The sequence below is a fragment of the Microcaecilia unicolor genome, chromosome 2, assembly GCF_901765095.1.
Source record: "Microcaecilia unicolor chromosome 2, aMicUni1.1, whole genome shotgun sequence".
Lineage (NCBI taxonomy): Eukaryota > Metazoa > Chordata > Amphibia > Gymnophiona > Siphonopidae > Microcaecilia > Microcaecilia unicolor.
In genome coordinates this window covers 310019197-310091285 of record NC_044032.1, presented here as the reverse complement: position 1 = coordinate 310091285, position 72089 = coordinate 310019197, and positions in this window count along the sequence as shown.

Here is a 72089-nt window from a genome sequence, read left to right as displayed (position 1 = left end):
AGGTCTTCAGAGGTGCTTTCTTCTGAGATTACTTGTTGCTGTTCTAGCTGTGCTAGTTCTTGTTCTGTGTGTCTTTAAGCTTTAGTTCCTAACTGTTTGTATCTGCCTTGCTTGTCTTTAAGCTTTAGTTCCTACTGTCTGTTTCTGCCCTGCCTGTCCTTAGCTTTAGTTCCCATCTGTTTGTATCTGCATTGTCTGTCTTTAGCTTTAGTTCCTTTCTGTTTGGATCTGCCTGGCTTGTTTGTAGTTTTACTTCCTTACGGTTGGTTGTACACTGTGTGTGCCCAGCTCCTGTTCCTTTGTGTGTCTCTGCCCTGTCTTCATATTTAGTTTCCCTCCTGCGTGCTTCACCCTGTTTCTAGCTGCTGCTCCTCCCTGCTTGGGCCTGCCTTGCTTGCCAGTCCCACCAAGTCAAGTCTGTTCCAGTCCAGCCAAGCCTGCTCCAGCTTTTGGTTCCAGTCTAGTCAAGCCAAATTCGCTCCAGCATTGGTTCCAGTCCAGTCAAGCCAAGTCAGCTCCAGCTCTTGGTTCCAGTCCAGTCAAGCCAGCTCCAGCTCCTGGTTCCAGTCCAGTCAAGCCAAGCCCGCGCCAGCTTTTGGTTCCACTCCAGCCCAGCCAAGTCCGCTCCAGCTTCTGGTTCCAGTCCAGTCAAGCCCGTTCCAGCTTTTGGTTCCAGTCCAACCTATTGGTGTTTGCCCGCGCTTCCCTGTTGGGTGGTCTTCCTGCTGTTGCCGGACTCTGGCAGCAGCCCAAGGGCTCACTACTCGGGATTGCTTGTAGCGACGTGACAGTCAATGATACTCTCCCAGCTATAATATTCAGACCAAGCAAGCACTGCACAATCATGAAGGTTTCTTCTCTAAGGGAGACATAACTATCATAGTGTTTCTTTCATCATCCAGTGAAAGGAAGGTATGCGTATTTACTTTCAGATGAATGGTAATATTCTGACCTTTGTCCAGTGTTCCTATACTGATGGGCCGATGATTAGAAGCAAACACAGGTGTTAGAGGCTATTAGCGCCATACTAACACATATGTTTGCTACCACCCCATGATCAGAGCCTCCGAGTGTGTGAAACAACGCGCTTGTGGGCTCTCATCACAACTAGCATGCAAACACATGCTAAACAGGGCTCTTAGCGCAAGTAGCTTGCAAATGCATCCTAAACATATTCCTCCCCAATGATCAGCGGGGACTGTCATTTCACATATCTTTAGAATTTGCTCATTAAAGAACAGCATTGCAAGGGCTTATGCCTGCTGAAACCAGGTGTAATTCCTGGTGCCCAAGTTGGGTGCACAGCCCCAGTATTCTGTAACACTACACACAAATTTTAGGACTCACCCATGCACTTCCTGTGGCCACACACCCTTTTGGGTTGCACCCTATGGGAGTTGGGCACACATTGTTATAGCGTATAGCAAGATGTGCAAGCAAATTCAAATTAGTGCCTATTAGTGCCAATTAGTTCCAAATTATTGGCACTAATTTGCTTATTAGCCAATTTTGTTGGGTGCACCTAATTTTAGGCACCATGTACTGTGTTTTGGTCATACTGTATCAGGAGTTCTCAACCCAGTCCTCAGGATACACCTAGCCAATCAGGTTTTCAGAATACTCACAATGAATATGCATGAGATAGATTTGCATACAATTAAGGTAGTTTGTGCAAATTTATCTTCTGCATATTCATTGTTTGTATCCTGAAAACCTGACTAGCTAGGTGTAAAGGGTCATGGATTTGATATACTGCATTTCTGTAGAACAAATAAAGCGGTTTACATTTATTATATGCAGGTACTTTCTCTTTTCTAGTGAGCTCACAATCGAAGTTTCTATACCTGTGCCAATGGATAGAGGGTTAAGGGCTAGATTCTATATATGGTGCCTGAAAACTTCACGCAGAAAAAAAATACGCCTAGGCACATTCTCTAAAGTACGCTTAAATTTCATTGACTAGGCTTAAATTTCTGCACAGTATACAGAATATGCTGAGCGCCTGTCCATTCAACCAAATTTGGTTGCATCCATTTACATCATGTTTTATTTGGCATAAATTCAAAATGCCTAAATTAGGCAGAGAGAGAGAGTGTATTGTATAATAATGTGTATAGGTTTTAGGAATGCCCACACCTCGTCCATGACCATGGCCCCTTTTCAACTATGCAACTTAGAATTTATCCGCACCATGTTACAGAATACACATCTGTGAGCTATGCATGTCAATCTTAATGCCAATTTATGCTGATAATTGTTTGTTAACATCCAATTGACAGCACTGATTAGATAGTTAACCAATTAAGTTGTGCACATTGTTGTAAAATATGCTTTAATTTCCATGCAAAAATCTTAGTGTTATATATAGAATCCCAGGGTAAGTGTGTTCAGAGGACTAAGTTGAGAACCCCTGCAATATATGGGTGAATGTGGACTAAAATTGTATTAAAAAATCCTACTGTTTCTTTGCATGGGGCAATAATTAAAGCAACTGACATTACATTAAAATGTTTACTTTACTTCTACTTCAAGAAATGTATGCTTTAAGAAAACCTATGCAATCTCTACCTGGGTATCCCTGTATCCCAGATGTTTGGTAACAATTTATATAAACTGGAAAGTAGGATGTCATTTACAGGTATTTACTAAATAGCTTCTATTTAAACTATTTAGTGTTTGAGAAAACCAGTTATTTCTATTTGAGAGCACCAGCTGCAACACTGATATAGACTCCTGCTAAGTCACCTACAAGTTCCCATGGCACAGAAATTAGATTGATGTATTAACTTTGTATTCCTTGTTATGGAATAAATTACCACTAAAATTGAGCAACAGCTCTTTTATTCTTACAAACTTTCAAACAATTTTCTCTCTCTTTGTTTAACCACCTTTATGAAGAGATTAACCCAAGACAGTGTATAGCAGGTACAATTTATCATAAAACTTACAATTTTGTTACCAGCATAACATTGTACCATAGTAACTGACGGTACATAAAGACCTGAATGGTCCATCCAGTCTGTCCAACAGTCACACTCATTATTAATTCAAGATTAAATCATACATGAATGTGATATTATATACTTGATCGTGGTCTTTCTTTGGTGTTTCTGGGACATAGACAATAGAAGTCTGCCCAGCTTTCTCCTTATGTTCCAACTACTGGAGTTACTGTGAAAGCCCACTCCAGCCTATCTGAATTTGTCTTGTCATTTGAGGGACACAGACCATGAAAGACTGCCGGGACACAGGGAGGGAAGGCCCGAAGGGAGGCGATCTGCAGACTGCCGCTGCTGCGCTTCTTTCACATGGAGCAAGGTCGAGGTGAGGCGCTATGATTTGAATTCAGGGGGCCCAGCACGATGGTGGATGGAGGAGGGCGGCGGGGGCATGGCCCCTGGGGCTGCCTTGCCCCGGGCCCGGCCCAGTCTCTTGGCAGCCCTGGGAACAAGAGAGGTCTTCTAATATGACCTCACATGCTCCAATTCAGATTCCGGGATGGGACGAAGTCCCATACTGGTTGATAGCAATAGAATGGTCCTGTTGTGCCGGTTTATGTGAACCCTGGGAGGTAGTATTGAAAGATGCTGAGCCAACAGAGCTACTGGACTGTTTGCAGAAAGTGCCAGTAGAGAGAGGAAAGGAAGTTAGTGCCGTAGGACGGCGAGGCTGGATCTTGCTGCATGCCTACAGAAAAATGCATGAAAAATTGGCTAAACAGGCTCAACAAATAACTGAGTTACAAAGTGGGTTTACATCAGCACAGACACAGCTGAAATTGATGCATGATAAATTAGAATGCACACAAAGTAGTGCAGAAAAAGTTGTTGTGAAAATTGCTCGTTATAAGCAAAAGAAAAAATGTAGCATAGATGGGCTCAATTATGAGGTATTTGTCTTTCTTTGGATGTTATTAAAACTGTTATTTTTTCTTCTCCAATCTGTCATCATTTAAATAAGCAACATTCACCTGTAAGTACTACTGGACAAATGGCTCGCAAAGTTACCTGGTCAAATTTGGCAAATTGATTTTGTGGGACCTTTACCAGTTTCTTGGGGTTGTGAATATATTTGTATTGCAGTGGATACATATTCTGGTTATCTGTTGGCACACCCTTGCAAATGTGCGAACCAGTAAAGCACTCTTAAAACACTACAATTACTCATTTTGTATTATGGTGTTCCTTTACAAATTCAAAGTGATAATGGTTCACATTTTGCTGGTAAATTGGTGCAGGCGTTTGCTGCAGATAATAATATTGAATGGATATTTCATATACCATATTATTATGGTGTTCCTTTACTATTGTCCCAATAGGGTTGGGTATTACTTTACCACCGGGACATGTTGGTCACATCACTCCTCGCTCATCTTTGGCCTTGCAAGGTTTACAAATTATGGGTGGTATTATTGATGCTGATTATCAAGGAGAAATTAAAGTTTTGTTACATAATATTACTGATGATTCATTCCAGTTCAATGCTGGTGATCATGTTCCTTAATTGCTTGTGTTTCCCATTTGGACAGGAACCCCTACAACTTTTTCTGATCCCCCCACTGTGCTTACTAGTTGTGGCACAGCTGGTTTTGGTTCTACTGGCTTAGCAGCTGGTGCTAAACTGTGGCTTCAACAGCCACTGGTCCTCCTGTCCCTGCTGCTCTTATTGCTAGTGGCACTGATAATGTAGTCCTCGTCATCCAACCAAGACATGAGAAACGGGAATATGTGCCACGAGAGCAATGTTACACCCGAGAATGAGTCACAGAATGAGTTATCATTTTCAAGAATGAGTAACCCTTTTCTTTTCCTAGCAAAAAATGATGCTGGTGTAATAATTGCAGTTATTCTACTTGGTCCCTATTCCAGTGGGACCTTGTTTGTGACGTACGCTCTACTCGACTGTTGAAGCATGGACAAAATGTTTGGGAATATCTGGCTTGTGATGTGTTTAATACCTCACAATTTTGTCTTGCTAACATGAAAGCTACATCAGACTTATTGCGGACATGCCTGATTGCAGTTCCAATGCCTACATTTCTTTTAAGAACTCTATTTGCAGTCACACATAAGGACGTTAATGTTTAATTTATCTGATCACTCAGAGAGTATTGCTAAGCATATCGATGATTTAAATGAATTAGTGCAACATGTACAGGAACATGTTAATAATTCATGGTGGAATTGGCTGTTTAGTTGGATTCCAAACTGGGGACAACTTAAATATGGTATTGGGATCTCTTTTCTAATTATTGGAGATTTAATTGGCCTCTGTTGTTGCATTAATGTGTCCCTGGATTATTGACCATGTGCAGACAAAGGTATCAAACTAAACCCAAATTTATGCAAATCTGTTGTGGTGGTAAAAACTCAGTATCAACAGGTGGAATGTAATGGAAAAGTTTGTACTTGACACTGAGTTATGCCTACGTATTGATATCATATTTAATGTTTCCTTGAAAGTACATAATGAGTTCTGCCTAAGTGTTATCACCCTATATAATAATTCTCACCTCCAATGTTCTGAGGCTGCCTGGAACCGTGGCTTCCACTGGAGGTGGTCTGCTACCTGGAGTAGATCACTGACGTCATGAATCCAATGAAGTGCCACTGATTGGCTGCGCCTCGGGTGAAGTCACCAGCCCGACGCCCAGCAACAAACCGCGACCCACACACACCTCCCCCTGCCTAGGAATCGCTGGAGACTGGCTGCCAACCTCCAGAACCACCTGGGCACAGTAACCACCCTCAAAAACCGCTGCCGCCCTCCCTCTCCTCGCCAAGTCCGGATTCGGACTGTCGGAGAGGATGAAACTCCCGAAACAACCGCGCACATAACCGCCCTCAACAAACCGCTGCCACCCTCTCTCTCCTCTCAAAGACTGGATTCGGACTGTTGGAGAGGACGAAGAGGGAGGGCGGCGAGACGGCGAGCGAGTGCCTCCGGTGACTGTCCAATGTGGAGGAGGCGGGTGAGGGCTCAGGTCGGGGGTCGGGGTCCAGTAGTGGCGAGTCGGGGGAGGGAAAGAAGAGCAGGTCCGATTCCAGCGCGGCCGTCATCCCCGTTCACTCAAAACAAAGCAAGCAAACCTATGACATGCTGCAGGACGTTCAATAGACAGGAGTGGAAGTGAACAAAGCAAGTCTATGGTAAACAAGCAAGCCCATTGGTTAATCTCTGATTCCACTCCCCTAAGCAGCCGTCATTCGTATACACAAAAAAAAAAAGGAAACCTAGGAGCTGCTGCTTCTCATTGTCGTTTTTAAAGCTGTTTCCACTGGATAGACAGTGCCTTAAAATGTGGAGGACAAAAGGAGGGGGAGACACACAGACCCTGCAACTGGGAGGGAGGGGGCACCCTGCAATTGGGGAAAAAAGGAGGAAGGGAGGGGGGACCCTGCAACTGGGAAAAAGGGAGGGGGGACCCTGCAACTGGGAGGAAGGAAGGGAGGGAGGGGGGACACCCCTGCAAATGGGAGACAGACCAGGGGGGTCGACGACCCTGGAACTGGGAGAGAGGGGGAACCCTGGCACATACTCTCATTCTCACACACACACACTCGCACCCAGTCTCACTCTCTCTCTGTCACACACACACACACTCGCACATTCACTCTCTCTCACACAGTCACTCACACACACTCTCTCAAACATACACACTCCGAGGAAAACCTTGCTAGCGCCCGTTTCCTTTAAAACAGAAACAGGCCTTTTTTACTAGTATTTAATGTTTCTTGAAAGTACATAATAAAGTAATGATATCATAGTTAATGTTCTCTTGAAAGTACATAATGAACTCCCATATGGATATTTAATGCTCTATTGAAAGTAATGGACTATCAGGACAGGAATTGATAGCATTATCATATTAAATGACGTAATTTGTACTAAATGGAATGACAACATGCTTAGGGCTAGGGATGATGTTTCATATGAATCTCTGGAAACCTGGCCAGTTCCTGGGGATGCATTAAGAAACTGTCACTTCTTAACTACATGTCAGCCTTATTCAATTGAATGAGATCATGTTTATTGGCCAATATAAAAGCTGGGAGCTAAGGGTAGTCAAGCGGAGGTTTTCAGAACGGGAGCATACGTGTTACCCAGGTCCTTTGTGCCTGCTGAGACTCTCTGCCTGGCTGCAATCCAAGCCTCCCCAGCCGCTGACGGATGTTGTCAACTCAAGCGGTGATGTATAATTTATGACTTACTTATTTGAATAAAGTTTATGTAATAATCTTTGATCGTCTCTATAGTCTGTCTGACAGACATATACTCAAAAGAACAAAAAGCAGAAGGTGAGGCCCCACTTGGAGTATTGTGTTCAGTTTTGGAGGCTGTATCTTGCTAAAGATGTAAAAAGATTGGAAGTGGTGCAAAGAAAAGCTACACAAATGCTATGAGATTTGCATTGCAAACTGTACAAGGAAAGACTTGCCAACCTCAACATGTATACCTTGAAGGAAAGAAGAAACAGGGGTGGCATGATACAGACGTTCAAATATTTGAAAGGTATTAATCCGCAAACAAACCTTTTCTGGAGACGGGAAGGCAGTAGAACTAGAGGACATGAATTGAGGTTGAAGGAGGGCAGACTCAGGAGTAATGTCAGGAAGTATTTTTTCATGGAGAGGGTGGAATGCCTTCCCACAGGAGGTGGTGGAGATGAAAACGGTAATGGAACTCAAACATGTGTGAGATAAACACAAAGGAATCCTGTTTAGAAGGAATGAATCCACAGAATCTTAGCAGAGATTGGGTGACGACGCAGGTAATTGAAAAGCAAAACTGGTGCTGGGCAGACTTCTACGGTCTACGCCCTGATCGTGACTGAATAGATATGGATGGGCTTGAGTGTAAATATTAAGGGGCTTCGACGTTAGCTTCAGAACCTTTAGTACAAGAAGAGTGCTAGGCAGACTTCTACGGTCTGTGCCTTGAGAATGGCAAGGACAAATCAAACTCAGGTATACATATGAAGTATCACATACCATGTAAAATAAGATTATCTTGTTGGGCAGACTGGATGGACCGTACAGTTATCTGCCATCATTTACTATGTTACTAAAAGGCTCATTTTCGAAAGAGACGGACGTCCATCTTTCGACATAAATCGGTACTTGGACATCCATCTCTTAGAGATGTCCAAATCGGTATAATCGAAACCCGATTTTGGACGCCTCTAGTGAAAGTACATCGCAAGGACATCCAAATGTCATGGGAGCGTATTGGAGGCATGGTGAAAGCGGGACTTGGGCGTTCCTAAGACTTGGATGTCTTTGAGCCATAATGGAAAAAAGCAGAGACGTCCAAGACTAAATCTTGGACGTTTTCACCCAGACCTGTTTTTATTACGAATAAGGCACAAAAAGGTGCCCAAAATGACAGATGACCACTGGAGGAAACGGTGATGACCTCCTGTTACGCCCACAGTGGTCACTAACCCCCTCTCACCCTCAAAAAACATGATTAAACATATTACGTGCCAGCCACTATGACAGCCTCAGATGTCATACTCAGGTCCATGACAGTGAATGCAGGTCCCTGGAGCAGTTTTAGTGGGTGCAGTGCACTTCAGACAGGTGGACCCAGGCCCATATCTCCCCTACCTGTTACATTTGTGGAGGAATCAGCGAGCCCTCCAAAACCCAATAGAAACCCTCTGTACTCACATATAGGTGCCCCCTTTACTCGTAAGGGCTATGGTAGTGGTGTACAGTTGGGGGTAGGGGGTTTTGGGGGCCTTAGCAGAAGTAAGGGAGCTATGTACCTGAAGCATTTTATGAAGTTCAATGCAGTGCCTCCTAGGATGCCGAATTGCTGTGCTGGCATGTCAGAGGGACCAGTGTGCTACAAATGCTGGCTCCTCCCACATTCAAATGGCTTGCATTTGGGCGTTTTAGACTTGGATGTCTTTGGTTTTGAAAATCGCCGAAAATCAGATGTCCAAATCCAAGGACGTCCATGGTATTTTTGAAACCAAAGATGGACGTCCATCTTTTTTCGAAAATGACTTTCTCCCTGCCTCTGAATTTGGAAGTTTTACAAAGACGTCCAAATTCCAGCTTAGATGTTTCGTTCAAAAATACCCCTCTAAGTTACTATCCTGCTTATTTTCGAAGGAGAAGGGCAGCCATCTTGCGACACAAATCGGGAGATGGCCGGCCTTCTCCTAAAGCCGGCCAAATTGGTATAATCGAAAGCTGATTTTGGCCGGCTTCAACTGCTTTCCGTCGCAGGGCCGGCCATAGTTCAAGGGGGGGTGTCGGCAGTGTATTGAAGGCGTGACGGGGGTGTGGTTAAGAGATGGCCGGCCTCGGCCAATAATGGAAAAAAGAAGGCAGGCCCTGACGAACATTTGGACGGCTTTACTTGGTCCCTTTTTGTTCACGACCAAGCCTTGAAATTTTAATACATTTTTTTGCCAGACTCTATGCCAGCCTCAAATGTCATACCCAGCTCCATCACAGCACTATGCGGGTCCCTGGAGCAGTTTTTAGTGCATACTGCAGTGAGCTTCAGGCAGGCGGACCCAGGACCATCCTCCCCCTACCTGTTACACTTGTGGTGGTAAATGTGAGCCCTCCAACCAGGGCCGTGCCGATGCGGTAAGCGAGGTAAGCGCCGCAGGGGGGCGCCCACCTCTGGAGGGCGCCGCCGCGGTGCTTACCCTCGCCCCGCGCCGCAAAGGCCTTTAAATATTTCACCTGGGTCGCAGCAGCGTCAGTGAAAGCGCTGCCGACCAGCAAGGGCGGGGCGGTGGGGGCGGTCCGCCCCGAGTGTCATAAAAAAGGGGGGTGCCGCCGCTCCCGCTGCTCTTCTTCCTGGCAGCCCCTCCCCCGCACCAGCCCTTTAAAAATAAATTGCCGACGCGAATAGCGAGCGCAGCACCTCGTGTGCAAGTAAAAGAAGCGGATCCGATCATCTCATTGGGCCTTCCCTCACTGTCCCGCCCTCCTCTGACGCAACTTCCTATTTCCTCTAGGGCGGGACAGTGAAGGAAGGCCCAATGAGATGATCGGATCCGCTTCTTTTACTTGCACACGAGGTGCTGCGCTCGCTATTCGCGTCGGCAATTTATTTTTAAAGACCGGGTGGCAGGGAGAAGACGAGGCAGGGTGAGGGTGGGGGACAGATGGGGTGAAGGTGGGGGGGACTCGGATAGCAGAAGGGACTGGGTGGGAGACAGATGGGGTGAGGGGGACTCGGATGGGCAGAAGGGACTGGGTGGGAGACAGATGGGGTGAGGGTGGGGGGCACTTGGATAGCAGAAGGGACTGGGTGGGAGCCAGATGGGGTGAGGGGGACTCGGATGGGCAGAAGGGACTGGGTGGGAGACAGATGGGGTGAGGGGGGGGGGGGGGGGGGGGGGGGGGGGGGGGGGGGCACATGGATAGCAGAAGGGACTGGGTGGGAGACAAATGGGGTGAGGGTGGGGGCACTTGGATAGCAGAAGGGACTGGGTGGGAGACAGATGGGGTGAGGGGGACTCGGATGGGCAGAAGGGACTGGGTGGGAGACAGATGGGGTGAGGGGGACTTGGATGGGCAGAAGGGACTGGGTGGGAGACAGATGGGAGAAGGGGCATGGATCTGGAACTGGGGTCTGAAAAGTGAGCAGGAGGGAGAATGGGGTCATGCCTGGGGCAGAGGTGGATGGGAGAATCAATGGATCTGGAACTAGGGGCAGCCGCAGGTGGGAACTGGGAGCCGAAAAGAGGGGGCATTGAGAGAGGGGGGATAGATCCTGGATGGAATGGGGAGTGAGAGGGAGGGCAGACCCTGAATGGATGGGAGGGGGAAAGAGAGAGGGCAAATGGTGAATCGAAGGAGCAGAGAGAAAGGGCAGACAGTGGATAGAAGGGAGTGAAAGAGCAGACAGTGGATGGAAGGGGCAGAGATAGAGGGCAAATGCTGGAGGGAAAGGAGAGAGAGAGGGCAGATGGTGGATGGAAGTGGGAGAGAGAGATGGCAGACTGGGGCAGATGGTGGATGGAAGGGGCAGAAATAGAGGGCAGATGTGGATGGAAGGCACATTAGAGAGGGCAGACACTGGATGGCAGAGAAAGAGCGAAGACAGATGCTGGATGGAAGGAAGACGGTGAAAAGAAGATGAGGAAAGCAGAAACCAAAGACAACAAACTGTAAATATATATTTTTATTATTTTGCTTTAGGATATAGTATTTTAGCTGTGTTAATAAATGTTTACAAATAGAACATGTAAATAAGGTAATCTTTTATTGGACTAATTTTAATACATTTTGACTTAACTTTCAGAGAACAAAACCCCCTTCCTCAGATCAGGATAGGATACTGTAACAGCACTATACTGTATTGACCTGAGGAAGGAGATTTTGGCCTCTGGAAGTTAAATGTATTAGTCTAATAAAATGGTATTATTTTATTTTCTGTATTTGCTTTATTTCTATTTGTTAATTTGTAAAGTGGTGATTGGTATTTGTTAGTTTTTTCAAATTTACATCTGCTGTCTTTATATTTTGCACAGTACTAGGAGACATTTTCTGTTTCTGTGGCGTTGCATTGTATGCAGAGTCTGGCATTGGGGGTTCAGTTTAATTTTTGTCTAAATAGAAAGTTTATGATTACTTATTCTATAGTGGATTAGGGTGTATCTGTGTTTGTGAAAAAGACATGGCTTTCAGTTGGCATTGACTGTGCAGGATCGACGATCTGTACTATTCTGTCTGGTTTCGTTTTACAATAGGTGAATTGATGTTCTAGTGCTCACTGTAGTGCTTAAGATGCTTTCCTTTTCCTTGTGTGACTCATAGAAACGACTGCTTATGGTATGGTAAAATTGCTCTATAGGTCGTGTTTTGTATTCTCGGTATGCCTAGTACTGGATTTGGGGGGGGGGGTGTTAAAAAAATGACCGGCCCCGGGTGTCAACTACCCTAGCTACGCCACTGCTGCCGACGTCTCCCTTCCCTTGCACTCGTTGGTTCCCTCAGTGTCCCGCCTTCTTCTGACGTCAGAAGAAGGCGGACACTGAGGGAACCAAGAGCGCAAAGGGAAGGGAGATGTCGGCAGCACTCCGCTTTCACTGACGCTGCTGCGACCAGAAGTAAAAGATTTAAAGGCCCCAGGGCGCGGAGGGAAGGGCAGAGAGGCATGGATGGGAGGGCAGAGAGGCATCGATGGGAGGGCAGGGCCCAGGGAGAGGACAAATTGCTGGAAGGGGAGGGGAGAGAGGATTGCTGGCTATGGATGGAGGAGGGAAGGGCAGAGAGGGACAAGGATGGACATGGGGGCCCAGGGAGAGGACAAATTGCTGGAAATGGAGGGGAGGGGAGAGAGGAGGATTGCTGGCTATGGATGGAGGAGGGAAGGGCAGAGAGGGACAAGAATGGGCATGGATGGGAGGGCAGGACCCAGGGAGAGAGGAGAAATTGCTGGAAATGGATATAGAGCAAGAAATGAAGAAGAAAGGAGAAAAGTAAAGAAATAAATGGAAAGGAAGCCCTGGAAATGGAGTTAAGAGGACAGATAGCAGCAGAATCAGATACTGGACCAGCATGATTGAAAAAAGAAAGTCACCAGACAACAAAGGTAGAAAAAAAATCATTTTATTTTCATTTTAGCATTTGGAATATGTCCACTTTGAGAATTTACATCTGCTATCTTATTTTGCAATGTATACCAATTTGTTTCTAAGAATATTGCTGACAATTCCTTTCAGTGTGGCAAGTGGTGAGCGATCATTTTCATGGGGGGGGGGGGGGGCGTGATCATTTTCACGGGGGGGGGGGGGGCGCCAATTGATAGTCTGCAGGGGGGCGCCAGAGACCCTAGGCACGGCCCTGCCTCCAACCCCCCCCAAAACCCACTGTACCCACATGTATGTGCCCCCCTTTATCCCTAAGGGCTATGGTAGTGGTGTACAGTTGTGGGGAGTGGGTTTTGGGGGGGGGATTTCGGGGGGCTCAGCACCCAAGGTAAGGGAGCTATGCAGCTGGGAGCAATTTGTGATGTCCACTGCAGTGCCCCCTAGGGTGCCCGGTTGGTGTCCTAGCATGTGAGGGGGACCAGTGCACTACAAATGCTGGCTCCTCCCATGACCAAATGGCTTGGATTTGGCTGGGTTTGAGATGACCGCCATTAGTTTCCATTATCGGCAAAAACCAATGGCGGCCATCTCTAAGGCCGGCCCAAATATTGAGATTTGGCCGGCCCCGACCATAATATCGAAACGAAAGATGGCCAGCCATCTTGTTTCAATAATACAGTCGGGTACGCCGCTTTACAGGGCCGTCTTTACAGATGGCCGCCCATAGAGATAGCAGGCCCCATACGATTATGCCCCTCCACATTTCAGCCCAGCCGGCCAGCCAGATAGGTATGATAAGGGGACATGGTGTGAGGAAAACAAGGCAGGAGAAGGATTTCCCTGCAAGGTAAGCACCGAATCCTCTACACTGTCATGAACTTTAACCCTTTACTACTGTACTTTGAGGGGCATAATCGAACGCGAACGCCCATTTGTAAAAACGTCCATCTCCGAGAACGGGTCCGTGAAGGGGCGGGCCGAACTGTATTTTCGAAAAAATGGACGTCCATCTTTTTTTTCGAAAATACATTGGATTAGGGCGTTTTTTGAGCTGGGCGTTTTTGTTTTTTAGCGATAATCAAAACCGAAGCGTCCCAGCTCAAAAACGACCAAATCCAAGGCATTTGGTCGTGGGAGGGGCCAGCATTCGTAGTGCACTGGTCCCCCTGAGATGCCTCTATGCCAGCCTCAAATATTATACCTAGCTCCATGACAGTAGTATGCAGGTCCCCAGAGCAATTTTACTTTAGTTGGTGCTGTGCGGGACCCATGAAGAGAGGAAAAATCGGAAGAAAAAAAATTAAAAGATAGTAAAAGGGGGAATCGAACCAGCAACCTTTTGATTACAAGCTCAGTGCTCTAACCAGTGCATCACTGATTAGACGTCCTTCCCTTTCCATTAAGACCCTCCAAGTTTCTGTCCATTTTTTTCGAAAATACAGTTCAGCCCGCCCCTTCACGGACCCGTTCTCGGAGATGGACGTTTTTACAAATGGGCGTTCGCGTTCGATTATGCCCCTGATTGTGTATTTGTATTTTCTTTGAAGTTGCTTCCAGTCATTGAGTGTGAAGTTGTCTTTTTTTCTTATTCCATGCTCATTCTAATCTTCTGACTTGAGTCTTTAATTCTTTCAGTTCTTTGTTAAACCATGGTATTGAGTTTTTTCTATGTGAAGTTCTGGTTTGAAGCGGTGCTATGTTGTCTAAAATGATTCTACATCTGTTGTCCCATTCATGTCCCATACATCTGTTGGTGCTGTCCCTTCGTTGCTATAGAATTGTTGCCAGAATGTTGGAGGATCTATTTTGCCTCTTGTGGTGTAGGTTAGCTGCTTTTGTTTCTCTTGTGAGACTTTTGTTCACCGTTGAAGGGAGAGGTTTGCTTTGTAGTGGTCGGACCATGGTATAGCTGACCATTTAGTATCTGTTAGTGTGAAATTTTGTACTGATGAGAATTTGTATGTAATGATGTCTAGTGTGTGTCCTTTAGTATGGGTGGGTTGGGTGATTGGCCAGCCAAGCTCCCATAGTTGGAGGAAGTCTTTGCATTCATGTACGTTTGTTAGGTTGGTATCCTCAAGGTGAAGGTTAATGTCTCCTGCTATAAGAAGGAAACACAGGTGTTCGAAATGAAGTCCATGAAATGTTTTTGGGAGTCTTGCCAGTTACCTGGTGGTCTGTAAAACAGGATAAGGTTTAGGTGATCCTGTAAGGTTGGATGGTTGAGTCTAACCAGTGGTGTGCTGGTAAATTTTTAACAACAAGCTCTCTCCCCTGTCCCCCCCCCCCCCCATCCACCACTGCGCCCCCCCATCCACCACTGCGCCCCCCCAAAATTGCACAGCTGGCTATAGCCGGGGGGGGGGGGGGGGGCAATGCATTACTCTCTCCAGGAAAAAAAAATTAAATGATCCCAGGTTCCAATCTAATTCATGTTTAATATGGGATAAAATGCCATAAATAAGTAAATAAATATAAACTTTTAATGTTCAGCACCTGATTCTCAAAGAGGACATATTCTAAACACTATAATGAAAATAAAATTATTTTTGTCTACGTTTGTTGTCTGGTGACTTTGTTTCTCTGATCATGCTGGCCCAGTATCTGATTCTGCTGCTCTCTATCTGTTCCCTTGACTCCGTTTCCAGGGTTTCCTTTCCATTTATTTCTTTTATTTCCTCCTTTCTTCTTCATTTCTGGTCCTCCACAGACTTGACTGTACAGTGGATCCAGCTTCTGCCTATTTTCTCCATCCATGTGCAGCTTCTCTCCTCACTTCCTTTTCCCTCATCTAATCTCCTTCCTCTATCTTCCTTCCATGTCCAGCATTTCTTCTCTCTCCCTTTCCTCCCCTCCATCCATGTCCAGAATTTCTCTTGCCCTCCCCTCCATCCATGTCCTGAAACTCTCCTCTCTCCCCTGACCCCCTCTATCCATCCATGCCCAGCAATTATTTTTTCTCCCCTGCCCCCCTCTACCCATCCATGCCCAGCAATTCTCCTCCCTCCCCTGCCCTCCCCTCCCATCCATGTCCAGTGATTCTCCTCCCTCCCCTGCCCTCCCCTCCCACTCCCATCCATGTCCAATGATTTTCCTCCCTCCCCTGTCCTCCCCTCCTGCTCCCATCCATGCCCAGCGATTCTCCTCCCTCCCCTGCCCTCCCCTCCCGCTCCCATCCATGTTCAGCGATTCTCCTCCCTCCCCTGCCCTCCTTTCCCGCTTCCATCCATGTCCAGCGATTCTCCTCCCCCTGCCCTCCCCTCCCATCCATGTCCAGCGATTCTCCTCCCTCCCCTGCCCTCCCCTCCTGCTCCCATCCCGCTTGCATCCATGGCCAACGATTTTCCTGCCTCCCCTGCCCTCCCCTCCTGCTCCCATCCATGCCCAGCGATTCTCGTCCCTCCCCTGCCCTCAGGAAAAGCTGAAAGATGTAGAACAGCAATGGACAAGACTGAAAGGAGCTATATTAAAGGCAACTAACCTTTATTTTAGAAAATTACATAAAAGGAAAAGAAGTCCGCTCTGGTACTCAAATGTAGTAGCTGAAAAGATAAGAGAAAGGAGGTTAGCTTTTGCATGTTATAAAACGACTCACAAAGATGAAGGCAGGAAATAATACCTGAATAAGCGAAGAGAACCTGGAAAAGCTATCAGGAAAGTGAAGTGGCAAATGAAAGAAAAGATAGCTAATTTGGTAAAATTGGGGGATAAGACCTTTTTCAGATATGTAAGTGACAAGATGAAGTACCATAATAGCATTGTGAGGCTCAAAGCTGAGGGAGAGAAATATGTGTTAGAGGATAAGGATAAAGCTGAACTGCTTAATAATTATTTCTGCTCTTTGTTCATGGATGAAAGGCTGGGGGTAGGGCTGCAGAAAACAAAGGCTAAAGGGGATGGATGTATGGTAGACCAAGACCCGTTTACGGAGGACTGTATTTGTGATGAGCTAGCCAAACTAAAAGTAGACAGAATGATGGGGCCTGATGGAATAAACCCGAGTGTGCCTGAAGGAACTCAGAGAAATTCTGGCGACTCCACTGACTGACCTCTTCAATGCTTCCTTAGAAACTGAAGTGGTCCTGGAGGATTGGAGAAGGGTGAATGTGGTTCCTTTGTACAAGAGTGGAAGTAAGGAGGAGGTTGGGAATTACAGACCTGTCAGTCTGGCTTCAGTGGTGAGTAAGCTAATGGAAATGTTACTAAAGCGAAGGATTGTGAGATTTCTCGAACTGAATAGAATGCAGGACCCGAGGCAGCATGGTTTCACTAGTGGCAGGATGTGTCAGACAAATCTGACTGACTTTATCGACTGGGTGACCAAATAGTTGGATGAGAGAAAGGAGCTTGATGTGGTATACTTGGATTTCAGCAAAGCCTTTGACACGGTTCCACACAGGTGACTGATAAATAAATTGAGTGCCCTCGGTATAGGACCCAGAGTAACTGATTGGGTTAAAAATTGGTTGAATAGAAGGAGACAGAGGGTAATAGTAAATGGAGCTTGCTCTGAAGAAAAGGATGTTGTGAGTGGAGTACCACAGGGATTGATCCTTGGGCCAGCTCTTTCTAACGTCTTTGTGAGCGATATTGCGAAGGGCTGTCTGGTAAGGTTTGTCTTTGCAGATGATACCAAACTCTGCAACAGGGTGGACACGCTGGAGGGTGTGAATGACATGAGGAAGGACCTAGCGAAGCTGGAGGAATGAACTGATATTTGGCAACTAAGATTTAATCCCAAAAAATGCAGGGTCATGCATTTGGGTTGCAAGAATCTGAGGGAGCGGTAAAGTATAGGGGGGTGAAGTGCTTCAGTGGGGGTGATTGTGTCTGATGACCTTAAAGCTTCCAAACAGGTAGAAAAAGTGACGGTCAAAGCCAGAAGAATGCTTGAGTGCATAAAAAGAGGGATAACCAGCAGGGTGATTTCAATTACCCTGATATTGACTGGGTAAATGTAACATCGTGGCACGCTAGGGAGGTAAAATTCCTTGATGAAATCAAGGACTGCTTTATGGAGCAGATAGTACAGGATCTGATGAGAGAAGGAAAAATTCTAGACCTAGTCCTTAATGGAGTGCATGATCTGGTGTGGGAGGTAATGGTACTGGGGCCGCTTGATAACAGTGATCATAATATGATCGGATTTGATATTAGCTTTGAAGTAAGTATATACTGTATAAGAAATCAAATATGTTAGCGTTTAACTTTAAAAAAGGAGACTATGATAAAATGAGAAGAATGGTGAAAAAAACACTTAGAGGAGCAGCTGCGAGGGTCAAAAATTTACATCAGGCATGGATGCTGTTCAAAAACACCATCCTGGATGCACAGGCAAAATATATTCCGCGTATTAAAAAAGGAGGACGGAAGACCGAACGACAGCCGGCATGGTTAAAAAGTGAGGTGAAGGAAGCTATTAGAGCTAAAAGAAAATCCTTCAGAAAATGGAAGAAGGAACCGACTGAAAATAATAAGAAACTGCATAAGGAATGTCAAGTCAAATGCAAAGTGCTGATAAGGAAGGCTAAGAGGGACTTTCGAAAAAAAATTGCATTAGAGGCAAAAACACATAGTAATTTTTTTTTAGGTATATTAAAAGCAGGAAGCTGGCAAAAGAATTGGTTGGACCACTAGATGACCGAGGGGTAAAAGGGGCGATTGGGGAACACAAAGCCATAGCAGAGAGATTTAATGAATTCTTTGCTTCCGTCTTCACCAAGGAAGATTTGGGTGGGATACTGGTGCCAGAAATGGTATTCGAAGCTGATGAGTCAGAGAAACTTAATGAATTCTCTGTAAACCTGGAGGATGTAATGGGGCAGTTCTACAAACTGAAGAGTAGCAAATCTACTGGACCAGATGGTATTCATCCCAGAGTATTGATAGGACTGAAAAATGAGCTTGCAGAGCTATTGTTAGTAATATGTAATTTATCATTAAAATCGAGCATGGTACCGGAAGATTCGAGGGTGGCCAATGTAATGCCGATTTTTAAAAAAAGTTCTGTAAGGGTATTTACCTGAGAGCTCACCTGAACTGATCTTGGTTCATACAAGCCTGACATCCTGTTACAAGATGGATTCTACAACCTCTGACTTGAACATGTAAGCCACATTGAGCCTGCCATGAGTGGGACAGTGCGGGGTACAAATGTAACAAAACAAAAAACAAAAAAAAGCCACATCTGTGTCAGCAAGATCCAACTTTTCAGCTTCTGGAAAATTACTGGAAGGCAGACCGCATCCAAGGACATTCTGTGTTACAATCACCCTGAGAAGCTGTAAGGGGAGTGAGACCCATGGCTCCAGTAAGCCTGGTTGGAGACAGATATGCAGTCCCGAAAGTAACACTTCAGGGTCACGAACAAAAGACTCTTCATGCTTATGGAGTTAGCTGGAGGGAATCATGATTGGTCCAGTGGTATCATCTGACCGGGAGGTATGAAGAAAGCGGGAAGAGAAGAGGAGTTAGTGGCTGGAGGAGTTGGACTGACAAGAAGGACCTAAGACAAGCAAGGTTAAAAGGCTCGGAGGGAGCAAGAGACTGTGTTGTTCTAACCTTGTGAACTACATATCTGGTGGAAATATATTCGTGTTCAGCTACATCAGCTCTGGAATACGGCACTGAGTGACGGTGACACCTGCTTTCTGCAGAGAGACCTTGCACTAAATCCGAGACTGAGACTCGCTGTGGAGACAGCTAGACTCTAAGAAGAAATCTGCTCCTACCTCATCGGGAGACTGCCTTAGAGACAGTGTGGTGAGATAACAGACTTTCTATAGTCTGGGATTAGTGATTGGTGTTTATCTGAGATAAGACTGGTTAGGTCATAGCTCGTGGTCAAAGAATAAGCTGCTAACAGTTGTATTTTGCATAAGAGATGTAGTATAAGTTTTCATGATTACAAAATCAGGTTTGTGTAATCACCTAGTGTTCCAGTAAGAATCATTTTGTATAGTCTTTATTTAGTGACAATCTATTATTATTATTATTATTACTATTATTATCAGCAAATTATATATTTGTACTTTGCTAAGCCTTGCTGCAGAGCTATTCTATATTTGTATATTTTTTAATCTATAAATAAATATAATATATACTATCTGTGGCTTTGGTTGCGTTCTCTCTTGCTCAGCTAATTTTGGTTAGGTGCCAAAGTAAGGTCCTGTTTCCCCTAGCACGAGTCCAGAATATTTGCTTGGGCAGAGTTCTGTAATCCAGGGCCTTGGCATAAATAATTCTGTTAGGAGTTGTTTTCCTATAAGACTTATTTATATTACCTACAGTTCCAGAGGAGATCCGGGAAATTACAGACCAGTGAGTCTGACATCGATGCTGGGCAAAATGGTAGAGACTATTATAAAGAACAAAATTACAGAGCATTTTCAAAAGCATGGATTAATGAGACAAAGTCAACATGGATTTAGTGAAGGGAAATCATGCCTCACCAATCTTCTACATTTCATTGAAGGGATGAACAAACGTGGATAAATGTGAGCTGGTTGATATTGTGTATCTGGATTTTCAGAAGGCGTTTGACAAAGTACCTCATGAAAGACTCCAGAGGAAATTGGAGAGTCATGGAATAGAAGGTAGTATTCTATTGTGGATTAAAAACTGGTTAAAAGATAGAAAACAGAGAGTAGGGTTAAATGGTCAGTATTCTCAATGGAGAAAGGTAGTTAGTGGGGTTCCCCAGGGGTCTGTGCTTGGGCTGCTGCTTTTTAATATATTTATAAATGACCTCAAGATGGGAGTAATTAGTGAGTAAATTAGTGGAGGAGTGGCCTAGTGGTTAGGGTGGTGGACTTTGGTCCTGGAGAACTGAGGAACTGAGTTCAATTCCCACTTCAAGCACAGGCAGCTCCTTGTGACTCTGGGCAAGTCACTTAACCCTCCATTGCCCCAAGTAAGCCGCATTGAGCCTGCCATGAGTGGGAAAATGCGGGGTACAAATGTAAAAAAAAAAAAAATTTGCCGATGACACAAAGTTATTCAAAATCGTTAAATCGCGGGAGGATTGTGAACAATTACAAGAGGAACTTATGAGAGTGGGAGACTGGGTGCCTAAATGGCAGATGATGTTTAATGTGAGCAAGTGCAAAGTGATACATGTGGGAAAGAGGAACCTGAATTATAGCCACGTCATGCAAGGGATCTAGGTATCGTCATTGATGATACGTTGAAACCTTCTGCTCAGTGTGCTGCTGCGGCTAAAGCAAATAGAAAAGGTACAGAGAAGGGCGGTGAAAATGATAAAGGGGATGAGGAAAGGCTAAAGCGGCTAGGGCTCTTCAGCTTGAAGAAAAGGCGGCTGAGAAGAGATATGATAGAGGTCTATAAAATAATGAGTGGAGTTGAACGGGTAGATGTGCAGCGTCTGTTTACGTTTTCCAAAAATACTAGGACTAGGGGGCATGCGATGAAGTTACAATGTAGTAAATTTAAAATGAATCAGAGAAAATGTTTCTTCACTCAACGTGTTATTAAACTCTGGAATTCATTGCCAGAGAATGTGGTAAAGGTGGTTAGCTTAGAGGAGTTTTAAAAAGGTTTGGACGGCTTCCTAAAAAAAAGTCCATAGACCATTATTAAATGGACTTTGGGAAAATCCACTATTTCTGGGATAAGCAGTATAGAATGTTTTGTACTTTTTTGGGATCTTGCCAGGTATTTGTGACCTGGATTGGCCACTGTTGGAAACAGGATGCTGGGCTTGATGGACCTTTGGTGTATCCCAGTATGGCAATACTTATGTACTTATGAAAATGGAGGTGATAGTGCCATTGTATAAGTCTCTGGTGACGCCCCATTTAGAGTACTGTGTGCAGTTCTGGAGATCGCACCTATGAAAAGATATACAACAGGATGGAGTCAGTCCAGAGGCGGCTATAAAATTAGTAAGCAGTCTTGAACACAAAAAATATAGGAACAGGCTTATGAACCTCAGCATGTATACACTGGAAGAGAGGAGGGAGAGAAGAGATATGATAGAGACGTTTAAATATCTCAAGGGCATTTATGTGCAGAAAGCGAGCTTTTTCAACTGAAGAAGAGCTCTGGAATGAGAGGGCATACGATGAAGTTAAGAGAGAATAGGAGTAATCTAAGAAAGTATTATTTCACGGAAAGGGTGGTGGAGACATGGAATGGCCTCCCAGTGGAGGTTGTGGAGTTGAGGACTGTGTCAGAATTTAAAAAGGAATGGGATAAGCATGTGAGATCGCTTAGGAAAAAGAAGAGTTAGGGGTTACAGAGGATGGGCAGACTGGATGGGCAATATTGCCTTTATCTGCCGCCATGTTTCTAAAATTAAATAGCAGCTTTCTGATATCACCAGCCTATGGGGTCCTTTTACTAAGCTGCGCTAAAAGGTGGCCTGTACTATGACTAGAGAATGGGTTTCCCCATGCACTGAGGCCACCCTTAGTACAGCTGTAAAATGGATGAGTTTTCAGTTCCTCAATTAATGGCCACATGCTAATTTCCCAATTAGCATGTGGCTATTAGTGCATGAGCCCTTACCAACACCTGTTTAGTAAATGGAAAGGCATGTGGCAATGTTGCTGCACTGATTTAAGCTGGGCATGCCTATTCTCTATCCCCCAAGCACGCCCCCAGTGCTAAACAATAAAGCATTTATTAGTGCTGGGATCCTTGCATAGATTCAAGAGTTCTATATTTCTTTTCAAATATATGCTGATGATATTTTATTGCTCTATAAGTTTAGTCCCCTTAATCTTGATCTGCAGCCTCTTCAGCGCTGTTTACATGCAATTGCCCAGTGGCTCACAGATCACCGCCTTTTACTGACTCCTGGTCATCTTTCGATTCCAACTGCCCCGCTCTTACTACTGGAAACTTTGATTTCTCCAGTAACCAATTTTCAATATTTAGGAGTATTTCTTGATTCTAATCTTTCTGTTGAACCTCAAGTTTCTGCATTATATAAATGTCAGCTTTTTCTGTTACGTCAGCTGAGATCTGTTTATTCTTGTTTTGATCACAGTAATTTTCACTCTCTAATTCTCTCTTTTTATGCCTCATTTTGATTACTGTAACATCATTTAATTGGGTATTTCAAATTCATTGTTTACAGACTATAGACATTACAAAACACAGCCATATGCCTCCCTTGTTATTTGTAGAAATTTGATCATATTACACCTCCTTTGAAAGATCATCACTGATTGCTGGTTAATTACCATATTCAATTCAAAACTTTGTTACTGGCTTTTAAAACTTTTCATCAGGGTATCAATGTATCTTTGTTCATTGACCATTCTGTATTTCTCATCTCATGTTCTGCGCTCCATTAATGACCATCATATGGCCCTTCCAGGGCCTCGTTTAGCTCAAATGGAAATTACACGTCACAGTGCCTTTTCCTTTCTTGCTGCATACTTGTGGAATTCTATGCCTTTGACTTTGCTTGGTGAGCTTCATCTAAAGATGTTTAAGGTGTTCTTAAAGGCATGGTTGTTCCAGCAGACATATTCTAGTGAGTGAAGCAACTATTTGTATTGTTGTTCGAATATTTTTACTTCTCTAATTGCCTACTGCTCATGTTTGATCTATTCTTACTGTACACCGCCTTGAGTGAATTCCTTCAAAAAGGCGGTAAATAAATCCTAACAAATAAATAAATAAATAAATAAATAAATAAATAACAATCTTGAATAACAAACATCCCAATTTAAACAGCATCTTTGCTTCCATGGGAAGCCAGTGCAGCTTAATAAAACATGGTGTAATTCTATCTGATTTTTTAAGGGAGAAAATCAGACTCACAACCACATTTTGAATGGTTTGAATTTTTCTTTCTTTTTGGCACCAATCACAGAATGCCTGTTATAGAATACTGTTCAGCGCCAATTTTTTAGCACTGAATTTTGAGCGCCAAATCATGAAAAAACTCCAAACCGCCCAAAACACAGCAGCCAGACTCATTTTTGGCAAATCACGATTCGAAAGCACAACACCACTTTGAGAAAAACTTCACTGGCTCCCTATCAAGGAAAGAATAAACTTCAAAACCCACACAATGATCCACAAGATCCTCAATGAATCTCCAAGCTACATGTCCAATTTGATCGATCTTCTAGCCAGGAACTGGTCCAAATCTTCTCGAACATATCTCAATCTTCATCTTCCCCACTGCAAAGGCCTCAAATACAAAATCTACTACGCATCCAACTTCTCTGTTATAGGCATTTTGGTCTAGACCTGTTTCAATCATGACTAAAGTCACAAAAAGGTGCCCTAAATAACCACTGGAGAAATTAAGGCATGACCCCCCCCCCCCCCCCCTCTTACTCCCCCAGTGGTCACAGACTCCCTCCCCCCACCCCCAAAGATGTGAAAGAAACAGTACATAACAGCCTCTATGACAGTTTCAGATGTTATGGCCAGGCCTATTAGAGCAGCAAGCAGGCCCCTGGAGTAGCCTAGTGCACTGTATAGAAAGAAACCCAGACCCATAACCCACTGTAACTGTTACACTTGTGGTGGAAAGTGTGAGCAGTTCAAAACCCACCAAAAACCTACTGTACCTACAGGCATAAGGGTTATTGCAGTGGTGAACAATTGAGTACAGTAGGTTTTTGATGGGTTTTTTGAGGGCTCATCTTACAATATAAAAGAGTAACGGTGAGATGTGTACCTGGGACCCTTTATGTGAAGTCCACTGCACTGCCTCCTAGGGTGCCCCACTGTTCTTATGGGATGTCAGTGTGGCCAGTTTACTAAGAATGCTGGTCCCCCATATGTCCCAATGACTTGATTTGTGTATATTTCCCCTGGACTTTTTTTTGTAAATGGTCCAAAAAGATAAACACACTGAGCACAAAAAACATCTAGCAAATAGCAAATAGATGGTTCGAAAATTGCTATGTTTGCCATTTTATTTTTGGACATTTTCAGCAAAACATCCCAAATTGGATTTCGACATATCGAAAATGCCCCTCTAAGGCCCTCAAAAATAGCACTGGAACAGCGAGGAGAATTAACTCCCCAATGATCAATGCTAATAACATGCAAATTTAGGTGCGTTATTAGCATTGATCATCGGGTGAAAGTGTGGGAGAATTGTGCTGGTGCATGCACTCAGGCACAATCCTCCCACACTTGTTTGACAGGTCTGGGCTTTGAAAAAAAAAGCCCTGACCTGTCAAACATTCAGACCCCCTCCAAAGGCAAGTCCATGGTGGCCTTGTGCCCTCCAAAGCCCCCACACCTCCCCGGACTCAGACACAGGGGGGTTGGAGGTCTGGTGGATCTGCAGCCTCCCTAATATCCCTCCCCCCAACAGAAGAGAGGGCTGGACATCACCAGACCTCTAGCCCTCACTACTGCCCACCCCACCTCCTCATTCCAGCACTGCCTCCAAAATGACCAAGGTTGCCAGATGGGAAAAATTTTCCCCGCCCAAAATCAGCCCTAAACCAGCCCAAAACCAGCCCAACGTGAAACCCCACCTCCCATGTCACCAACCCCGCCCCCTGATGTCACCCCTGACGTCGTTAACCCCGCCCCTGACATCGACCATGCCCCTCAAAAGCTTCTATTGGACCACATCGGACCAATAGAAGCCCCGGGAAAGCTTTTATTGGACCAAATTGGACCAATAGAAGCCCCGGAAAAAAGCACACAGCGGCCACAGGAGAAGAGCCCAAACCCGCTCCCCGCAGCCGCCGAAATTTTGCCGCAGCTGCTCAAAGAAAACCCGCCCAGTGTTGCGGGAAGACCGCAACCCTGGCAACAATGAAAATGACGGTGGTTTGCCCAGTGCATTCTGGGATATGCTGGCTGGGGCTTCCCTACCATATAAGGGATGCACTGGGCAGGGCATGGCACCACCATTTTGGAGGCAGCGCTGGAAGGGTAGGCCTACTCCCTCCTCCATTATCTAAAAATACGGGGGTTTGGGGCCACTAACCACCAGGTTGGGGGGTGCTAGATCACCAGGTGGGGATTGGAGGTCCATTGGACCTGCAGCCATCTCTTCTGTTGGGGGGGGGGGGGTAGGGGTTGAGTCTCAGTTGTGGGAAGGTGTTAGGAGTATCTTGTAGGGTGGTCGGGGGTCTCATGTAAGGGAGGTTGGAGGGGAGCCTCTGCTAGCATGCAGATACATGCTGAACAGGGATCCCTATTCTTCCCCAATACTTTGTAAACCCTAAAACCGGCTCTGAGCTGGCGTAGGCTTTACAGCAGTATCAGCACCCTTGTTTTATGTGCTGCCTGCTGAGCATTGGGGAGGAATACAATGTCCCTGTTTTGTGTGCATTTGCATGCTATTAGCATTCAGAGTTGGCGAGCGCATTGTTACAAGCGCTCACCTGCTCTGATCCTGGGGTGCAGGCAAACGTGGGTGCGAGTCCAGAGCTAATGGCCTCTAGCACCTGCGTTTGCTTTTGATTATCTGAGCCTAAATGAATTATGTGCCACTGACAAGGTGTTGAATTGGTTCATAGGGTTGTTTTAAACAAAGAACCCTTAAGGCCTCCTGGTATAAAAATGTTTCAAATTATTGGTATGTTTACATTTATATGAGACACTTACACCCTGCAAAATCCCAATGGAGCTTCTTGTGGTTTACAAAAGATTGTGTTACTAGGCTTTCCCAGAGAACTACCAGTAGAATACATTCAATCTAATAAACAACATTTCATTTCTCATTAAAATTGACTAAAAAGGTTTTTGTTTTAAGAGCTTTCTTAAAAATTTTACATTGAGTCAATACTTGATATTTAAAAGTAAAGCATTCCAGTGCTTGACAGATCTATAAATTACTCCCTTAGATCTGTGGTATTGTAATAGTAATGCCAGTCTTAGAAAAAGCACCATTTCTCTGAGAAGGAACTACCAAATAAATACTGAAGACCTAATCCATTTAAAACTGAAAATGTAAGTGTGCATAATTTAAATATAACCGAATCCTGAAAGGCAACCATTGATGTTTTCGCAGTAAAGGCAAAGCAGATTCATATTTTGAGACTTGACTATCTGTCTGGCTGCCATATTCTGATACGTTTGCGATCTCTTGTAGGGCCCCTCAGATATTCCCATCAATTCAGAATTACAATAATCTATGTGAGGCAAAAGCTATGATTGGACGAGAAGTCTGAAAGCATTAGATCTTATTCTTCTAAGCCTTTTCATTGTGTAAACACCTTTCTTTATCATTTGTTTAACGTGGGTTTCAAAGGACAAATATTTATCAAAAAACACCCCCCAGTATTTTCAATTGTTTTTCCAGTTGAAAAGAAATGTTGTTCACACAGACAAAATAGAAACTTCACAGACTTTAAACGAATTACCCAGAACTATAAACTCAATATTCAAAGTGATTTAAGCGGGCAGAAGCTTCTCCTGCCCGCTTAAATAGCTTCCCAGCACTTAACCAAGATATTCAGCGGCACTTAACCAGACAGTGCCACTGGGCAGGTCAGCGGCAGCACTGGGATGGCATTGGGGAGGAGCCCCAGGTTATGCAGGTGCTGGCAATATTCAGTGCCAGCACTCACATAGCTAAGTGGCTTCATTTAGGACAGCCCGTCCCAATGTCCCCTCTTTCATTCCTTCCCTCCCCCCATGTATTAAAACTCTCCCCCCACAACGATGAAGGTAAACCCTTCCGGCTTTACCTACATTATTGTTTGTTCAGCGGGGTTGTTGGGGGCAGGAGTGCAGCTCCCTTGCTCCTGCCCCTTGTGGCACCTTGGGAAAATGGCTAACATGACCTTTTGCGGCAGCTCAAGGTACTGGGCCTCTTTGGGATTTCCTACTACTCCTATGCAGATGATATCTCTATTTTGTTTCCAATTGAACATACTTTCTTGAAGACTTTTATTTTTATGAACTTAGTGTTTGAAAAAATCCACCAATGGATGTTAACTAATGGATTGAAAATAATCCCATATAAAACCAATATTTTATGGGAATATTTTATGGGTAGGAGGTCAGGTAGCTGACATGCCAACAATGAACTTAAGACTAGCAAACTCTGAAATTTCTATCCATTCAGATATTAAGATTTTAGGAATGATTGATGATTCAAATTTAAGTATGGAAAAACATATAAATGGAATGATCAGAAAAAACTTTTACTAATCTAAAATTATTACATAGGATTAAACCATTTCTGGACCCACTCCAACTGCAATTAATATTGCAGTTTATTATTTTGACTCAGTTGGATAACTTCAATATTGTTTGCTATTCTTTCCTGATCGCCAGTTGTGCTAATTTTTTTTTTTTTTTTTGGGGGGGGGGGGTAAATCTATTGACCATGCAACTCCAATTCTCTTAAGATTGTATTGGCTTCCTATAAAAGCTAGATTTCAGTTCAAGCTTGGCACCTGAACACCTTTGTACGTCAATTTCTTTTTACACCCTAGCCGTATGCTCATCTCAGGAAAACCGTTTAATTCCATCATATTCTTTGTACTGAAAATCTACAACAAATCAAGATCAATCCTAGTCAGAGAAATATAACATAGTAGATGACGGCAGAAAAAGACCTGCACGGTCCACCCAGTCTGCCCAACAAGATAAATTCACATGTCATTTTTTGTGTATACCTTACCTTGATTTGTACCTGTCTTTTTCAGGGCACAGACCGTATAAATCTGCCCAGCACTATCCCCGCTTCCCAACCACCAGCCCCGCCTCCCACCACCGGCTCTGGCACAGACCTTATAAGTCTGCCCAGCACTATCCCCACCTCCCAACCGCCAGCCCTGCCTCCCACCACCGGCTAAGCTTCTGGAATATGAAATAGTTTACCATGTGCTCTTAGAGCAGTTGGCTGTTATTACACTTTTAGATACCTTTTGAAAACTCATTTGTTTGAACTGTATTTACTAAGAAGTTAATTTGTAGGATTTTTGAGGCCAATATTCAGACCATGGGAGGCAGCCCGGCTAACTCTTGCAGTAGGTGGTGAACCCAGAAATTAAATGCTGGGTGGTATCTGGCGACCAGAATTGAATTTCTGGCGGGGGGGGGGGGGGGTTGACCCTATGAACATTGCCAGTTAAGATGATATTCATAGGCTGACCTGCTATTTATGCGGGTCTATCTGACCGCTAAAGTTAGCCACATACCGGTGACCAGGCTAGCTGCTAAATGCTAATATCCAGCCAACATAGCCAGCTATCATGCACTGAATATTATCGCTTAGCCGGTTTAAGGCTATTTAACCAGGTAGGAGCCATTTGTGGCCAGTTAAATACGGCTGAATATCAAGGAGTTCATGTTTTTGTGTATTCTAATATGATCAATGTTCTTCTTTGGCATTATAGCCCATTTCATTTTTTTCATTGTGATCCACCTTAACTTGGTTAAATGGAATAAAAATGCCTAGATTAGGATAGATTAAATTTATTTACTCTGGCTTTTTAGGGTTGTGACTTCAAGGTGAAGATAGTCTGCTTAATTTGCCTGTGTGGTCTTTTGAGCACTACAATCGTTCTATGTTTCCACTACCCTGTTATTTTATTGGCGTTCCTTTCCCTCTTTTAAATGTAGGATTTGATTGATGTGTAAACCATTATGATGCATTTCTCATTGGGGTATTCCAAGAGTAATAAGCATAAATAGCCCTATATTCAAAAGTATTTAACAGGCCAGAAATGGCACCTGGCCGGTTAAGTACCCTCAAGCCGACAATCTGCCAGTATTCAATGGGAGATAACTGGCTATCTGTTGTTGAATATCCCGGTCAGTGGCTATGTCTCGTGACATATCCAGTTACCGCTGATTTTCAGCAGCTAACTTGTTAAGTTTAGCGGCCAGATAAACCATGTAAATAGCAGGTCTATCTTTGGCTGCTAGAACCTAGCCATTCTATCAATGAATATCGGCTTAACCAGCTATGTTTGTAGCGCCAAAATATCCCCCAGAAATTCAATGCCGGTGGCCAGGAATGATTTGACGGTCTAACTCCTGCTGTCTATCAGGGCCAAACAATCTAAAATATTAATGTATATACTACATTGAATTTTAAAATCTAAAAATACCAGCAGAAATACTTATTTTCCAATTGAAAGAACACATGTCCCTGATATTCAGCCAGCGACGGTCATTGTATTTTTAAATGCTTACCCATCGCAGGCTAAATTAGCCTCTAATATTCAGTTCCGGGCCATGTCCAGGGACAAGCACTGAATATCAGGGGCTAATTTTTTCTGTCCTGGTCACTGAGCTTATGCAGGTACCATCTGGATGGAGGAGGTTACTTCAAAGCTGACGAGTTAGAGAAACTAAATGAAATCTCTATAAACGTGGAAGATATAATGGTGCAATTTGACAAATTGAAGAGTAGCAAATCTCCTGGACCAGATGGTATTTATCCTAGAGTACTTATATAATTGAAAAATGAACTTTATTTATTATTATTATTTATTGCACTTGTATCCCACATTTTCCCACCTATTTGCAGGCTCAATGTGTCTTACAAAGACCTGTTATGGCAACGCCACACCAGGGAAGAAGATACAGTTGGTATTACAATGAGATTGAGGATGACAAAGAAGAACTAAGTAGATAGTAATAGAAAGACATCATTCAGAGTAAGGTGGAGGGGTGTGGGGTTATAGTTAAGCTATGGATTCTCATGGTAGGCCTTGTTGAAGAGATGGGTTTTCAGAGATTTGTGAAAGTTAGTGATTTTGTTAATTGTTTTCAAGTTTGTTAGTAGTGCATTCCACAACTGCGTGCTTATGTAGGAAAAGCTGGTAGCATGTGTTAGTCTGTTTTTTAATCCTTTGCAGCTAGGGAAGTGTAAATTAAGAAATGTGCGGGCAGATCTTTTAGCATTTCTGGGAGGTAGGTCAACGAGGTTTAGCATGTAAGTCGGAGCATCTCCATAGATGATTTTATGGACTATTGTGCAGATCTTGAATGTGGTCCGTTCTTTGAGTGGAAGCCAGTGTAGTTTCTCCCTTAATGGTTTTGCACTTTCATATTTTGATTTTTCAAATATGAGCCTAGCTGCGGTATTTTGGGCTTGATGGTTTGTTCTGTACAGCCCACATAGTCTGCGTTGCAATAGTCCAGGTGACTTAGTACCAATGATTGTACCAAGTTGTGAAAGATGGATCTTGGGAAGAAGGGTTTTACTCTTTTAAGTTTCCACATGGAGTGGAACATCTTCTTAGTTGTATTCTTCACGTGGTTATCAAGTGTGAGATTTCGATCAATGGTGACTCCAAGAATTTTCAGTGTATTTGAGATGGGAAGGGAAACGATAGGTGTGGTTATGGTAGTGAATTTGTTTGTATTGTATTGTGAGGTGAGTATAAGACATTGTGTCTTTTCTGCGTTAAGTTTTAACTGAAATGCATCCGCCCAGGAGTGCATTATTTGGAAGCTTTGGTTGATCTCGTTGGAGATTTCCTTTAGATCATGCTTAAACGGGATGTATATCGTGACATCATCTGCATATATGTATGGGTTAAGGTTTTGGTTGGCTAGTAGCTTGGCTAACTGTATCATCATCAGGTTGAAGAGGGTTGGCGAGAGGGGGGATCCTTGTGGAACTCCGCATTCCGGTGTCCATGGGGCTGATGTAGCCTCGTTAGTTGTTACTTGGTATGATCTTGAGGTCAGGAATCCTCTAAACCAGTTAAAAACGTTACCTCCAATTCCAAAGTATTCTAGGATATGTAGTAGTATTCCATGGTCGACCATATCGAAGGCACTTGACATGTCAAATTGTAAGAGAAGTATGTTGTTGCCAGTTGCAATTGCTTGTTTGAATTTGTTCATTAAGGTCACTAGTACTGTTTCAGTGCTGTGGTTTGACCGAAATCCTGATTGGGATTCATGAAGAATTGAGTGTTTATTTAGGTAGTTATTGAGCTGTTTCGTCACTATGCCCTCCATAAGTTTGGTAGTCAGCGGGATAGAAGCTACTGGGTGGTAGTTGGTCAAGTCATTAGTGCTTTTCTTTGCGTCTTTAGGTAAGGGAGTGAGTAGAATGTTTCCTTTGTCCTTTGGGAAGAGACCATTTTGTAGCATGTAGTTCAGGTGATTCGTGAGGTCTATTTTGATTTGCTGAGGAGCGGATCTTATAAGGCTACTAGGGCAGATGTCTAATTTGCATTGTGATTTGGCGTATCTTCTAAGTAATTGGGTGATGTTATCAATCGAGAGTTCATCAAAGTTGGTCCATGATTAGTCTGCTGGATGTTCTCCAGATGTTGGATCTAGACAATCAAGGAGGTTTACATAGTCAGTTGTGTTGATAGTTATCATGAGTCGTAGCTTTATAATTTTCTCTTTGAAGTAATTCGCAAGATTGTTTGCTGATGGAATATCTATGTTGTTAGAAGTAACTGGCATGGTATTTAGTAGTTTGTTTATGAGCTGGAAGAGTTTCTGTGTGTCCTTGTAGTCTGGTCCGATTTTAGTTTTATAGTATGATCTTTTAGAACTATTGTTAGTAATATGTAATTTATGTAATATGTAATTTGGTAATATGTAATTTATCTTAAAATCAAGCATGGTACCAGAAGATTGGAGGGTGGCCAATGTAACGCCAATTTTTTTAAAAAGGTTCCAGAGGTGATCTGAGAAATTTTAGAGCAGTGAGTTTGACAGTGGTGCCAAGCAAAATGGTAAAGAGTATTATAAACATCAAAATTTCAGAGCATATTCAAAAGTATGGATTAATGAAACAAAGCCAACATGGATTTAGTGAAGGGAAATGTTGCCTCACCAATCTATTACATTTTCTTTGAAGGGGTGAACAAACATGTGGGTAAAGATGAGCCAGTTGATATTGTGCATCTGGATTTTCAAAAGGCATTTAACAAAGTACCTCATGAAAGACTCCAGAGGAAATTGGAGAGTCATGGGATAGGAGGTAGTGTACTATTGTGGATTAAAAACTGGTTAAAAGATAGAAAACAGAGAGTAGGGTTAAATAGTCAATATTTTCGATAGTGGGGTTCCCCAGTGGTCTGTGCTATGACCGCTGCTTTTTAACATATTTATAAATAATCTAGAGATGGGAGTAACTAGTGAGGTAATTAAATTTGCTGATGACACAAAGTTATTCAAAGTTGTTAAATCGCAAGAGGATTGTGAAAAATTACAGAAGGACCTTATGAGACTGGGAGACTGGGCGGCTAAATGGCAGATGACGTTTAATGTGAGCAAGTGCAAGGTGATGCATGTGGGAAAAAAGAACCCGAATTATAGCTAAGTCATGCAAGGTTCCACGTTAGGAGTTACGGACCAAGAAAGGGATCTGGGTGTCGTCATCGATAATACACTGAAACCTTCTGCTCAGTGTGCTGCTGTGGCTAGGAAAGCGAATAGAATGTTGGGCATTATTAGGAAAGGTATGGAAAACAGGTGTGAGGGTGTTATAATGCGGTTGTATCGCTCCATGGTGCGACCGCACCTTGAGTATTGTGTTCAATTCTGGTCACCGCATCTCAAGAAAGATATAGTAGAATTGGAAAAGGTGCAGCAAAGGGCAATTAAAATGATAGCGGGGATGGGACGACTTCCCTATGAAGAAAGACAAAGGAGGCTAGGGCGTTTCAGCTTGGAGAAGAGACGGCTCAGGGGAGACATGATAGAGGTATATAAAATAATGAGTGGAGTGGAACAGGTGGATGTGAAGTGTCTGTTCACGCTTTCCAAAAATACTAGGACTAGGGGGCATGCGATGAAACTACAGTGTAGTAAATTTAAAACAAATCAGAGAAACCTTTTCTTCACCCAACGCATAATTTGTTGGATTATTTGTAGTAAATAATTAGCAGATTTTAGTACACACAGCTTCAGCTTTAGAAATGTTAATTTCTTTCTTCATCTCTCTCTCATTCACCCCAGAATAATTCACTGCTGAGTCACTTTAAAGTTGAAGTAACAAAACATCTGTTTACTCACAGTTTGTAGTTAGATTATAATCAGACAGGCTTATATATACATATTACTATACATTTATATTATCAGCTCCTTCCATGTGCTTAGATGGTAATGGATGCTCACACCACCATAGATCCTCTCAGGTTAGGAGAGATCATGAGCTCCATGTGCTCCATGTGCTGCATCTGCTGCATCTAACCCCCACAGGAAGTTGCATAGCTATGTGACCTCTCTAAGTAATTCACATCAGAGGTCACAGAGTAATCACAGAGAAATAATAGGTGACAGGCAATGCATGTAAAATACAAATTACATTCCAACAAACCCCTTCTCATGCATAACTGTCATGCAATTATTTATTCATACAAAGTCCAAGCTTTATACGCAGATTCACAAAATGTTCTCTGGGTAACGGTTTGGTCATGATGTCAGCTGTCATCTCACTGGTGTGACAATAGTGTAGACTGATGACCCCTTCTTTCGCCAGCTCTCGCACGTTGTGGTATTTCGTTGCGATGTGCTTGGTGCGTGACTGAACCTTGTCATTCTGTGACAGTCGGATGCAGCTCTGATTATCTTCCATTATCTGGATTGGTCTCTTTTCAGCTATTCCAAAATCCAGCAAAAGTTTTTCAATCCACATCAGTTCTCTGCACGCTTCCGATACTGCCACGTATTCAGCTTCTGTAGAAGACAAACTCACAATACTTTGTTTATGACTGGCCCATGAAATTTGTACATTTCCATACATAAACACATATCCACTTGTGGATTTATAATCAGAATGATCCCCTGCCCAATCTGAATCACAGTAACATATGAGTTTTGGATTACTATTGGCTGAAATCTTTAATTTACAATCAATGGTACCCTTTAAATACCTTACCATCCTTTTAACTGCAGTCCAATCTGATTTGGTAGGTGAGCTGACCCTTCTGCTCAAAATTCCTACTGCATTTGCTATATCAGCCCTGTATGTGGTAGCTAGATATAAAAGCTTACCTATGGCTGATCTATATTGGATGTTATCTGGTAAAGGTTCTCTTACTGTTTCATCCTTCAGAAAATCAGTGATCATGGGAGTGCTTACAACTTGGGCATCTTGCATACCTAAACTTTCAATAAGCTCATTTATTTTCTGCTTCTGGCTTAGAAGATAAGAACCATCATTTTGTTTCTCAATTTCTATACCAAGATAGTATGACACATTACCCAGTTCTTTTATCTCAACATTGAGGTTTAAACACTTTACAATGTCCTTGTACTCTTGCTCACTTTTGCTTGCAATGAGCAGATCATCAACAAAAGCTAAAATGTATGCATATTGTCCATTTCTGCACCTAGTGTACAAGCATTTATCTGCTTCACCTTGCTTAAATCCTAAATTTGTCAATATTTCATGCAATTTATCATTCCAACATTTTGCACTTTGCTTTAATCCATAAAGACCTTTGTTTAATTTACACACTAGCTGTCTTTGTTTTGTATTTATGAAACCTGTTGGTTGTTCCATGTACAAGTCTTCAGTTATATCTCCGTGAAGAAATGCTGTTTTCACATCAATGTGTTTGACTTGCATGCCTTTTGAGACTGCAATGCTCAGAAGTGTTCTGATTGTCGTGTGTTTCACTGCAGGTGCAAACACTTCATCAAAATCTTCTCCATATTTTTGAAGATATCCCTTTGCCACTAATCTGGCTTTATACCTTTCCACTTTTCCTTGTGCATTCCTTTTTAACTTGAATACCCATTTGCATCCTATAGCTTTCTTGCCAGGAGGTAATTTTGTAAGAATCCAAGTATTATTTTTATCCAATGCATCAATTTCTTCTTGTGCAGCTTTATGCCATTCAGCAGCTTCTTCTGCTGGCATTTTCTCAATCTCATCCCATGTTAAGGGCTCTTGAGCTTCTGCTGACTTTGTTAGGTAAGACAGTCTTGGGGGTGGAACACCTTTGTTTTCCCTGGATGAGCGTCTGACAACAGGTTGGTCTGACCTTTCCGCATCCTCTAAATCTGAGAGTTCTTCTCCAATTGATTCCCCTTCTCCAACTGTACTGTCTTCTTCAATGATCCTTTCTGTGTCTGTTTCCTCTGCCTGTTCCTCGTTAGATACAGATGAGTTGCTTTCAGACATCTGCCTTGGTATGGCATTTATACACACTGGCATGTCTATTATGGTTCTAGTTTCATATTCTGGATGATAAGGCTCATCTGGGATAATCCAGCCTTTATCAACCCTTTTGTTTTCATCAAAATATGTAACATGTCTTATGCCAACAATGCCAGTTTTCAGATTCAAAATTCTATATCCTTTGTGTCCTGGAGCATAGCCAACTAAAATGCCCCTTTCTGTTGTGGAATCCAGCTTATGCCTTCTTTGCTTTGGTACATGAGCATATGCTGTACTTCCAAATGTTCTTATGTGTGACAGGTTTGGCTTCCTACCATGCCATGTCTCATGTGGTGTGCGCTCAGCGCCTTTAGTTGGCATTCTGTTTTGTAGGTACACTGCTGTGAGAATGGCTTCCCCCCATAGTCTTTTAGGGAGATTGCTATCTGACAGCATACATCTGGTCATTTCCACAAGTGACCTAAATTTTCTCTCTGCAACAGAATTTTGCTCTGGTGTATAAGCTACTGTTGTGATATGCTGAATGCCTTCTTGTTCTAGAAATGTGCGCATGCTTTGTGAAGTGAACTCACCACCATTGTCGGTCTGAAGAACCTTTGGTTTTCTTTCAAATTTATTGCTCACCATGGCTACGTATTTCTTCAGCATGTCTGTGACTTGACTTTTTTCTTTCAGCAAATAGGCCACACAGTATCTAGAGAAATCATCCAAGAATATTAGCACAAATCTGTTATTTCCCAATGATGGGATATTAAACGGTCCACATAAGTCACTGTGTATTAAGTCCAGCACTTTATTACTCCTATTTCCTGTGTATGCAGGAAATGAGGGTCTCACACCTTTTTGAGTAACACAGTCTATGCATTTCTCCATTTTACCAGCATCTGCACTTATCTGAATGCCGGTGGCCAGTTGCTTACTGTAAAGATCCTGGATCACCTTAGAATCACGATGTCCCAGGCGGCGGTGCCAGATTTCCAGACTACATTTACCATCATTCTTCCTTATTTGCGCCATATGTGAGGCTTCACCTGAAATGTTCAGCTTATAAACATCATTATGCATAAAAGCTTCAGCATACACTTCATCATTTTTAGAGATTGTGCACTTACTGTTTTCAAAATGAATCGCAAATCCCTTCTTATCTAATGTAGATACACTAAGCATATTGCAAACTGCTTGGGGAATATACAAGACATCACTTACAGGAATTTCTTTAACTTCATTAGACACTTTGCATTTTAAGAATCCAATCCCTTTTGCTTGGATCTTAGCAGTCCCTGCGTTTGCAGTTTTAAGAATACCTTCCTCTGGACACATTTCCTGAAAGAAATCTTTACAATTGGTTAAATGGCATGTGCTCCCTGAATCCAAAATCCAAGTACTTTCATTTGAATTATTATTTACCATAGTCAAAGATTTTTCTGTCATTAGAAAGCCCTTGTGTTTATCTTTGTCCTTCATACATTTCCTGGTTTGAAAATTCTTTAGTTCCATTGGCTTAGGTGAGCTAGAGGGAGTGTTTTGTGTTTCCTTACACCATTTAGATACATGTCCCTCCTTTCCACATGAGTAGCAAATCAGCTTGCCCTTGGGTGGAGTTTTCCCATAGCTCCGCCTTCCTCTGTTCTTTGCCAAGAAATTTGTTTCATTTCTCTCTGACTGACTTTGAGAACACATCTCCTCAGAATCATTTATTATGCATTCCTGCCTTAGTTTTGATGTTGTCTGTTCAAAAGATTGCCCTTCAATGGCCTCATTTACAGACCTAAAAACATCAAACTTCTTTGATAGTAAGGTAAAAAGAAATGCTCTTTTCAATGCATCACACATGGGAATTCCAGAAAGTTCTAGCTTTTGAAATGAAGACATAAGATGCATAATGTGATCATTACATTTACTTTTATCCCTTAATTTGGTTTCATTCAACTCTGCCAGCCAAATTGGTTGCTGCTTTGCATATGTAGTTGCATACATAGTTCTCAGTTTATATAAAATGTCCTTTGGTGTATCTTTTCCCTCCACTAATATGGCTTGTTTTTCTGAGAGAGCTTCTAGAAACATGCACTTCACATAATAGTTTGCATTGTCCCATTCAGCCATATTTTCAGCTGTTCTGTCTTGGTCTAAGCATATATTCAATCCTTTTGCTCGAAGGAGACATATGAATCTTAGTTCCCATTGCTGATAATTAAACTCAGTTAATTTAGGCACCTTGAGAGAATAGAACAATGGTGAATTTCTTCCCTCAGCCATTTTCTTAGCCTTCTGTCTGCTGTGTGGGGGGGGAGAGAGACAGACTGAATCTTTCCTTTAAAACTTAAGAGAAAAATGTGGCCTTTTTTTTTTGCCTGGTAATATTTCTCTTCTTTTTCAATTCCTGAGCCCTGGGCCCATAACCCTTTTGTTGGATTATTTGTAGTAAATAATTAGCAGATTTTAGTACACACAGCTTCAGCTTTAGAAATGTTAATTTCTTTCTTCATCTCTCTCTCATTCACCCCAGAATAATTCACTGCTGAGTCACTTTAAAGTTGAAGTAACAAAACATCTGTTTACTCACAGTTTGTAGTTAGATTATAATCAGACAGGCTTATATATACATATTACTATACATTTATATTATCAGCTCCTTCCATGTGCTTAGATGGTAATGGATGCTCACACCACCATAGCTCCTCTCAGGTTAGGAGAGATCATGAGCTCCATGTGCTCCATGTGCTGCATCTGCTGCATCTAACCCCCACAGGAAGTTGCATAGCTATGTGACCTCTCTAAGTAATTCACATCAGAGGTCACAGAGTAATCACAGAGAAATAATAGGTGACAGGCAATGCATGTAAAATACAAATTACATTCCAACATAATTAAACTCTGGAATTCGTTGCCGGAGAACGTGGTGGACACCGGCTCCTGCTTCCCGTGGAGGAGCAGCCGGAGGGAGCGACGGATGTGACACTGGCGAAGAAATCTTCTCGCTTCGCTTCCTATAGGGAAAAATGGCTGCCACTGGTGTCCTATTTTGCTTCGGTACAGAGATAAGCACTGAGGTTGATGTTTTTTGTGGCCTATGCATGCTCCATGTCTGGATTTGTATCCTCCAGCACCCCCCTCCTTTTTTTCTCCACCTCCTCTTTCTTCCCCCTTTTTCTTAATGTGTTTCTAGTTGTGGATAGTTGTTTCTTGAATGTGAGCTCCAGTTTTGCCATGTTTGTAACTGTTGCTTGTTGAACTGTGGTGAGCTCTTGCTTCTATTGTATTATGTTGAAATCCAATAAAAGATATTAAACACACACACACAAAAAAAGCTTTGGATGGCTTCCTAAAGGAAAGGTCCGTAGACCATTATTAAATTGGACTTGGGGAATATTCACTATTTCTGGGATAAGCAGTATAAAATGTTAAGTACTTTTTTGGGATCTTGCCAGGTATTTGTGACCTTGATTGGCCACTGTTGGAAACAGGATGCTGGGCTTGATGGACCTTTGGTCTGTCCCAATATGGCAATACCTATGTACTTATGATGCCTAATGTAAGTGTCGATCTCCATAGGGTATATAATTAGTGCTCACGTGTATTCCATTTTGTCTGACCAGCTTCCAAGGCCCTCAGTTGCTGGTTCATGGCCTCAAATATTGACCCCACCCTCTCCAATACAGATACAGTTCCAATGGCAGGTGCAGAGCAAGGTGCTACTGCACCTGCATCTGCTTCTGGAACTGGCAGAGACTCAGCTCTCTGTGTCAGGGGAGATGGGGACAGCAGCAGGAGGCAACTCTCTTCTCCCTCCTGAGGCTGCTTCTGGGGTGACACTGGGAGGCCAGGGTGTGTAGAAGGGGGGAGAATGTAGGCTTCCAGTCCTTCTCCTCCTCATCTTCTACCTCCTCATCCTCCTCATCTTGCTCTTCCCCTTCCTCCTCCTCCTCCTTGCATTTCCTTCTCCTCTTCTCTTTGTTTCTCTTCATCCTCTTCCTCTGTTTCTTCCCTCTCCTCCTCCTCCTGCTCCATAGAGGCCGCTGGGCCTGGTCCTGTGGCAGTAGCTTCAGGGGGTGATGCAATGGGTGGCTGTGCTACAAAGGTGGGAAACATAGACATTGGTTATATTCATGTCCTCCATCAGATGCACATTTGACCATCACATATTCCAAAGTATGCATTGTAATTTGGGAGTTCACCATGGTATATAGGGGTTAGTGACCAACCTTTGCCTATTGGTTATACATTGTCAACTGCTGTTTCCAGTAACTCTGGACTGTTCAAGTATGGTGACAGCTCATTCAGTAGCTCCCTTCCTCCACAATATGGGCCTGCTGCCCAAAACAACCTGTGGCACTGTCACTGTTACATCTGGGTCGGGTCCTTTATTATATTAAGAGACCTTAGACATGAGCTATACATGGAGAGGGAGCCCAGGATGTATGCATTTGATATTGCTGTGTTACTCACCTGCCTGCACCTCCAGCTGGTGTCTCACCCCCTGCAGATGGTCCTGCAGGTACCAGTCTTTTTTCCTTAAGTCTGCTGTCTGTATGGAGGCAAAGGGTGAGAAGAGAACGGGAGAAGGAGGTTGAGTGGCAGGTACATGCAAATGTTTCACAAACAGTGGAGGCTGACATTACCATATTAGATTATTCCTCCTGCCTACACCCCTATATGCCATGCTGTTGTCTGTATACTTGACACCTGACATGGAGGAAGAGGCTGTTGTGATGGCTTCAGTGTTCTTATTTTCAGGACATGACCTATATGGCAGAAGTGGCATGCAAACAGTGGGCTCTTGCACTGCAAGAGACAGTACTGGGAGTGGACATGGCAGCTTAGCTGTTAGAACAGCTGACTTGACATTCAATTTCAGGGGTGATATGTAGCACTGGTGAGGTTTGAACCTATCACCTTGAGCAATTCACTTCACCTTTCATTACTACAGGTTCGACAGTGGCCTGAAAATATGGTTTGTTGTACTGAAGATCACAGATGACTTACTGGGCACTGTATCCTGCCTGTGGGTTGCACTGACCTCCCTAGGGAAGGAGGCTTGCTCATTGTAGGTTGCATTGAGGTGCTAACAGCCCTCTTAAATTAATTGTAGCTCCTCTTCTAGTGGCCTGGCATAATAAAATATCTTTTTTCTTTTGCAAGAAAGCCTTGCCAGGAGGAGAGTGTCTGGCTCACTGAAATTTGGCTGCCTCCTGTTCGTTTCCATATTGACTACTATGCCCACGTGGATGAAGTCATCACACATTAGCACGCTGATGGCACACTGATGTGGGCATACCGACATTGGCACGGAAACCATGTGTGATTTTTAAGCAGTATCTGGAATCTGCACACAAAAAATCGGCGCTGAACCTTATTCTATAAACGGTGCGCGCTATGCGACTTCCTAAGTCTATTCTATAAAGGATGCACAACTCAGTCTGCCCTATATAGAATGCCATTCAGCACAGAGTTTTTTCAGTGCCGAATTTTGAACACCATTTATAGAATCTAGCCCTGTGTGCATAAGAGGAAAAAGCCTAGCAAAGCAACTTAAAGTATTAATTCAAAGCAAAGGATACAAAAAGATTTCTTGCAGTAGATGGCAGTATTAGCCTTATAAACTCTGCATTAAAAGCTGCTATTTATACTGCATTAATTTCAAAGAAAGAGCATTTCTTTTTACTGTAGAATGGCAGAAAAATCTATGAGTAAGTTAAGCTTAAAAATTAATCTCTTGAAAGTAATTATATGAATAAGGTGCTAACATTTACATGCCAAATATGTGCATACATGATTAGAATACTAGTGTATGCACACGTGTGTAAATCCTCTTAAAAGCTATTCTGTAAATATGCTCATATGTTCTATAGTATATATTTCACAGGTAAATGTACACAGAGTATGGGCAGAGCATGGGTGAGACTCACATGCACACAACTTATACAGTACCATAAGTTATGCATATATCAACTGCATTTGTAATCAAGCACTTTACCAGCTCTATGGCTGGCATAAGTATTGCACCTAAAATATATGTGAGTATATACCTGCTAAGGTTTCTATTTGTAATGCCCCTTTGTCTGGGCGCTTCTGGATCTGGGGTCCGAGTAGGTCTGCCCGCAAAGGGCAGACTCCATGGGACCCTCACTCACTCAAGTGGCGTGTAGTGCCTCCACCTGGGGAAAGCAGAGTTAGTGGGTGGGATTATTAATTAATTTATTTATTTACTTACTTCGACTTTTATAGCCCACATTTTCCAATATACATTGTTTCAATGTGGTTTACAAACAAAATAATATGGTTACATTTGAAGGAATGATCTATGTTAGTGGCATGAACAAATGTATGTGTACATTTTAGTGGCGATAATCGTATTAACAATTAGCTATCTGAATGCTTTAAGTTGTTTTCGTAAGATCATGTAGTGATTTATTTTTCTTATTCTTTTTGGTAGTGCATTCCAGTTCTTAGTGCATAGATATGTGAAGCTTGATGAGTAAGTTGACGTTTACCTTAGTCCATTGCAATTGGGAAGTGTAGTATGAGGTAATTTCTCAATTCTGTGCTTATGTTTTGTATTGGTAAGGTTATTAGTTCTGCCATGTAAATTGCCGCTAGACTGAATATGATTTTGTATGCTAGCGTATATAGTTTGAAGGATATTCTTGCTTTGACTGGGAGCCAGTGTAAGGCCTTGAGTAGTGGTGTGCCTCTGTTGTACCATGATTTTCCATGAATCAGCCTTGCTGTGGTGTTTTGTGCTGTTTGTAATTTTCTTAGGACTTGATCTTTGTATCCTGCATATATCCTGTTAAAGTAATCTAGGTGTGCTAAGGTTAATATTTGCACTAGCATATGGAACAGTGTTCTTGGAAAGTAGTCTCTTATGTGCCTTAGTTTCCATGTTGTTCAGAACATTTTTGTTACATTTGATGTTTGTTATTCGAATGACATGTTTCTGTCTATTGTGATCCCTAGGACTTTCAGGCTGACTGCTATCAGGTGAGTATATCCATTCAGAGTGATGCTGGGGAACGTGTTCTTGCAGTAGGTGGATGTGAGAGTTAGGAATTGTGTTTCCTCTCTGTTTAGTTTTAATTTAAATGCAGTTGCCCAAGATTCTAGGATATTTACTCCTTGGGTTATTCTGGTTGTGATTTCTGTTGTGTCTTTGTTGAATGGTATGTAGATTGATACATCATCTGCGTAGATTAATGGGTTGAATCTGTATTTTGCTAATATGTTGGCTAATGTGACCATGATTATGTTGAAAAGTAATGGTGATATTGGTGATCCTTGTGGGACATTTTGGGGGAGAGTGTGTTCCCAATCTTTACTTGGTATAATCTGGATGTTAGGAATCCCTTGAACCATTCTAGTACTTCTCCACCAATGCTGATTTTGTCCATTAGTCTTATCAGGATCTGGTGATCAACCATGTCAAAGGCACTTGACATGTCAAATTGGAAGAGTAGGATTGTCTTGCCTTTGCTTATTTCCCTTTTGAATTTGGCTAATAGTGTTATTAGTACTGTTGCTGTGTTGTGTTATGGCCGGAATCTCGATTGTGAATCGTGAAGTATGGAGAAATTGTTGAGGTATTCTATGAGTTGTTTGGTTACTAGGCCTTCCATGACCGTAATGAGTGGTGTGGAAGCCACTGGTCTGTAGTTTTCACTTTTGCTGTTTTGTGTGTTCTTTGGGATCGGTATGGTAGCCGTGTTAGTCCACTCTTAAGGTTATCAATAGAAATCAAACAAAATAAAACATGGCAAAGAAAATAAGATGATACCTTTTTTATTGGACATAACTTAATACATTTCTTTTTTTTTATTTTTTTTTTATTTATTTGTAATTTTAATGAATTTTACAAGATACACTTGTACAGAAAAGGAGTATTATCATACCATACAAGAAAATATTTTATAAAGAAAATCTATTAAATGATAATTACTGCTAAAGTCCACAATTATAGGCAAGGCACAATTCAAAAATTGGTTAACATAGGAAAAAATGAATAGAACATGTTCCCACTTATCCTATCACGGAGTAGATACTAATGGAGGAAGCACAAGAGAGTTTACGGCTGGTTCTTGTCTGGAGTCCAGGAATTTTGCTAACTGATCACTCTCAAAGAAAACATATTTAATTGATTGAAATTTAACAACACATTTGCAAGGAAAATTAAGCCAGAAAATTCCCCCCTGTGACAATACACGATCACGAAGTTTCAAAAAAGACTGACGTCTTTTCTGAGTTTGTCTAGCAATATCAGGAAATACTTTGACTTTGCAATTCAGAAAGACTTCATGTCTATGTTTAAAGAAAGTTTTCAAGATCCAGTCCCGATCCGGCTGTAGAACAAAGTCTATAATTAATGTAGCAGGTTGTACTCCACATAGTTCATCTTCAATTGTTTGTGATAAATTCAAATTTAGCTCCTCAAATGGGGTTTCCATAGATGGTATTATACACTCACTTGGTTTCTTAACATAGGGAGCCAAATAATAAATCCTTGCTACAGGTGGAAACAATTGTTCAGTAATTTTTAATACTTCAGAAAGATATCTTTTGAATGTTATTAAAGGAGCCACTGCTGGAACTTTAGGAAAATTTATAAGTCTCAATGTTTTCATCCTTTGTAAATTTTCTAAAGTTTCTATTTTCCTCTGTAAGTATACATTTTCTTTTATTAAAGTTATTTGGCTCTCTTTAATTTGATTTGTTTCAAGTATAATTGTTTGTTCAAAAGTTTTAGATTGTTCCAACTGTTTTTCCAAGTCTGCTATTTTAGCTTGATTTGATTGAGTAACTTTAACTATTGGAGATAGTTTCTGGGTTAAAGAATCTTCTAAACATTCCAAAGCATCCCAAATTTTTTCTAGGGTTATTTTCTCCGGTTTTTTAGGAAATAATTTCAATGTTACCTCTTCCTGAGCTCCTTTCTCAGAGCCAGTCTTGCTCTTCTGTGATTCAACTTCTACTCCTTCGGTATTCTCAGCAGTAACCACCAGCACTGCTGCACTCGGCGTTCTGCTAGCAGAGTCTGCCCCTGCTCCCAGATCAGACATCTCCTCATCGGGTCTAGTCAATCCAGGGCTCTGGTCTGCCAGCATTGCCGGCATCGAAGGAGGACTCCGTTCCTCTGGGCTCAGAGTGGTCTCTCCCTCAGGCAGGTAGGTCGGTTCTCCTCTCATCGATCCCTCCTGCAGCAAGGGTTGTTGCCCAGTCAATTCTACTCTGGGAACAGTGAAACGGTCCATCGGTCCCAATTCCTGTCTTGCAGAGGGAGCAGGGTAAGCCCTCTGTTTGCCCCGTCTCTTGGGCATGGAAATGTATTTTTTAAGGGAAAATAAAACAGCAAGAGGGAGTTGAGTGAGGAGCTGTTTCACACACGTCCTATTCAGACGCCATCTTGCCCAAATGCTCCATCAACTTAATACATTTCTTGATTAGCTTTCGAAGGTTGCCCTTCTTTGTCAGATCGGAAATAAGCAAATGTGCTAGCTGTCAGTGTATATAAGTGAAAACATTCAAGCATTACTATGACAGTCTGACAGGGTGGGAGGATGGGGTTGGGTCGGAGGTATGCATGGGGACATCAAAGCATATCATTGATATTCTAACAGGATGGGTGTGGATAGGTGATCACCCCACCCCTCATCTATCCACACCCATCCTGTTAGAATATCAATGATATGCTTTGATGTCCCCATGCATACCTCCTACCCAACCCCATCCTCCCACCCTGTCAGACTGTCATAGTAATGCTTGAATGTTTTCACTTATATACACTGTCAGCTAGCACATTTGCTTATTTCCGATCTGACGAAGAAGGGCAACCTTTGAAAGCTAATCAAGAAATGTATTAAGTTATGTCCAATAAAAAAGGTATCATCTTATTTTCTTTGCCATGTTTTATTTTGTTTGATTTCTATTGATAACTTTGGGATCGGTGCAATCAAATTTGTTCTATGAAATATTTTGGGGCGTCATTCATTGGGCGGGTTTTGTTTTGTTCTTCAGCTGCAGTTTTCGCGGTACGGGGGCGTGGTTAATGGCATAGGGGGTGGAGCTGGTGACAAAGGGGGTGGAGCTGGTGATGAAGGGGGTGGAGCTGATGACATAGGAGGTGGAGCTGTGAACATGAACGTGGGGGTGGAGCTGTGAACGTCGGGGGCGGGGGTGTGCGGTTTTGGTCGGGTTTAGAACTGGTTTGGGGTGGGAAAAATTATTTAAATCTGGCAACCCTGGTTGCCAGATGGGCAGTTTTCCCGCCCAATTGGGCGGCTTTCCGCAACCCACTGCGGGAAATTTTTGCCCGCTGCGGGTCGCGGTTTTTTTGGGCAGTTTTTAATTTCATTGGGTGGGTTGTTTTTTCTCCGCCGGCTGCGGGTTCTCTTGCCCCGCGGGGGCGTGGTTAACGACGTGTCAACGACGTGTTAACGATGTTGGTGACGTTATGGGCGGAGTTAATGACGTCGGGGGCGTGGTTGGTGACGGTGGGGTGGAGCTGATGAAGGCGGGGGCGAGGTTGATGATGGCGGGGGTGGGGGTGTGTGGTTTTGGGCAGGTTTTGAACTGGTTTGGGGTCGGAACATTTATTTAAACCTGGCAACCCTGCTCTTTTTTTGGGGGGGGGGTGTATTTCTGGTGGGGTTTTTTTTTGCTGCTGTGAAGTGAATCTATTGGCTAAACATTTATTTTTTTATTTTTGTTACATTTGTACCCCGCACTTTTCCCACTCATGGCAGGCTCAATGCGGCTTACATGGGGCAATGGAGGGTTAAGTGACTTGCCCATAGTCACAAGGAGCTGCCTGTGCCTGAAGTGGGAATTGAACTCAGTTCCTCAGTTCCCCAGGACCAAAGTCCACCACCCTAACCACTAGGCCAATCCTCCACATCAGGAGAGTTGCTGCTAAAAAACACTGTGGAGGAGAGTTCTGGGTGGGAAGTGGAGAGACCCAGCCCAGGAACGTGGGATAGGAGCCAGGGAGTGCCCATCCTGAGGCCAGGGTAGGCCAATGCAAAGATCACCCTGGGTAGAGGTCAAACCAGGAGAGTCTGAACCTGAAACAGAGAGAGGACACGGCCTTTGGAACACAATCTTTGAGGATAGGTATGGACTGGAGCTGTACAAAGTAAATAATTGTTTTCTGAGAGTGCCTTGTAAAAGGTACCTTAAGGGGGGAGAATACAGGAGCTCCCCTGGGGGAATATCGGAAGGATAACTTATTTAAATATTTTACTAGGTGATAGAGAGTTTATGTAGTTGGAATGTTCCGGTGTTTTCAAGTCTGAGCTTTAAGTTGCTGGTTGCGGAGTCACGGGCAGCCTATCTTAACTGCCAGCCTTGTTTTCCACAGAGATTTGTACCTTAACTTTTGGGTTCCTGGAGGAGAAGACAGTAATATAAGATGGCTGCTGACTAGAATGGTCGCATCACAATGAGCTCCAGGAGCTCCAGGAACATCACACGTAAGGATAACCACAAAAACCACCCAAGTAAGAACCAGTTCAGTTTCAGGAAGGAAAGGACCAGCCATGAGAGCTCCCCACGGAGCAGGTAAAGAACAGAGGGAAACGCAATTCCCGCGAGCCCTAGATGCACTAGGAAAGGGAAGAGGGAGGACTGCAAAATAGATCAGACTGCTGCTGGACCCGAAGCAGCACACAAAACGATGTCCCGTGAAAACTGCAGCTGAAGAACAAAACAAAACCCGCCCAATCGAATGCGAAGCCGCCCAAAAAACCGCGACCCGCAGCGGTCGAAGGTTTCCCGCAGCGGGTCATGGAAAGCTGCCCAATTCAGCGGGAAACCCGCCCATCTGACAACCTTGCTGGAAACTTTGAAAAAGAGCAACTTCTTTATTAACAGCTAACTCCACCTCCTCTGTCACTTTTCCAGTGCACTTTCTCTCTGCATTTTATTCCAAAGATACTCCCCTTGGACTGGGCTTCCTCCCATCCAGGGACCTCCCAGTCACTCTCCCAGTAACTATCTATAGGGACTTACTCTTACTTAAAGGAAAGTAATCACCCACGTGCCTTTAAAGAATAGGTGCCACATAGATTTCCTCTAGAGGACAATTCTATAACATAGGCACTAAGATCTACATGCCATTAATATTTAGAATAGTGGCATTTACACAAGTATAGGTGCACTGCATGTAATGCCAACATTCTGCCTAAGCACTAATCTGCAGATACCTACTTAATTTATATAACACATATTTGCAAGGAGACACTGTTCCCTCTAAACTGAGTGGGAGTCCTCCACCTACAGTCCTGTCAGTGGGGGGAGAGGGAGGTGCTTTTTCCTAATCACATTTTCAATAGTGAGGGGCAGGCAAGTTCTGCAGGACTCTAGGGAACTTGCCTTTTCCTAAATCGTTAATCTTAGAAATACTATGAGTCTCTCCGTTTCTTCTCCCAGTACTAAGGATCCTGGCCTGGTGCCTACTGCTACCTGGCATACTTTTAATCTTCTATCACTTCAAGATCTATTTGACATATGGCCTTCTATTCACTTGACTTCCTTAGCGGTTGATCCTTGGCCAGCTAATTTAGTCAGGTGTTTTATTTTATTTTTAATGCCTTTCATACACTCTTTCATTGCACAAAGTTTAGATACAGGCAAAATACCATTCACCTGGAAATCCACTATTATCACACCCATTCTTAAAAAGCCAGATCCAGATCCTTCCGTTGCTCTAAATTATGGACCTATCTCCAATCTACTTCTGTTCTCTAAAATCTTATTAAAAACTGTTCTCAGATAGCTAATCTCTTTCTCAGATAAAACATTTGCGCTGCACCCCAGACAAGAGGGCTTTTGTACAGCCCATAATACAGAAACCCTTCTCACAGCTTCCTACAATGAAATTTGTTCATTGCTAGACCAAAAATCAATCCTTGTTGTTAAATCACTGGACCTCTCACTTGCATTCAATATGATCGATCATGATTTACTTGTCCATCGACTATACACAATGGGTATTTTAGGTACAATTCTATCCTGGTTTGTGTCCTACCTACATCAGTGTTCTTTTCAACTTGTTTCGGATCACTCTTCTTCTGCCATATATCACTGTACTTTGGGTTTTTCTCAAGGTACTATCCTTGCCCCAATTGTTTGATCTGTTCATTTTCCCTCTGATCATGCTTATTTAATCTAATGGTTATAGCTCTTATTGTTATGCTGATGTTATTCAAATTTTGCATTCTTTAATTCAGACGCCACAGATTCTTCTTCTGTAAATTCCTGCTTGAAGCAAGTTGCTATCTGGCCTAAAGAACACAGACTTTCTCTTAATGTCTCTAGAAATCAAACAAAATAAAACATGGAAAAGAAAATAAGATGATACCTTTTTTATTGGACACAACTTAATACATTTCTTGATTAGCTTTCGAAGGTTGCCCTTCTTCGTCAGATCGGAAATAAGCAAATGTGGTCTGACGAAGAAGGGCAACCTTCGAAAGCTAATCAAGAAATGTATTAAGTTATGTCCAATAAAAAAGGTATCATCTTATTTTCTTTTCCATGTTTTATTTTGTTTGATTTCTATTGATAACCTTAAGAGTGGACTAACATGGCTACCACACCTCTCTTCTTAATGTCTCTAAAACTGAAGTACTTCATTTCCCCAATCCTCACTGTACCATTCCCTCCCCTCCTGTGCTCCAGGGTCACACAGTGACCTACACCGATAAGGTTCATATCCTGGAAGTAATTTTTGACTCAAAGCTTTCTTTCAAATAGCATACTGATACAATTGCCCAATTGTCATTCTTTTCGCTACAACACATTCATTCAGCTAGATCTTTTCTTCCTCCTTAATGCATCCGTATACTTATTTTTTCTCTTGTCATTACTCACCTAGATTACTGTAATTCTCTCTTCTCTGGTATACCTTTGTTCTCATTGAAATGTTTACAGCTTGTAAAGTCTACTGTGGTCAAACTCCTATACAACACCAGGAAGTTTGACCATGTTACCCCTCCTCTACAACAAGAACACTGGCTGCCTGTATCATATTGAATCACCTATAAACTACTCATTCTGGTATACAAAGACCTCCTTCCATCCGCCCAGGAATACATTTCAAGATTACTCATACCATATTGCTCCCCTCATCATTTACGATCCTCTCAGCAGCATCTCCTCCACCTTCCTTCTCCTTTTGTTATACAGTTCAATACTACTCGAGCTACAGCTTTTGCTTACATTGGTCCTCAACTCTGGAGTGTGTTGTTTCTGCATTTTATTTATTTATTTGTTACATTTATATCCCACATTTCCCCACCTATTTGTAGGCTCAATGTGGCTTATATAGTACCGGACAGGCCTTACAGACTCCGGTGTAAACAAATACAAAGTGATGTTGTGGTTAGATAAAAGTTCATGTGGCACAGTCACACTAGGGAATCGTACAACGGAAGAGCTGTGTTGTGTCCATTACGTTCTCTAGTTTTGTTGTGTTGCAAAGATCAGGCATTTATGTTGGATCGGTAGGGTAAGCCTTTTTAAACAGGTTAGTTTTTAGTGTTTTCCAGAAGTTTAGGTGGTCGTTCGTAGTTTTCAAGGCTTTTGGTAGTGCGTTCCACAGTTGTGTGCTTATGTAGGAAAAACTTTAAGATTGAGTCTTCATATCCCGCCTTCAAGAAAATCCTAAAGTCCTGGTTGTTTAGCCAAGCCTTCTCGCTCTGATTTCTTCCCCCTCCCCTCTTTTCTATCCCCTTTCATATTTCTTTGGCAATGCTCCTCTGAGCTTTTGTTGTGAACTGCCCAGATGCCACATGACGATTGGCAATATATCAAATATATATAACTAACTAAATAAATGATTGAAAACACAATATTGAAGCACCACCCCGTACTGGTAGCAATGCAGTTGGAGGACTCCTGCTCATCTTAGAGAGAACAGTGTCCATTGGCAGGGCTCACATTCATGCAAACTATAAAATACTATAATTTACATGCATATTTTTGCATTTAGATGGGAAGTTATCAGTGTTAGGACCTTAAGTTGTATTATTTGGTCATTAACGTGACATAAATGGCATTAATGCTACCTGACAAAAAAATAGCAAGATGATATTTTAAGTCACTGTGGGTTAAGTGGTAATGAGATGCAAAACTTGCAAATTAATGTTTTACATTTGTAACAGACTGGACACCCAGGAGGGAGGGGAAAACATGAAAAAGGATCTGCAGAAGCTAGAAGAATGGTCTAAGGTTTGGCAATTAAAATTTAATGCGAAGAAATGCAAAGTGATGCACTTAAGGAGTAGAAATCCACGGGAGACGCATGTGTTAGGCGGTGAGAGTTTGATATGTACAGACAGGGAGAGGGATCTTGGGGTGATAGTATCTGAGGATCTGAAGGCGACAAAACAGTGTGACAAGGCGGTGGCTGTAGCTAGAAGGTTGCTAGGCTGTATAGAGAGAGATGTGACCAGCAGAAGAAAAGAGGTTTTAATGCCCCTGTATAAGTCGTTGGTGAGGCCCCACCTGGAGTATTGTGTTCAGTTTTGGAGGCCGTATCTTGCGAAGGATGTAAAAAGAATTGAAGAGGTGCAAAGAAAAGCTACAAGAATGGTATGGGATTTGCGTTACAAGACGTATGAGGAGAGACTTGCTGACCTGAACATGTATACCCTGGAGGAAAGGAGACACAGGGGTGATATGATACAGATGTTCAAATATTTGAAAGGTATTAATCCGCAAATGAACCTTTTCCGTAGATGGGAAGGCAGTAGAACTAGAGGACATGAAATGAGATTGAAGGGGGGGCAGACTCAAGAAAAAAGTCAGGAAGTATTTTTTCACGGAGAGAGTGGTGGATACTTGGAATGCCCTCCTGCGGGAGGTGGTGGAGATGAAAACGATAACGGAATTCAAAAATGCGTGGGATAAACATAAAGGAATCCTGTTCAGAAGGAATGGATCCTCAGAAGCTTAGCGGAGATTGGGTGGCAGAGCCAGTGGTGGGAGGCGGGGCTAGTGGTTGGGAGGCGGGGCTAGTGGTGGGCAGACTTCTATGGTCTGAGCCCTGAAAATGGCAGATACAAATCAAGGTCAGGTATACACATAAAGTAGCACATATGAGTTTATCTTGTTGGGCAGACTGGATGGACTGTGCAGGTATTTTTCTCCCTTCATCTACTATGTTACTATGTTGCTATGTTACATCTCATTACTATGCAAATACCCTAACGTGACTTTATGTTAGGGCCTAAAAATCATGTTAATCAGTGCCCTGGAGCATCGGGCCGCAAAACTGCATCCCAGTGCTCCCAGGATGTCAGAGCAGGATTTGTCACTAGGTCCCAGGCCCTCTGGCTTAAGCACCCTTGACACAAGCCTCAGCCACCCAGCTAGATCAAACCCCTTCCTCCTTTTTCTCCCATCACTCCTAACTCTTAGGTAGCCCTTGACTCCTCAGTGTGCTACATTGATATTATTCGTGGCCCAGGGAAGGGTCAGGAGGGTCTTCGGGCAGAACTGATGTATCCAAAATGTTGCTCCTAGTGGTAATCTTGTATGATTACCACTAGGGCTCATATTTCCATATATGTGTATACATATTTAGAATAATATTCTATAAAGTAAAATTGGTGTCTATGTTCCTTTACAGAATGTACTACTTCTAGATGCCCTCCAACTACCTAATTATGATGTCAACTTCAGAACCTGGGGAAAAATAAACATGCCTCACAGCTGATCCATGTCCAGAGGAGGGTCGCTGGACATGGGTGGCTGGAGGGGGGGCAGAGGAGAGAGGAGGGTCGCTGGATATAGGTGGCTGCAGGGGGTCAGGGGAGAGATGAGGGTTGCTGGACATGGGTGGCTGCAGTGGGCGCAGGGGGAGAGGAGAGTCGCTGGACATGGGTGGCTGCAGGGGGGCAGGGGTTCACTGGACATGGGTGGCCACAGTGGGCGCAGGGGGAGAGGAGGGTCGCTGGACATGGGTGGCTGCAGGGGGAGAGGAGGGTCGCTGGAAATGGGTGGCTGCAGGGGAGCCGAGGAAAACCTTGCTAGCGCCCGTTTCATTTGTGTCAGAAACAGGCCTTTTTTACTAGTTATTATATAGGATGTCAATTTGCCTTGTAGTTAAACAGCTCTCCAAAAGAGGGACAGAAAGACACCAAGGGGTCGTTTTACTAAGCTGTGGTAAAAAGTCTCCTGCGGTAGTGTGGGCATTAGTTTTTTAGCATGCACTGGGCAATTGTTTTACTGTGGCTGGGAAAAAATGCATTTTTCAATGGGACAGTACATGGCCGTGCACTAAAACTAAAAGTAGCGCATGTCTATTTACTGCCTGAGCACTTACTGCCACCCATTGACCTAGCAGTAAGGGCTCACGCTCTACTCATGCGGTAATCAGGTAGCATGTGCCAATGTGGCCGTGCTGCTGATTACCACTGGGAATGCCAACCACGGTAGAAAATAGAGGGAAACAGCACGTTCCAACTTCAAAACTACTACAGGGTGTCCATGCTACTCCTGTGGTAGCGCCGATTTGGTGTGGGCTACCCGCATGTTAGCCTTACCACTGCTTAGTAAAAGGACCCCCAAATTTGGAAAACAGGCAGAAAACTGGAATATTTATTTATTTATTTATTGCATTTGTATCCCACATTTTTCCACCTATTTGCAGGCTCAATGTGGCTTACATAATAACCGTGATGGTGATCGCCAATTCCGGTATAGCAGATACAGAATGACAATGTAGAAGGTTTGTGTAGGATAGATATATCAGGGAATAAGGAGGAAAGGTTGAGTTGTGATCAGTTCAAGTCTTAGTTTCATTGTGGGATCGAGGCATTTAAGTTGGGTCATCAGGGTATGCCTTTTTGATTGTTAGTTTTTAGTGATTTCCAAAAGTTTGATAGGTCGAGGATCAAGCCCAGCAAGCATCTCAGCTGGAACAGGCTCTGCTAAATAGAGTGGAGGAATTGGAACAAAAAGTAGATGATCTGGTGAGCCGATCCAGGAGAAATAATTTGAGATTGATCGGAGATAAAGACCTGGTACCCTTGTTGGAGTCTTGGCTTCCTAAAACATTGAATTTGGCAGACTCACTCACTTTTAGAGTGGAACACACACACAGACTAGGAGCCTACTACTACTACTACTATTTAGCATTTCTATAGCGCTACAAGGCATACGCAGCCCTGCACAAACATAGAAGAAAGACAGTCTCTGCTCAAAGAGCTTACAATCTAATAGACAAAAAATAAATAAAGTAAGCAAATCAAATCAATTAATGTGAACGGGAAGGAAGAGAGGAGGGTAGGTGGAGGCGAGTGGTTACAAGTGGTTACGAGTCAAAAGCAATGTTAAAGAGGTGGGCTTTCAGTCTAGATTTAAAGGTGGCCAAGGATGGGGCAAGACGTAGGAGCTCAGGAAGTTTATTCCAGGCGTAGGGTGCAGCGAGACAGAAGGCGCGAAGTCTGGAGTTGGCAGTAGTGGAGAAGGGAACAGATAAGAAGGATTTATCCATGGAGCGGAGTGCATGGGAAGGGGTGTAGGGAAGGACGAGTGTGGAGAGATACTGGGGAGCAGCAGAGTGAATACATTTATAGGTTAGTAGAAGAAGTTTGAACAGGATGCGAAAACGGATAGGGAGCCAGTGAAGGGTCTTGAGGAGAGGGGTAGTATGAGTAAAGCGACCCTGGCGGAAGATGAGACGGGCAGCAGAGTTTTGAACCGACTGGAGAGGGGAGAGGTGACTAAGTGGGAGGCCAGCAAGAAGCAGATTGCAGTAGTCTAAACGAGAGGTGACAAGGGTGTGGATGAGGGTTTTGGTAGAGTGCTTGGAAAGAAAGGGGCGGATTTTACGGATGTTGTAAAGAAAGAAACGACAGGTCTTGGCGGTCTGCTGGATATAAGCAGAGAAGGAGAGAGGAGAGTCAAAGATGACCCCAAGATTTCGAGTTGAGGAGACAGGGAGAATGAGAGAGCCATCAACAGAAATAGAAAACGGGGGGAGCGGCAGACTGCACCCAGTGATCTTCCACACCTTAAACTTTGCACATAAACAATTAATAATGCAAGCGTAAGAGCGGGAACCCCCCTTCACTATGAGAATATCAAGATCTTATGCTTTCAAGCTTTTTTGATGCAGGTGCAGGCCTTATGCAAGACCTTTGCCGCAGTCTGCACAACACTTTATAAAAAAAACAAATTAAATTCTCAGACAAGTTTAAAAAGTGAGTCAATATTTAGAAAAAAATGTTTGATTTACTAGAGATAGCAGAAGTTACAGAATTTTTTTCCAATCCTGTATTTATTTATTCCCACTTTCAACTTTCTGGCAGAGATAGCTATTACAACTTACATGACTCCCAGGATATGTTTATCATAAATCAGAACCATGCAGGTCATTCGTTAGAATTAAGTAAATCTGACAACATTCCATTTTAGAAAAGGCATCACATTTCTAGAAAAAGGAGGACACATTGAGCCAGTCTGGGTTTTACTTCCATTGCTTTCAAAGGAAGTAAAATGCAGACTGGCTCAAGCTATCCTCTTTTTTCTAGAGCCATGTGGTAATCCTAGTGGACCACACATACATGTATGCATCCAGCTCACAAAGATTTGAAGAGGGTGTGTTTGGAGCAAGGCTTGGGCTAACTGTAATACATGCATTTCTTATTTTACAATGATAAAATATGAATACAAATATTTTTCTGTTTGCATTCACATCTGCTTTGAGGAATGCATAACTATGAGTTATCAACTCATTTGGACATGAGTGGTTGAGAAAGCTGTTGTGCTTTCTTCTCTCATGTTCAAAACTACCTTAAACACAAAAGTTTAGTGAGAGTCCCTTTTATTAAACTATGGTGTGAATCCAGAGATGAACTATCTAGGACAGTGGTTCCCAAACCTGGTCCTGGAGGCACCCTAGCCAGTCAGATTTTCAGGATACCCACAATGAATATTTATGAGAGAGATTTGCATACACTTCTTCCACTGCATGCAAATCTATCTCATGAATATTCATTGTGGATATACTGAAAACCTGACTGGCTGGGATGCCTCCAGGACCAGGTTTGGGAACCACTGACCTAGGACCTTTCAGACCAGTGTCATCTGCATTGGGGAGGGAAATGCAAATTTTAGATCTCAGCTTTGATATTGAAACACATTACTATAGTGATAAGTAGTAAAAGAAATGTATAGGTGAGAGAGAGAGAGAGAAATAAACTGAGAGAGAGAGAAGAGCGAGTGAGAGAAAGCAGATGAAACATCATTCACTTGGTTGATCTCTCCTCACACTGATCTAAAGTGATCGGAGATGATGATTTCCTTCAAGGCAGTATAAAGGTATGAGAAGTTTGTGTGTATTTTCTTCTCTAACCTTTTTCTTGGCCTTCCTTTGAGTATGGGCAGTAATGCCTCAACTGTATAACCAGGCTGATAGTCTATGGGCTCTCTGAGATTGGACTGTACTAATCACAACAGTAGAGCGCTATAGCCTTGTTTCACTTCTTCTCCTTTGGCATATAGTAGAGCTCAGCCCTCAACCCCCCCCCCCCCCCCCCCCCGCCACCCAATCTTCACTGCTGCTCACCCATTCCTCAGAGCCAGCCTCTTCAATCCCCAATCCAGAAAAGTGCTATGAGAGTATTAGGGCAGAAGCAGGTGATTGTGTTGGCATCAGGATAAAGGTGGAGGCCTAGGCAGCTAGGCATTGATGCTGTTGTCTATTGTGGTATCAACACTGTTCTGTCCCATGTACTCAGTATCGGGATCTCATCTATATGTTCTGCCTCATCTGTCTCCTATTGTATTCTTTCTTATCTTCTTTATTACCTCCCTTATATATGTGTGTAACAGTGATCTTTCCTTTTTATTTTATTCTCTCTCTCTTTTTCTCTTCCAATCCTTCACCTTTAGAAACATAAAGAAGACAAGGAAAAATGAGACTAGTGACTTCTGGAGTAAGATTCAGGCACCAATCTGGGAAGCTGAGTAGACTTGAGTATTTAACTCCCCAGAGGACAAGAGCACAGCCTCATCAGTTAACACCTTTACATTCCACCCCCAAAATACCGTATTATCTGTTCCTGCATGACTTATATTCCACCAGTGTCACTATGCTCATGTTAGCCCTCTCCTCAAGTCACTTCAGTGGCTCCCTATCCGTTTCCACATACAAGTGCATTCACTCTGAAGCTCCTCAGTACCTCTCCACTGTTTTTTCTCCCTATACTCCTCCTCAGGAACTCCGTTCATTAGGTAAATCTCTCTTATCTGCACTCTTCTCCTCCACTTCCAACTCCAGACTCTGTTCCTTTTATCTTGCTGCACTATATACCTGTAAACAGAAGATATAGGGACACAGAGAAAGGGAGATACTAAACATGGATGTTGATAGAGGTACAGAGATGAAGATGGATAGTGGACATGGATAGAGAGTAGAAATATCAAATGGGCATGAGACCTTGGTGAGTGAGTTAAGAGAAGACAGAAGGATGTAGAAACCAGAGCCTGGGACAAACATGACTTGAAAAATAATATGAGCAGACAACAAAAGGTAAAAAAAAAATAATTTCATTTTTCTATTTTGTGACTAGAATATGTCAGACTTGAAATGTACATCCTACTAGATATGGCTGGGGCCCAAGACAGAATTTTTGGAGGGGACACAAAAGCTTACTAACATGCTGCACCTTCTTCAGCTTCCAGCTGGTCTGGGGTTCTCTCTGGCTAGGGGGCCAAACGCAATTGTCCTAGTTGGACCCCCTCCTAACACTGTCTCTTGCATATGCTATCATATTTTACACAGTATAGGAGAAAATGCATCTCTTTGTATTTCTTTGTGCTGGCCTCATGAGATTTTGATTTAATTTGTTTATGGTTTGTGGTCACTTATTCTTTATTTGGGAGGCGGTCGTGATGTGCTTTGGGAAGTGGGGTCATGATGTGTTTTGGGGGGGGGGGGAGGAAGGAAGGTGGGATCGGCACACTTAGGCCGGGACCCAGCAGATATGTGGATGCCAGCTGTTTAAAACCGATCCCAAATTTGCCCACTTAGCTATGCAGGTGCTGGTACTGAATATTGCTGGCACCAGTATACCTACCGGCTCTTCCCTGACTGCCCCCATGACACCCCTGAGTGGCCCAACTCAGAAATGTCTGTTTTCTGCCACTTTTTATCAGTGGCCAGTATTTGTTCTGCCTCCAGCAGCCTTATACTGCTTTTTATAGTATAGCCATAAAATATTTTTAATGCCTTTAATGTTGGTCTCTCTTCTAAGGATGTTTACTGCTACAACTACTTCCTGTGATGATATATGAGCAATGCATTGTGTTTAATGTAGTCTCACATGTACTGCAGCCATCTCTGCTTGTTTGTATAAAGTTCACTACTAGTGGTCTATTCTCCTTCTTTTCTCAGCTGAGTTTGATTCCTTTGTCTACCTGATGTAATTTCCTGATTATTTCTACTATCTTTGTCCTGATGGGTAGGCAAGGGTATGACCTGTCTCTCCAATTAAGGACTGCCCTCTATGACCACCTCTGCTACCTGGTCTTGTTATATCCCTACTGGTCCTTCTATCTTACCCCCTGGGCTTATAGACATTCCTTTTGACTTCTCTGTCCCCATAAGCTCAGGCATGCTCCATCTTGTCTCGGATGCACATGTTCTTGCTCCCCTGCAGTGAACTTGTCTTTTTATCTTCACTCCCCTCCCTCTCTTTCTCACAATATTGCACAAATCCAGCACCCCATCTCTGAATTGCTTTCATCTACCTAACAACTCTACCACTTCTGCCATAAAGTTTCTTTCTCTTCAAAATGTCTAACTCCACCCACCGATACAGCTTTCAGAACTACAAAGTCCTTTGCCTTGGGGCACTAACTTATGAGAATCTACTAACTGTGAGTAAATCAGCTACATTTATTCAATAAAATACATTTCAGAAAAGAAAAAGCCTTCTGGTGTGTGCTGGGCTGCAAAGGTTATACTTCTTGGGTATTAAAGCTTTAAGGACGTCTTAACAGTATTTTACTGGACAAAGAACAGACTTTTTGCTGCCCTAGTTTTATTTGGATTGTTCTCTTATTAGTGGCCTCTCCTAACCACTTAAATTGATTTGAATATTGGGCAGATATTGTTTATGTTTACCCAAGCTGTCACAGAGCCTGCTTTCATTTGCAAGTATTACTTTGGGGGTGACAGAAAACCACTCAAGGATTAAGGAGATGATTGCCAATAATCCCTCCAGCAGAATGCTAAACAAAGTGAACACCTTTATATAACGTGCCATCCTAGGGAGTTGTATTTTTTTTAGGGTCAATTTATCCCTCCCAATATGGTGGTCCACCCATCAATACCTAGGAAGAAATAAATCACCCAAGGCTACATCAATTTGCTCTTTATTAGATACCTTATTTCTTATCAAGTATTTGTACAATTAGCAGATCAGTGATATCTCACTGGGAGTGCAGAACATTGCTATACAAACTTACTGCTATATCCGAGACCCCAAATTATATATAAGCAATCAAATACTTTTATTTATTATTCTCCAAGTATATGTACAATCAATTTCTTATGGAAGTACAGTACCACAGCTACACATAGGTGTTCTCTGGATCTGAGTCTCTAATATTTTATTTAGGGTCTTTCATCCTCACCCCAAATTACCAGCTAAAGCCAATTTGCAGATATAAAAGACTCAAGACTACTTATGAGAAAGCAATAGGATTACTTGCCAATGCAGATACAATTGATTGGTTTCTCATGAGAGAGAGAGCAACTCTGCTTGCACAAAGGTACTGGCTGTGACTGTCTCTCTCCATTGAAATAGGAAGTACACTCATTTTTATATGTCCATTCAGGATACAGATAATATGACAGTAAGCACACCTTATTGGATCTATGTTAATGACATAGTTAACACTGATTGGCTATGGTAATGAGTTGATTAGTATGTACTGGAAAAGCTAACAATAGACTAGCTGTTCCTGGAAGTCATCTTCCTGAGGAGTTATCTTGTTCTGTTTTTCACTAAAACATCTGTAACCACCATGTTGCTAAACGATGTTACTCTGTTTTTCCACTTACGCCCATTCCTCATTCTGCTGCACAACAGATCATGAGTTCTGCAGTCACACTAAAGTTCAGGTTAGAGTCATGGGCCTGTAAGGTTTTCTCTCATTTTAGATCCTGAACCAAAGTCAGGCATTGAACCAAAGCTCACAGCTGTAATGATAATAGACAGAGTAGATGTAAATCCCAAGGTTGATGTCATGGGAAATAAATGTGCATTCCCTTTCTGAAATGGGGAATGCGTATCTATATTTTAGCACTGCCTTAGTCCCACCCTAAAGATGCCCAGATCACACCCTCTTCTCATATGTACCTATTCACAATTTTGGTATGTATATCCCAGCTTTCTAAAATTGGGATTTAGATGTGTATATGATATATATGTCTAAATGCCAGTTTATACACATCCAAACCACTACCATAATGTGACAGTTGATATACGGATGTATTCTGATCAAAGAAACACAGACCCTGGGAAAATAGAGCAGATTAATAAATGCTTACAAGAAGTACAATCTTAGTTAGCCTTGAATAAACTGAAATTGATCACTTCTAAAACCTGAATATTAAAGATTTGAAGAACTCAGTGTTGAATAGTAACTATAAATGTAACTAGTTACTGTACTCACGTAAAGGTTTTGTCACTTTTACTTGTAAACAAGTACAGGAAACAATAGTTGCTTTTATTTTTACAAAATTAATAATTTCTCCAATTGTTATTACTTTTACTCAGTTACAACTGATGCTTGCAGTTAAAAGTAAAAAAAAAAAGTAAATGTGGAAGTAAGGCATAAATGATAATTCCTGGAACAGGATTTTGCTATTGTATACCTTGTCACAGTGGATTATCTCATCTTAAATTTTGCTATTCAAAGAATACACCCTATGAGAACAATAGAGTTGCCTGTGTTTGTTGAATTGATTACTGGTCTCCAGCTAAACCGAACAGTGATAAGTTTGGTCACTTTAAAGCAGAGATGAAGCTAAAGCTTGTTGCAGTTCTTGGTGAATAGATATATGTCTTTACCACAACAGACTGCTGGACATCCCATTGAAAATTTTACATTGGCGTGACTGTCCACTAGATTGATAGAGTCTTTAGAGAGGAAGTCTGTTTGTCTGGACTTAAGACTGAAAGGTTTACACAAATTTGACATTATTTCATCAGTTCTGAGCTAAAACAACAAGTTAAAGAGCGATTAATCACCTAGGCCAGATAGCACACACCCCAGGGTATTGAAAGAACTCAAACTTGAAATTGCTGATCTGCTGTTAGTATTTGTAACTGTCGTTAAAATCATCCATAGTACCTGAAGATTGGAGGGGGCCAATGTAATGCCAATTTTTTAAAAAAGGGTTAGAGGGGTGATCCGGGAAATTACAGTGCTGGGCAAAATAGTGGAAAATATTATCCTATATAATAATTCTCACCTCCAACATTCTATGGGTCTGGCTGCCTGTGTTCGTGACTTCTTCGGAGTTGGTTTGCTAGGTTCCATAGCACAGGCTGACGTCACCATAGCCATTATGAAGTCAATATCAGAACCCGCGAAAAAAAAAAAAGGTCAACAGCCGCCCTCCCGACTTACCGCTGTGGCTCAAGCCTGTCTGCCTCGCGAATTAGCCGCCCTCCCGGTTAATGAGTGATGAGACATGAGAGCAAAAAGCAACAGAGAATAAATAACGACAAAACGATCGAGAACCATGCCGCAAAAACAACTTCCACGACACCCTTCCACGCTGCCGCAACAACCCTCAAACATCGCAACCACTCTCTCCACACATACCAGCGAGAGAAAAACAAGGTCCTGCATGCACCTGTGCCGCCATAAAGACAGACTCCCCTATAAAGTAACAGAAGGCTACTGGGTGGCTGGGTGGGGGAGGGGATCCTGAAACCAGAGCGGAGAGGATGGGGTCCTGAGACCTGAGATGGGGGAAGGCGGTCCTGAGACCAGAGGGGAGGGGAGGCGGTCCTGAGACCTGAGAGGATGGGGAGGAGGGGGTCCTCATACCAGAGAGGGAGGGGGAGGGGGTCCTGAGACTACAGAGGTAGGGGGGAGGTATCTCTGTCACACACACACTCTCTCTCTCTCTCTCTCTCACACACACACTCTCTCTCACACACAGTCAGTGTCTTTCTCTCTCTCACTCTCACACACTCTATGTCTCACACTGTATCACAGTCACTCTCTATGTGTCACACAGTCACTCTCACACACTCGGTCTCATACACTCTCTCGGTCTCACAGAGAATCTGTGTATCGCACACATACTCTCTCACACTCTCTCTGTCACACACTCTCTCTCTCTCTCTCTCTCTCACACACACTCTCTCTCACACAGTGTATCTGTGTGAAACACACTCTCTCTCTCTCTCACACTCACTGTGTCTCACATACGCACTCGCACACACCCTCATTCAAACACACACACTCTCATTCTCACACAGACACACTCACACCCAGACTCACTCTCTCTATGTCACACACACACACACTCGCACATTCACTCTCCCTCTCTCTCTCTCACAGTCACTCTCACACACACTCTCTCAAACATACACACTCCGAGGAAAACCTTGCTAGCGTCTGTTGCATTTGTGTCAGAAACGGGCCTTTTTTACTAGTAAAGAATAAAATTATGAAACACGTAGACAAACATTGTCTAATAGAACAGAGTCAGGATGGTTTCAGCCAAGGGAAGCCTTGCCTCACCAATCTGCTTCATTTCTTTGAAGATATGAATAAACATGTAGATAAAGGTGAGCCAGTTGATGTGGAGGGGCATTTTCGATATGACGTCCAAGTCTGACTTTAAATCTGAATAAGAAAGAAGTTCATTTTCCAAAAAAAAAAAAAAAAAAAAAACATTGATCTTTTGTTTCAGAAAATACTATTTCTAGCAAGGTTTTGTACTTTGGACATTTTGTTTTTTGGTCCATTTTCAAAACAAAAACGTCCAAGTGAAAAATGTAGAAAATCAAGCCATTGGGATGTAGGAGGGGGCCAACATTATTAGTAGACTGGTCTCCCAGATATCCCAGAAGATAAATGGGGCAACCTAGTTGACTTCAAAAACATGCTCCCAGGTACACATCTCACCATTGCTCCCTTATCTTGTCTGCTGAGCCCCCCAAAACCCACTGTCCACAGCTATACACAATAGCCCTTGGTGAAGGGGGCACCTATATGTGGGTACAGTGGGTTTCTGATGAGTTTTGGAGGGCTTACAGTTTCCACCGCAAATGTGACTGGTAGAGTGAGATAGGGGCCAGAATCCCCCACGCCATGGTGCAACTACTCTAATAGACCTGGCTCTAACATCTGAAGCTGTCATAGAGGTTGCTAAGTCATATTTGTATTCACATTTGTAGGGGGTGATAGGGGGTCAGTGACCACTGAGGGGGAGTGGTCACCTGGAGGTGCATTTTCAAAAGGACGTCCAAGTCTGAATTTAGTCGTCCTCACAAAGACGTCCAAAATCAGGTAGGTATAATCGAAAAATAGTATAGACGTCTTTAGACATTCCAAAATCGCAGTGCAAAACGTCCAAATCAGAGATGTCCAAAGATTAGTAAAAAGGACGTGTTTCTCGCAGAACTGCTGAAGGACATCCATCTTACAGAACTGCCGAAGGATGTTCCCAAGACAAATGTTGGCAACTACATTCACTATACTTGCTAACATTTGTCTTGTGAACGTCCTTTGGCGGTTCTACGAGAAACACGTCTTTGTTACTATACTTTGGACGTCTCTAATGTACTAGGATGCTCCGCCAGTACAGTGAATGTAGTTGCGGAACATCCAGGTACAGGAAATAAAAGGAACATTCATAGTCCAAAGTACAGTAAAAAGGACATGTTTCTCGCAGAACTGCCGAAGGACGTCAAGGATGTCCATCTTACAGAACCACTGAAGGACGTTTATAAGACAAATGTTAGTTCTGTAAGATAGGCATACTTGACGTCCTTCGGCAGTTCTGTGAGAAACACGTCCGTTTTACTATACTTTGGCCTTTGAATGTTCCTTATATTTCTAGTACCTTGATCTTCCGCAACTACATTCACTGTACTTGTGGAACGTCAAGGTACTAGAAATATAAGGAACATTCATATTTTATTGTATATGTGAAGAGGTTCGCACATTTGATAATGATCCATATAAGGCTCAGCACGTGTGAACACATAATCATCCATATAAGGCCCCGCACGTGTGAAGACGATCCATGGGCTAGAACATCCATGGGCATCCATGTGCTGACCGTCCATATATGGGATGGAAGTCCATATATGGAGATAAGGATGTAACAACGTTCATCATGCATGGATGTCCATATAAGGCGATGCACATTTTACAATGTTTATTGATTGAGAAATATGGCTCTCAGACTTGAACCAAATTTTAGCTTTGCTGAAAGCCTGGTTCTTGTCCAGCTTTGCCTGAGGCATAGACGGTGCCTCTTCATGCACCACCACCATCTGCCCCTGAGGACTGTCTGCTTTACAGCTTGGACTCTAATAAGGGACAGGTAACTGTTTGGGAATGCCCTCCCCCCAGCACTGGGCCTGGGCTATCAGGTCCCCCTCCTGTAGCTACACATATAAGAGCTTCCTCAGCAATGTAAGCACTAAATGTAGTCTGCATTCAAGGGTAATTAGTGATATGTGCACATGCTCATTCATTAATAGAATCTATGTACTAGAAAGGAAAAACATTCCCACATCCCTACAATACAGAAATGGTACTCTCTGTCCTCATGTCCACGTCAATGACATCAGCTGTACCAATGTAATGTCCCCCCCCACCCCCCCATCAGTTTTGTGTGTCTCTACAATTTGGCTTCCAAAAGAATTTGTGTTGTGAAGGCAAGAAGGGCCATCCCCTGACTCCTGGTGTACAAACTTGTATCTTGCAGACGTTTTGGCATACGGAGGGACCTAGAATTCCTATGGCAGAGATTCCACCACATACGTAGGGACAGCCCAGAAATAATTAGGAGTGTGTGACAGTGCCTCAGGACTCGACATAAGTATTATAAACAGGGCACCTGTAGTCATTTGTAAATGTATTTATTTAATAATGCAAATTTCATGTACAATATCAGTTTCCATGTGGCTTATAGGTCATAACACCTCTGTCCCACATCAAGGCCTGAGGTTGCAGATACCCTCCCATGAGTGGGGCTGCAACTTCCAACTGACTTCCTATGCGATAATGAGATGACATGCAAAGGAATGGGTGACATTGTAAGACCTATGGCAGGGAAGGGTGCCTCACTTCTGTATCCCCCTTTCTGGGGTGGATACTGTTTCATGGTATTCTTGCCTGAGGTCCTGCTCTTAGTGGATGTCATAGCATGATTATAAAGTAAGGTAAAAAAATAGTGCTTCCACCCCCCCTCTCCCAAAAAAGAAACTGGACATCCAACCATAGTCACAACTCACAATGCTAATATACTGCTGAGGAATTAGTGTGCCCTGCCAGCACATCTTGTATACTCCTTTTTCAGACCAGGTGTATAGCCTAGGGCTCACCACTGACCACACCTTTTTCCATCCCCGCCTCATGTTGAATGTGCTGATCTCAGACACAGGGCAGCAGCAGCAGGAGGAGGAGACAGTGGTGGCAGCACTGGTGGAGGAGGAGGATGAGGTGGTGGTGGCGGAAGGGCGCCAGTGTGTGGTGGTGGAGCCAGGGGAATGGGAGGTTCCCAATGTGGCAGACCCCTGGCAGGATATGCCTTCCCCTTGAGGAGGATGAAGAGGAGAGGGAGATGCAGCCACCAAAACCACCAGCAGTATCCACACCATCACCACCAACAACACCATCACTACCACCAGCACCATCAGAGGACTACAATGCTGTTGTACTGCACCTCCTGCAGCAACTGGTTCATACATAAAACCACATTGCTGCAGGAGCTGGCAGCGATGCAGCAGGCAAATGAGCAGCACTTTGGGGCACAGAGGCAGCTCCTGGTGCTGCTCTTAAACCTGCTACAAAGGGCCATGGAGGGAGGAGGACAAAGCCCTCATTGAGAAAATGTTAAAAATATATATATAAATATTTGTATACAGTTCTGTCTTTTTGTTCAATACAGATGTTTGATATTTTTCGGATACCAGGTTGTGTGCCTCTACTTTGTGCACTACATGTTATCAAATCCTGGGGTTGATGTGAGAGGAGGCAGCAATCTGGGTTGCATGACAGGTCAACTGTGACAGAGAAACTTTGGTACATATGTGTCATAAGTGTGGCCATATAGAAGGTCACCTGTTCCTTCCAAACTGCATGGCTGTATGGTAAGGTGGAGAGGAGGCTGAGTGGGCATTTCTGTTGAGGAACAGAAATGCCCATCCAGCCTCACCCCCCTTACAAACTTGCAGATAAACATAGGTAGCGCCTAGACGATGTTTGCTCTCTGATCAGCAGACACCCTTACCCACAAGAAAACCACATTGGTGAGGCCCAGGAAGGAGCTACAAACAGCTGGGTCATCTTTTCACACTGAATGTATCAGCAATGGTATATAGTGCAAACAATGGTAGAAGCATTAGATGGATGTTTACTTCATCACAATTGCAATATAATACATCAGGCACAGAAGGGCACAGGCTAGGGGAATTATATAGGCACCACTCTGTAGCCACCTGCAGGTAATTTAGAATAGGAACTGTAATGAGAACCCCTCTCCCTCACCATGACTTAAGGGCTCAAGGCCATGGTAGGCACGCACCTGTGGCCACCTAGAAAATGGTTTGCGGGATTGAATTAGAAATGTTGTTGATCCATAACTATGGAGGATTGTAGGACAGTGTTCAAAAATATGGAAAAGACATTCAGTGCATATATGCTTCCCCCCTCCCCACCCCCAGCAACCTTGAGAATGGGTGGGCACTTCATAAAAGGGGACTGGGGTTCACCACATAAAGAAGGATGGAACCTACTGGGGAGACACATGAGGTGCAAAGCGGGAGAAAAACTACCAGATGTGAATACCCGTGAACCTGGTGAAAATAGAGGTAAGATTTGAATGCAGAGAACATACAGAGAATGGGGAGCCCTTGACCATGAGGGATGCACACATCCATTCTCAGGGCCTCTTCCCCTCCCCCACCCCCACCCTCACCCCCACCCCACAGGAAGCCACAACTGAGTGTGTCCAATAGAGAACAAGACATTTGTACAATGAAATGAGTAGAAACAATCATGGCTCTCAGAGTCCAGTGTATTACAGTCCACTGCTATCTCTTGCAATCTTCTTGACCAGCTGTCCTGCAAGATGCGTTTGTTTAGCACCTACATAGCAGAAAGGGAAGAGGTGGCTGAGAGGTATGAGCTTACCTTGAACTTGTGGTGCAAGAATCTGTTTTTCCAAGGGACCAGAGGCTGGCTGCTTCAACAAAGGAGAGAGAATGGGGGGCAGTGAGGGAGTGCATCAGACACAGTAAGTAGCTCCTGGAGGGTAGAGAATGGAAAGTTGGTCAGATGTAGAAAATGCAGAGTATATGCTAAGCTGCCAGCTAACACCCAGTCAGAAACTTTTTGAAAGGAAAGGTACACAGCCCACACACCAGTTATCTTTCAAGAATTGGCCGAAAGGTGTCCCGTCCCGTCCCCCCCCCCCCCCAAAAAAAAACAGGTGTACAAAAGCATACATTGGCAAAAACAAGGTTTACTATAACTGAAGCTAAAACACTTAGAAATACCACCCCATAATCTAAAGAAAAACATCTGAAGTGCAAGCATAGAGAAAGACGTTTTAAGGAGGCGCCAATAAAGGGAATGCAAACTTTCGATTATGGGTGAAAATGATAAATGTCCCCAGCTGCTCTTCCAGCTGGGGACATTTATCATTTTCACCCATAATCGAAATTAGGACATCTAAAACACAGAGCAGCTGGAGACGTCCATAGTTCCCACCCATAAGCAAAATCAGGACGTCCAAATCAGCAGAGCAGCTGGGGACGTTTAGGCATTTTGCCCATAATTGAAATTAGGACGTCCATCTTGGAGACATCCATCCCGCTCTTTCATGGATATCCTTGGGACAGTATTTAAGCGTCCTTCTCAGTATTTTCAAATTTTTTGTCGTCCTCACAAAGACGTCCAAAATCAGATAGGTATAATCGAAAAATAGTATAGACATCTTTAGACATTCCAAAATCACAGCGCAAAACGTCCAAATCAGAGATGTCCAATGTATAGTAAAAAGGACGTGTTTCTCGCAGAACTGCCGAAGGACATCCATCTTACAGAACTGCCGAAGGATGTTCCCAAGACAAATGTTGGCAACTACATTCACTATACTTGCTAACATTTGTCTTATGAACGTCCTTTGGCGGTTCTACGAGAAACACGTCTTTGTTACTATACTTTGGACGTCTTTAATGTACTAGGATGCTCCACCAGTACAGTGAATGTAGTTGCGGAACATCCAGGTACAGGAAATAAAAGGAACATTCATAGTCAGAATGGCACCAAAACAGGCACCCACTCGCAAGTGTAATTTCAGTGAACCTGAAATGAACTGCTGGTACAAAAAGGAACATACATCTCTTTGCTCCCAGGGGCCATAGGCTGGCTGCTTCAACAAAGGGGAGAGAATGGGAGGCAGTGAGGGGCTGGGTCAACGCAGTCTTCCACTGTGGCAGGGATGTAGAAGACTGCAAGCGCATGTGGTGCTAGCTGAAGCGTGATGTAAGGCAGAAGGCTGGTGCCAACCCCCCAGCAGATGACACTGCTACCTTGATCCCCCTAGACAGCATCGTTCAAGTATTAGCAGGGATCACCTACAGGAATAGTATGGTTAGGCAATTTTAATAAAAGGAGATGAAACCGAAAATAATACTGATTCTAATCCTTTTTTCTTGTATTTTTTAAATAAAGTAATAACAAATTAATGGTAAATAATTTTGTTTTCTATTCAAATACATATTTAAATAAATGAAGGGCAGGATGTAAATGCTGAAGTCAACCTTAATTTCATTATCACTCCTATAGACTATATATTTTTGTCAGTAAATACAATAAATGAATTTTACTAGCCCAAAGAACATCTTAGCCCACCTTTACAGGAGCACTAAACCCACCAATAAAAATAATTTTAAAATGACTTTTGGAGCCCCAGCACCTCAAGACTTACAACAGCCCATAAAAAAATAACATAAAACCAAAAGAAACCTAGGAGACACCTTACCTGGATCCCTAGGTACTCTTCAGGCTATCCCCACTTTCAGATTCTTTCTGGGTTGACCTCCCACAGTACCTGCAAGTGTCCACAATCCCTCGCGGCAGTCCACCAGATACAATAGCAAATTTAGGCCCTGTCTTTATTTTGAGCCTACTGGCGCTCCAGGCATGGCACCATGCATATGCGAACAGCTACACATGCACTGGATCTCTGGTGACCCAGGCCTAAACTGCCCATTTTCCTGATGCTTCTTCCTTCAGCCACACTCGCGGCTTCCACGTTGGAGTGATCAGATGCACCCGCCGTGACTTGGATACCTGCAGCCCCTGAAATTGCTCCAGACCCATAAAGGGTCCTAACAGACCCCAGCATGCCCCAACTGGCCCAGTTCAGGCCCAATTTGGATCAGCACCTGCGACTCTCTGCTAGATAAAGTTTTAACTCATTACCTACTGGTTATAGTATTAATAAACTATTAAAATGGACCTATTCATGGCAAGCCTTGAAACAGGTAAAAAAAAATGTTATTTTAAAAGGAAATATAGCTCATTGCTCCAAAAGTCAATTAGAAAAAAATATATCTGGGTATGTTTAGGTACAGCATTCTTGAAAACTCCTCTAGAACTAACACCTTTCTTAGTAGGTTTTATACAGGATATGATAGTCTGCAAAGATTCTGGACAACTTGTTCAAATCACTCTCAGATATACTTTTAGATACATATGCAATAACAGTTGAATGAATATAAGGCTTGATCAATTTACAAGTGCCTGTTTTAATATTATTAGAAAAGTGGTCCTGAAGCAATTGACTTTAACTAATGCTGTGGCTGGATGTGTGCCAAGTCAGACTCATCTCAGGTCTATCCCACCTTATTAGCCTTACAACTATACAGCACTGAGATCAAACACTGATGCAGTGCAAATTACAATTTACTTTTATATTCGGGCAAGGTCATGCATTGCTTATTTTGCACTGAGCTGATGAAGGGAGAGCACTTTTACAAGCTACTAATAAACACATTAGATTAGTTCAATAAAGATATTATCTGCAGCTTTCTGACAAATACTTCAATCTGTTTAAGTGAACTAACTTGGCAATCACATTTAATTTTCATACAGCTGGAAACATTACATGTTTTATACGAGATAGAACAGCATGTGGATGCATAAATCATCTGCTTTATATTTTTATTTGCCATATCACTTCATTTCCTATTTTTGTCATATCCTGAATTGTATTAGTCCAATTAATTTTTATTATAAAATCTATATGAAGAGATTTACAGTGAAAACTATGGACCTAATATTCAAAATAACCTATGTGGCACCCCATCATTGTTCTTGTGTATGGGCAGGATGAGGTTGTGAGGTGGTGTGGGATTATGTTAGTGACTTCTGAGCCTCCAGCATTGACTCATGGACAATGACAGGTGGAGGGGCATTTTTTATATGATATCTAAGTCCAATTTTGGACATTTTGCTCAAAACATTCAGAATCCAAGTGGCGAATATAGCTATTTTCAAAACAGAAAAACATCTATCTTTTTTTTTTTTAACTGGCTAGTTGCTAGATGTTTTTGTGCTCTGTGCATTTATCTTTTTGGTCCATTAAATAAAAAAGTCCAAGTGAAAAATGCACAAGCTCAAGCTATTGGGATGTAGGAGAAGCCAGCACTCTTAATAGACTGGCCATACAGACATCTCAGCAGTTCAGTGGGCCAACCTAGGGGACACTGCAGTGGACTTCACATAAAAGCTCCCAGGTACACATCTCACCATTACTCCTACATTGTACGGTGAACCCTTCAAAACCTTACTGTACCCAACTATACACCACTACAATTGTCCTTATATCTGCAAGTGTCAGCTATATGTGGGTACAGTAGGATTTTTGGTGGATTTGAGGGGAGGCTAATACATTCCACCACAAGTGTAATAAAGTGGATTATAAGCCTGGGTCCCGTTCTCCACTGAGCACTTTAATAGAGGCTGGTAAGTACTGTTTCTTTCATATCTTTGGGGGTGGGAGAGGATCAGTGACCACTGGGGGAAGAAAGGGGGTCATTCCTTTATTCTTATTCTTCCAGTGGTCATCTGGTCATTAAGAGCACTTTGTTATGGCTTAGTCATTATCAATACCTCTAAACAATTTAGTATGGTACCAAAAAAAAAAAGAGAATTTCTTATATTGTGTGCATTATTGGAATACTGTTTCTTACTTTTCTCAATGTGTTCAATCCTTAAAAATAAAACTCAGGAGGAAAAGACCTCATTTCTAGACCTTAACCACACTCTTGGAACTTATTGTTTCCTGTATGTGGGGTCTGGCAAACAAGTCATTAGTAGTCTAAAAAACCTCCTATTAACCGTTGTTGATCAATAAAAATCAGTCTATTTTATTCACTTTGGCATTCCATGACTGCCTACTGAAGCTTTCTGTGGTATATCCTCTGTTCAGGCCACTAAGAAATGCAAGGATACCATACCAGAACTTACAAGTACAATGTGCAAGCATGGCATTGATAATCAGATCAGTAATTACTTGAAAACTCAAAAATCAAAAAATTGAAGTAACAAAATAATACTATAATACCACCCAATATTGCTCAAAAAAACAATAGTAACCCAAGGGTTTGCAGACAGGAGTATATTAAAGAAAAGAAACCTCAATAGCCCAGGGTGCCTACATAGATGGACCACCCCTAACAGGGCACTTATCACTGGTTTCCAAGTACTCTCTGAAAACCAACTTCAGCAATAAACAACTGCTCTTAGGGAGAAAAATTCACTGGAGCAAAAAAAACCCCCAAAACAAAGAGAATAGGATAAGCTGCAGAATCTCCACAAGGATTAGTATTGGCAACTACAAGGACCTACTGAAAACATCTCCAAACCGATTTCGAAAAATCAGCAAAAGAGGAATTTATTCTACTTAGTTTCTCCACCCGGATGGTTACAGCACTTTCACGATGTCCACTGGTAATCTCCAAACCGGGTCCCAATGCATAGTAGAAGTCCTTTAAGGCACTGTAACTCGCCTGACATGGAGCCCCCTTGTTTTGCTTCTGCCTCAGGGGGGACTTACAATCAAGACCAAAAGTTTGCTTATTAGATTATCACCGCAATTCGTATGATTATGTTTTGTTGAGTGACAATTTGCTAACCACTTCTGAGATTCCTTCCTCTGCCAGCTTCTGGACCTCATTGTTTGCGATTGTGGCTTATCAGAGTCATCGGATTTCAAGA